Genomic DNA, 72,089 nt, shown 5'->3' with positions numbered 1-72,089 from the left:
TCTTTCACAAAACAACAAGTGCAAACTCTTCCTGCCCCATTTTCCCCAGTGAAGTAAAGATCTAACACGTGTTTTGTTTTGTTGAGATAAAGTAAGACTTAGAAGCAACAGATGGTGAGTTGCAATCTTTAACCTGGGAAGATGTATTGCTTGCTCAACCACTGCCTTGCTGTGTGACTTGAGAAGCCATCTGTGCTAGGCCTCTGCTCATTTTATTTGTCTGATAAATGAGGACAATTTTTGCCTGGTAGGTCTGTGTTTGCCAAGCAAAATCCTGATGTGTTATTCAAAGCATAGCTATCTAAGAATACAGGTGAGAACACTTATGAACACATACATAACCTTCTTTCCAAAACCTTAATGCTATTATATATCATTTTATTACTAATTTCACTCTGAAAGTTTTTTTTGAGATGGAGTTTCCACTCTTGTTGCCCAGGCTGGAGTGCAATGGCACGATCTCAGCTCACCGCAACCTCCTCCTCTTAGGTTCCAGCGATTGTCCTGCCTCAGCCTCCTGAGTAGCTGGGATTACAGGCATGCGCCATCACGCCTGGCTAATTTTGTATTTTTAGTAGAGATGGGTTTTCTCCATGTTGGTCAGGCTGGTCTCCAACTCCTGACTTCAGGTGATCTGCCTACCTCAGCCTCTCAAAGTGCTGGTTTTACAGGTGTGGGTCACTGCGCCGAGCCTCTGGAAGATTTTTCAAGTGGAATTTGTGTATACTGTATATTATGGTCATTTACACTTTTCTGTTTGTTTTTTTTTTTAGAGACAGGATTTCACTATGTTGCCCAGGCTCCTGGGCTCAAACAATCCTCCTGCCTTAGCCTCCCAAGCAATGGTGACTGCTTTTTTCTTAAGCAGCGACTTATGTAGCTCAGAAGTCAGTCTTCTGTCCAGAGAGAAAGTAGGCTATATGGGAATATACTCTTTTGCTACAATGTGTCATTATATGTAGTAACCTACTTTCAAAAACAAAGACTAAATACACATCACATTTCAAGTAAAAAGTTCATTTTGTCTCAATACTACTTACAACCTTATTAAAAAACAAAGAAAACCTACTTCAGAGTGTTTTCTCCAGCCAGAAAAGATTGGTTTTCATCTTTTCATTGTTATACACTTTAAAATTCCCTTACTGGGCCTTGGACCCTCAGGCTATACATCCAATTTAACTTCTTATCAATATCTAGCTATCCAAAGCCTATGGCTTCTCCATTACTGAGGATAAGAAAAGATCTGGCCGGGTATGGTGGCTCACATCTATAATCCACTCAGGCCTATAAGCACTTAGGGAGGCAGGCGGATCAGGAGGTCAGCAGATTGAGACCACCCTGGCTAACACGGTGAAACCCCATCTCTACAAAAAATACAATAAATTAGCTAGCCATGGTGCCACGCTCCTGTAGTCCCAGCTACTCAGGAGGCTGAGGCAGGAGAATTGCTTGAACCCAGCTGCAGAAATTACGCCACTGCACTCCAACCTGGGCGACAAAGAGAGACTCCGTCTCAATAAAAAGAAAAAGATCTAAGTTGGTAGAAACCAGTAAGAATCCCCAAAGTTGTCTAGTTCAATTTATGCTCTAATTCCCGTTATCCATTTAGCTGATAAAAATTGAGGTTCTCAGGGTATAGGAAATATTTAGCTATAGATAGAGCCAGAAGAAGATTCACAATCCCCAGGCCAAGTCTTTTCAATGCCTCACACTGGTTTTAAAAGTATAGTAAGGCCGCACTAAAGCTAGAAATGCTTCCATGCTTTGGTATACACAACCTTAGCCAGGGCTGAAAGCTGGGAAGAAGTGAGTAACATGATGTGGCAGGCATAGGGAATACAGGCTAATTTTCAGCAGACAGTAGTAATTGGAGGGTTTAGAAAAGGATGAATTAGTCAAATATTATTTAATAGTTAAAAACAAGCAAAGCTAAGACTTTGCAGGAGCTTAGTAATGAATTCTAAATAGTGTAACCAAAGGTAGGGTTATTTAGGCTTCTTAGAAATATGTTCACTATCTGAATATAAAGGAGTTTCTCATCTGGAGTTGAACTATGAGCTGTAGCTCCTTGTAGGAAGTAAATGAAATTATCAGGGGAATCTTCTTCGCCAGCAAGCAACATTACATTTCTGTCTAATGACTGTGTCTCCTGGCCATAGAGAACAAGAAAAAATGAAATGGGCACCTCACCTGGGATTTCCTGGGCCGAACAAATAAAAGATGGCTGAGCCATAAAGCTAAACTATGCACCAGCTATCTAAATTAGATACCATGGGTACCTTTGATGACAGCCCAGGGACTGGTGCCAAGGAATGCTGAATAAGAGTGGAGGGTGGGTGCGAAGGCCACAGAAATAACGCTCCCCAGTGGTCATAAAAAAGGGAGCTTCCCTTCTACTTTGGAAGAGTCATTTTAGATTCTGAAGTGACAAGTTAGAAAGTAAAATTGATGTATGAAAACAGCAGTCAAAAAGAACAAAGGCTTGAAAGGCTGACAAAGACAGTTAAATAGCCAAGGAAAGGCTTGAAGTGAGGGAGTAATTTAGCCGTGATGGACAGTTTGATGGTGAGAGAATGTGAAAGGAAAAAAAAAAAAACAACCCTATAATTTAGCAGAAAATACTAGACTGGAAATGAAGAAGTACAGTCCATAAGGGTCAAACAAACAGAATTTTTGGAGCTGTATCAATAGACAGTTTCTATGTGATGATGTGTAAAACTGGCCCTAATTCTGTTTGTAAAAAATTACAATATTTTGCCAGTGTCATCTGCTTTTGCTCAGATATTTCGATTGCTAGGGGGAAAATAGCAAAAAAAACAATCAAGTGTAAAAAGATAAACTGTTTGCATACATCTCATCACATTCATGCAATGATAGCGCTGAAGACAAACCTATCATATCTAGAAATATGACTAGGCAAAACAGAAGTAATTTTAGCTAGGATTTCATCATTACTCAAACTAAAATGTGATTGTGTAGATGCTTATAGTAATTCATCACTAAGTTTATTTACATTCTATTAAAAAAAATCGTATGACACATAACTTTCATATAATTTCGAGATTCTACAAAAATACTCCACCGTTCCATAGTATATGAACTAGGTCATCAGGCAGCTCTTTAGGTAGTAGTTCTTTTTTTAATACACTAGCAACTTAATTGCAAAGTTGTCTTTTCTTTAAGCACCCATGCAGTTATCAAATTGAATACCAAGTATCCTGTAACATGTAGCTATCTGTTGGTTACCACTATCATAGAGACCATCAAATAATATTTAATGGGACAGCTGCCCAAAAAGCGGTAACAAAAATTGTTCCTTTTTTTTGGGTAGTTGCTCCCTTTGCCATGAAACAAATTTTGGCAACTGGTTTTTCCTTCCTGCTGCACCCTTCCCAAACTGATTTAATATCTTCGCTTTTCCAAACCTTGTATGATAAGTTAACATCCTTTTATAATAAAAGGGCATAATTATGTTTACAGAATCCCTGGCATTGATCTGCAGACTATAAACTGCACTTTTATTCACCAGGAGGAGACAGCTATATTTCTTATTTGATAGATGAGAAGACCAATGCAGCTGGACATACCACATATATTCATGCCTTCACCTCTAAGATACTGAGTTGGTGCTTCACATGTAGACCAAGGTCTAAAAGGAGTTGTGCAAAGTTCTCGTTAAGAGCAGAGTCTTGGCCGGGCGCGGTGGCTCAAGCCTGTAATCCCAGCACTTTGGGAGGCCGAGACGGGCGGATCACGAGGTCAAGAGATCGAGACCATCCTGGCTAACACGGTGAAACCCCGTCTCTATTAAGAAATACAAAAAACTAGCCGGGCGAGGTGGCGGGCGCCTGTAGTCCCAGCTACTCGGGAGGCTGAGGCCGGAGAATGGCGTAAACCCGGGAGGCGGAGCTTGCAGTGAGCTGAGATCCGGCCACTGCACTCCAGCCTGGGTGACAGAGCGAGACTCCGTCTCAAAAAAAAAAAAAAAAAAAGAGCAGAGTCTTAGCAGCTGGACCACACTTTTGCCATCTATGCGCCATGTTAGATTACATTTCCTTTGCTCATCATGGCCCCCTAGACTGGATGGATGTCCAAAGCTACAGGCACTAAGTGGGGCCCTAGGTGGGGCCTAGGAAGATTCTTTAATTCAAATGAAATCTCTTAAAAATAAAGCTTTGGGGCCTGGCTCAGTGGCTCACGCCTGTAATCCCAGCACTTTGGGAGGCTGAGGCAGGCAGATCATGAGGTCAGGAGATTGAGACCATCCTGGCTAACACGGTGAAACCAGTCTCTACTAAAAAAATACAAAAAATTAGCCAGGCATGGTGACAGGCACCTGTAGTCCCAGCTACTCAGGAGGTTGAGGCAGGAGAATGGCGTGAACCCAGGAGGCGGAGCTTTCAGTGAGCTGAGATCGTGCCACTGCACCCCAGCCTGGGAGATAGAGACTCCGCCTCAAAAAATAAATAAATAAATAAATAAATAAATAAATAAATAAATAATAAAATAAAATAAAGCTTTGATTTTAAATTACATTTGACTATGCCTTTTGCTAGAGCCTTAGAAACAAATCACTGTGCCGAAGTTGCAGTGAAGTCTTTCCATGCCATTAATATCCTAATAGTTATTAGAATTAAGTATTTTACTTCCAACTTTAAATGTTTTTCTCAAGAAGAGAAATGTAATGAGTTGACAGTGGAGACTTAAATAAAGGTAAATAGGATTATTGAAAACTAAAGTGAAATTTGATATCCAGCATCTTTTTATGATTGAGAGAAAAGAGAAGTTGAAGGTCATTAATATCTGAAAGAATAAAATCAGAGTCTAAACCTACATAAGGAAATGTCTATGGAAGTTCCTGATAAAACTATTTAATGGATTTTTTGGGAGGAAAGGGAAATCATGTGTGCCTAATGTACTAACACTCAAAACTATTCATGCCCAAAAACTCAAAAGCAAACCCTTCTAATGTTTTATTTCACTTTTATAATAACCTCTGCCCCTCCAGTAATGTCATTGAGTGAACTCACTTGTCTATTCTTTCACACTTAAAACAGTCACCCTTAGCTTGATCTCAGCCATCATCAGTTTGCTAGATTTCATATCATTAGCCTGGTCACCCTGATCGCCAACCTATACTCCGAGTAATCAGTCAATCTTGAGAAAATAAATAAACAATCAGTTTGGTTTCATGAGCTCTGCTCTATCCACACAGCTCACATCCTCACTTGTTTCAGGTCTCACCTCATCAGCCAACTTTCCTGACCACCAAGTATGAAATAGCAACATCCTTTCCCCAGTCCTGTCATTTCCTATTCCCTTTGCCCTGTTTTTTAAAAAATTATTATTTTAATAAACTTTATCTCTACTTGATTTAGTAAATATTTGCCTAATTACTATGTACCTCCTTCCATGAGAAGGATTTATTATTTGCCTTCCTCAACTCAAATGTGAGCTATACGAGGGAGTTTGCTTTGTTCACTGCTGTATCCCCAGTGCTTAAAAGAGTAAGAGATGTGGCCAGGCGTGGTGGCTCACACCTGTAATCCTGCCTGGCTGACATAGTGAAATCCCGTCTCTACTAAAAATACAAAAAAGTAGCCAGGCGTGGTGGCGGGTGCCTGTAATCCCAGCTACTTGGGAGGCTGAGGCAGGAAAATGGCATGAACCTGGGAGGTGGAGGCTGCAGTGAGCGAGATTGCACCACTGCACTCCAGCCTCAGTGACAGAGTGAAACTCCATCTCCGAAAGAAAAAGAAAGAAAGAAAGAAAGAAAGAAAGAAAGAAAGAAAGAAAGAAAGAAAGAAAGAAAGAAGGAAAGAAATTAAATGGGGCTTCCACAAAAAATAAAAAGATACTGTGCAAAAAACCAAACAGTTTTTGTTTGTTTGTTTTTTACTGTCTCTTTGGGATTCTCTTAATTGTAGTTATGTATCTCAACTTTCTAAAGTTTCAAATTAATTAAAAAGGAGACTTCACAGTAAAAAAGTATTGTCATCATCTCATATTCTCATACTGTTAAATTTTCAAGTGACAATTGCTGAAACAGAGAGCTGTTTGTTGAAACATGCTTCAAATGATTCCTGAGCAGGCAATAGAGCTAAATTAAGAAAAAAGGCTCTTTACAACCCCCACTGCTAAATTTGACTGGCTTTAAAAAAAAAAAAAAAAAAGAGAGACAAGGCTTTTTAACAAAGAGCTTCCTGAATTTGTTAAATGAGATCCTAATGAGGGTTAGGATTCTTGTAGAACTGCATCAGGTATCATGGTTGTACATTCAGTTCACTGTTAGGTTGTTGCAGGTTAAGATTTAAAAAACAAAACAACAAAATAAAGAAATAACACAACTGTGTAGTTGTCCCCTAGTTCTACGATATTCTAACTCTGATTGCACCACACAATTTTATTGTAGCCAAGGATACTATTACAAAAAGAAACAGCCCGTTTAAAATCGTGTTTATTTCAAGAATGATAAATACCGGGGAAGGCTAGGGCTCTGAAGCGGAAGAGCAGCAGCTGATATTGACCCTGGTTAATATAACATCTTTACAGTCTGAGTCTATGCAGGCAGTAAAGTGATTAGAATGAAGTTCCATGGAAAAGATTCCCAGGTCATCAGATAATACCCAACCTTTACTTCCTTATTTATACCTAGATGGCCTAACTGTAGTGTATCAAACTTACTGTATGTAAACATCTATTTATAAAGAATTGCGTATTTGTGTAGGTATTTGATGTTGTGAACTGCTTATTTTGGGGCAGAGGGGAGGACAACAAAAAAACACCACCAAGTCTTTATTTCCCCAGCTCTTACCCCTCCTCATCACTCAACTTATATTAGCATACACTTAATGAGAGGAGGTGGAGATTGAGGTGTGAGGAATTCCATCTAAAGAGAAGATGGTGCATCCCATAAAAGACAATCCCAAAAAAAAAAAAAAAAAAAGACAATCCCCTCCCTAGTTCAACAGCTACTACTCAATTCTCCCCCAAAACAAACTTCTCAAGATCAATTTAGGGCTACCAGAGAGAAACCCCTAAGTCAGAAGCTGCAGGCTAAAAGCCATGTTCTTCAATTGTGATGTAACTTAATATATTTCTATCAGTCCTTGGCGTTTCCTCTGCCCCTACTCTTACTTCCACCTCCAAAGTGACTATTTTTAGTGAACAGCTTTATTTTATAATCATATAAAGACATCCTTAGGGCGCTCACAAGTGTATTGATTCAGACAGTCTATTTTTTTTCAATGACAGTTTAATAAATAACTCATGCATGTGAAGCTCTTAGTAACAGCTCAGTAAAGTTTGGTTCTTACTCTTTAAAAGACCTGTATATGTATAGAATTTGTTTTTAAATTTTTCATCTTTTCTTTAGAAAAACAGCAACTAAGAAATGATTGACAAACATACATTTTCTTTTTTAAAAAAAATTTTTATAGAGATGGGGTCTTGCTATGCTGCTCAGGCTGGTTTTAAACTCCTGGCCTCAAGCGATCCTCCCACCTCAGCCTCTCAAAGGGCTAGGATTATAGGCATGAGACATCATGCCCAGCAGATGATAAGCATACATTTTTCTTAAATTATTTTAAAAGCATAGGAAAATTGGAATGTGAAATTTATGAAATTGTATAAGCCACTGATATATTTTTTTAAAAAAGAGCTAACCACAGTTTGAAATTTGGTAAAAGAAACTGTACATACATAGTTAAAGGGTAACTTTAAGATGGAGAATGTAGGCAATTATGCTAAGAATTATAAAAATGTTAATCTCCCATGGAAGAGATGCTCTGGAGATTTTTTAAACTTGAATTATCCATATGGAATATTACATTAATAATAAACACTAGATAATTACTTTTTCTCTCCAGAGCTGAACTGGTGTGTGCGCATAAGCTCCCACACATCTCTTCAAATAACTGAGAATCCTGAAGATAAGTCAGAACAACAGGAAAGGCGGAGTGGAAGGTATTAATCACTGGTGACTGTCCTATCATTCCCTTCCCTGCGGGTATCGTATATAAAGGCTCAAACCAAGCTACACCCCTGGATGTAGAGAAAAGAAAAGAGAGAATGCACCCCGTGTTTTCCCCCCTTCTCTATGCAGGAAATGGAAACATCTAAGTAACAAAGCAACCTTCAGTCTCTGAAAGCACAGCCTTTAATCTGCCTCCTGCCGAGCATCTTTGGAACCATGTTTCCCAAGGAGAGTGAGAGCACAGCAGGTATCACAATTGCCAAGGGTGAGGAACTCGGTGGCTGGGGTGAGAACGCTCAGAAGGCATTAGAAAAATGTGGAACATGTTTAAACAGTGAAGAAAGTAGAGCAAAGCATTACCACTGCATTTTCTCAGCAGAGGACAGGTAACCAGTCTACCCTGACTTTGGGAAGTACAAAGCACCCCCACACTGGGGGAACAATAATATAGAATCAACATCGCCAGGAAGGAACGGAATGTACTGCCTCTGCTTGGTATAATTTCCAGGCAATTCGGCCTACCTAGAAGTAATTACTCTTCTCCCAAAGGTGTTTTCTGTCTAACTGGCCTATTTCATTCCTGGCGGTGGGGGGTGGGGTGGACGGGGAGGCGCGCTAGCTTAATGAAATCTCTGCATTACTAGACGCTTTAATTTCCAGCTATCCTTGCACAAACGTAAATATTAGGCTTCCTCACAGGGACACTATTCACCGAGGTCAAATGCGCCCGATTTTCGGAGGGCGAGATTCAGTATCTTCCTTGCCGTTACTAACCGGGTCGGGGAAGCAAAAGAAATTCAATCGACTTCCAAATAAAGCTACGCTTCTTTTTCCAACATTGTGTAGCTCTCCCCTTCCCACCCCTACTTTGTACCTGGAGAGAAAAAGAAGCACGCCTTTGGGGAACAAGGAGAGCGTTATCAGAAACCCCCAGCAAAGGCAGGCTGGATCACTAAAGGGGCAGGGTGGGCGCAGCGCTGCTCCGACCGCTAGGCGCGCTTCTCCGAAACAGGCTGACTTGCCCCAGACGCGTCATCAGCTCCCCGAGGGTCTCTCCTCCCTGCCCTTTCCCCTTGCGCCGCCCCGCCTCATTCTCGGGAAGTTTCAGGAACTTCCAGGGGCGTTGCAAGTGCAATTTAAGCACAATTCCCAAGGTATTCAGGTTTTCTTACCAACGCGGAGATAGTGGAATTCAGTAAGTTTAAAAGAGGAAAAAAAAGGGGGGGTGGGTGCTGATGTGAGAGGGATGGGAAATTAGATTGACAACTTTAATTAAATCAACCATTTGTTCTTCTACCATTTGGCACTCAGCCCATCTCTCCTCCTATCCCTCCCACCCCGCACCCTGGGTTCCTTTGCAGTGACGAACTCGGACCTGCGCTCGGTTTGACTTGTGAGGATTTGGGGGAAACGTCCCCAAACCGCGCTGTTTCAGGAAGCGAAGGCGCGGGAAGGAGCCCGGCAGACACTAAGATGGCAGGAGGCGCCCCGTACCCGTCCGGCCCACGGCCTCCGTAAAGCTTTCAGTTTTATTTGCTTTTCAGCATTCACTGGTGCGAATACTTCCACTGCAGGGTCACGTCAAGAATCTAAACTAATTATTTTAGTCTGTAGATTTACACAGACCAGAAAATCCTTGCCGGGCACAAAAATGCATGGTTGCATTTCTGATGAACATAATGGGTGTTACCAATAGAAGTATTTTAAAAATTGAACCCTTTTAAGCCACGCATTAGCGTTATCTTTGCCCTAGCAGCTCCAACTCCAAAGAACTGCCCCAGAGTTCTGAATTCGGTTACAGGTTCGAGCAGAGGGAAGGTGCGGGGCGGCGGGTGTTGGCGGAGGGGAGCTCCCAAAGCGCTGTTTAAGAAAGTTTTTTCCCTGCTCTTTCTAGGAGCTCCCGTTTTAGGAGACGGTTTTGGAAAAGCACGCTGGCGTACACTTTTTTAAACGTCTTATCTCTAATGCTCTGTAACTAACCACCACCTAAACTTTAGGAGATTTCATCTCCTAAACTGCCAACGTGGTCGAGTAAAAGCTGTCTCTCCTGACGGTCTCAAATCTTTCCATAGCGGTTGCTAATATAAAGTAACAATTTACTGTTGATTTTTAAAACATAACGTTAATACTCTTTAATTTTATACCTTTTTGTTTAATGGGGAAAATTCTAGGAAGGAACCACGTGGAAGTCAAGTAACCACGATGTTTTAACAAAGCACTTTGTCACAAAAGAAGTTGGCTTTGCGAAGCTATAGAACATCAATCAAGATTTCCATGTGAAAAAAGCACTTTATTCTATGAAGTGTACAATACTATAGGAAGCACGCTAAGCAAATTTACACTTTGATTTTTGTGATGTAGTCAGTCAAATCCCCCAACCCAGGCGCCTAACCGCCCCCCCAACAAATGATAGCACCTAGACTATTACTGATTACAAAAAATAATAATAAAATTATACTCTAAAATGAAAAACCAAACATCCAGTAAACTAGTCTTTTATTCTAACCGGAAAGGTTTGAACCTTTTTACCTGTTGCAGTGTTAATAGAAACTTTTTTAACAGTCAAAATATAAATTCGGTACAATAAATTTTAACTTTAAAACTATAGAAACACTTTCAAATCCATCAATCCATTTACAGTATCATAATTCCAAGCTACATTTAACACATTTTAAAACTTTAGGAAAGTTTTACTTGTAGAAAAAGAAACTAATAGGTAAAGTGTTCTCATTTTTTAAAAACTTACTCTTTTTCTTAAAAGAAGTGAAGTCACGCCAAGTGATTGAACTCCTTGGAGGATGAAGTAAAATGAAAAGCAAGTTCAGGCACTCAGACCTGTCTATTTAAAGTTTAAAACTCCGCTGCAGTTTGGTACTTTCCTCACGCCTTCCCCCTAATGAAAGAAAAGTGCTGATACCTCGTAAAAGCTTTTTTGTAACTTGGAGCACAGAGCTTTTAAAAGTTTCAAGCCACTGACTCAACTGGGAGGAGGGGCTAGAAGAAAGGGGAGGGCAAAGGGAAAGGCTGGGAGGAGGTGGAGAGGAGGCTGGTGAATGTGGAAGGGCGGGGGCAGAAGAGGCAAAGAACAGGAGCGAGATCAGGATAAAGTTGTAGTTTAAATTTGCTGATGAGGAAAAATAAAATAGCATTAGGGACATGAATGCCTCTACTTGGAGTTGCTCCTCATACATAAGAATCATTGATTATAGTGCTTTGTCACAAAAGAAGCACTTTGTCAGGGATAATGGAGGGAAAATGGGGGGAAGACCAGGGATAATGGGGGGAAAAGCGTATATTTTTATTATAACATTGTCTAAAATTTTTAAGGTAGCTTACAATAAATAAAAATGGTGGGGAAGCATATAACCAGTTCAAGCTTGTTTCACATTGACCAAGGTGTGTGAAGTTAGAGGTAGGTGTGAGTGACCTGTTTGATGATCTAATTCCCTTGCTTTAAATGTAAGTAAGGACAATTAACACAGGGAATGGTGGGGATGGAAGAGAGACATTTCAAAAATTGACATATAGGAAGAAAAGTTCATACCCAATCCACCTTTCCACCCCTTGACTGCTTTGAATTTTTACTTTCTTTCAGTTTAGCAAAAGGCTGTGTGTGTGTGTGTGTGTGTGTGTGTGTGTGTATAGTTTTTACATATATAGCATGTTTTGTTTGCCTATGAAATCTTGATATCTGACCCCTACCGTATCTCCAGAAAACTAAGAATTTATATTTCAGCCCTGTTAATGCCAAGACACTAAAACCCAAATCTGTAGTGAAGTGTCAGGATTTTAAAAATACAGACTATGGTTGCATTAAGTAGGTTCCCAAACTATTCAGCCCTCCTTAAAATCAGTTCCTCCTCTCAAGCCCACTAGAGAGTTTTCTGCCCAATGACAGTAGAGCTGAGCATATCATCTTTATGTGCTTCCCTATTCCTTCCAATGCTCTCCCTCTTCAAGGCTCTGCATTAGGGTTTATAATGGCCTGAGTCATGTGGCCTCATTCTTAGAGCAGGCAGCTCCTTTGAGGGCTTCCCAAATGCCATAGCAGAGTGTTGTGGTGGGACAATTACTCATAAACAGACTTCAGTGATGCTCCTGAGATTGGACAGGAAATCTTTTGGCTAGTATTCTCTGGAGGCAAAGCAAACTCATCTGGCCTTCCTATTCCTAACACTTCTCACTCATGCAAATACCAGAAAAAAGAAGGATGCCAAATATCCTGGTAGACACCGTTCCCTAATTAAACTTTCACTGACATGACTAATACAACATCTTTTGAAATGTTGCAGGGTTTTTGTTTGTTTTATTTAGTTTAGTTTTGTTTTGTTTTCTGAGACGGAGTTTTGCTCTTGTTGCCCAAGCTAGAGTGCAATGGCGCGATCTCTGCTCATGGCAACCTCCGCCTTCCGGCTTCAAGCGATTCTCATCATGCCTCAGCCTCCCGGGTAGCTGGGATCACAGGCCTCAGCCTCCCAAAGTGCTGGGATTATAGGCGTGAGCCACCGCACCTGGCCCAAATGTTGCAATTTTAAGGAACAATTTTGTTTTTACTTGTTGGCTATCCTATTTCCAAGAGTACATTTTTCTTTAAATTACGAAAGGGGAAAAACAATCTTCTGGAAGTAGAAATTGTAATCTGACTTTCGAGTCTTCAGGTTCAATAACCTATAAATATTGTTTTGGTCTTGTATTTATATTGTTCTTTAAATAAATCTATTGCTTTGTCTTAACTAAAAATTATTTCATTGGACTTAGAACACATTCACGAAAATGATTTATTCTTTTTATCATAAGAAAACATATTTCTTCTTTATAAAAAAGTCTATGCTTCATTTAATTTACATAACAATTTATTTTTGTAAAATTATTTATCAAGTACAATTATAAAAAAATTACCATGATGCTAATTCAGAATAAGTTGCATGAAAGAAAAGTTGTCATTGACTGTTTTATAGTAGGGTTTTTAAAGCAAAAAAAGTTGTGTTTATTTCTGTTATGTTTTGTTAGGTCTATAGATGGATATTGATGTTTAAGTATTCTTTTAAAGTATTCTTTTCTTTTTAAGCTATTACCTATGTGACCAATTGGAAATAGAACTAAAGAACTTCCTTATAACAAATTATTCATGTATATCACCTGAACCATTTTCTGAGCCAAAAGGATTACTAGTACCATGAGCCAGTAATTAATTACTTCTCTTAATACGCGAACGTACTACGTCTTTTCTTTCTAAAATCATTTTTCCATGATCATTGATACAAGATTTCAACATGATTTCATCAAAATATCATTGATAAGACATTCTGAGGAACCTTCTCTTCTTTTGGGATAATGGCACTGAAATGCAATGCTATGAGTAATCATGCGCAAGGGAAACTAGGTTTTGCAAAAGGCCCACAGTTTTCTCTCATGGACAACTAGCGGAGTCTCTAAATGACAGGTAGCAACTCATATTATAACTCATATTCTAGCAGTGTTGGTGAGTTATATTTTTATCAATAATACAGTTGTTCAAAAGTATCTCACTTATCTGACCTTAGAAGCTTGTCTCCATTGGAATGTTTTGCAAAAATTGTGGAATAGTTTTTTTTAAAATGTGTTTTTCTCGTATTCTCAGAAATGTCAATGCCATTTATCTAATATAAACACTGACGTACTAGAACAGTGTCTTCTCTGATTGCCAGACCTTGTCTATGTAGAAGAAATGGATGCAACGTGATTTGCTGGTCAGACAACACGGCTCTTTGGAGAACTAGAAACAGCTATTTACAGTTTCTGTCTTCTGCAGGGCTTCTTTAGGCCCCATCACCTGCCAGGACTTTGATTCTGTTTTATCCGTGTAGCTATATATTTTGAAAAATGAAAAATGCACATTATTGGCACAATAATGTGGTAAGGGTAAGCTATTTTTCAGAATTGTGAGAAATATTTCTTAATATGAGAACCAACTCCTTTTTTTGGATTTTTACCTTTGTTTCAAAATAGGAATTTCTGAAATTTTAAGAAATGAATGGAGTGATTTTTAAGGCCTTTAAATGCCTATCCCACACAAACTCTGATGGATTACTTTCACCTCACTGAGTAGCATAAACATTCAAAAATAATTGGTGACTCCGGATTAGACGTGTAAGAAGAGTATTGTAATGGGAGAGCAGTGAGCTATAGGAACTTAAAATGCAATACTAGCAGAAAGAAAGGAAAGGAAGGTAGAATTATCAGAACTTGATGATGGATGAATGGGAAGACAAGGGAGTGGAGGCTGTGGAAACCGATTTTTGGAGTTTTGATTGGGAAAATATTACTAACACAAAAAAAGGAGGCTGGGGGAGGGACTGACCTGCTGAAAGAGATACAAAGATTTGTTTGAAATATTTTGGTATGAATAACTGAAGTATCTAGGTAAAGACAGATGACTGACAATTTAAAACAGGAGCTGTGGAGTTCACTTTAAAATTGTTGTGGCTGGGCACAGTGGCGCATGCCTGTAATCCCAGCACTTTGGGTGGCCAAGGCGGGCAGATCACCTGAGGTCAGGCGTTCGAAACCAGCCTAGGCAACATGGTGAAATCCCATCTCTACTAAAAATACAAAAATTAGCCGGATGTGGTGGCACACACCTGTAGTCCCAGCCTCCCGGGAGGCTGAGGCACGAGCATTGCGTGAACCTGAAAGGTAGAGGTTGCAGTGAGCTGAGATCACACCAATGTACTACAACTTGGCAACAGAGTGAGACTCAGTTTCAAAAAAAAAAAAAATTGTTATAAGATTTGTGATTGGCCAGGCACAGTGGTTCAACTCTGTAATCCCAGCACTTGGGAGGCTGAGGTGGGGGGTGACAATTTGAACCCAAGATTTCAAGACCAGCCTGAGCAACATAGGGAGACCCTATATCTACAACAAATAAAAAGGTAATTTAGGCGTCGTGGCACGCCTCTGTAGTCCCAACTACTCAGAAGGCTGAGGTGGGAGGATCTGAAAAAAAAAAAGAAAAAACCAACAAGATTTGTAATTAGAAGCCACAGGTACGGATGAAATTACTAAGAGATGGGATATAGGCAGTGTACCAAAAACACAGCGCACACACAGCCTTGGTGGATTTCCTCATTTAATGCAGACAAAAAGAATGAAAAAAGAGGCAAGGTAACACCTGGGAAAGGGAAGGGTATTTAAAATAGCTACAAGTGGGCTTATTTGTGGGAAAATATTACTTGTTCTCTGGAGGAGTAGTTAACTTTGAAATTAAAAAGAGAATGAATGCAACATAAAGAAAATGTTTTCAGACAGTATGGGCTGCATGAAACTAGGGTTTGAAGGTATTTTCTCAAAGTAGGTGAAGTTATCAGCTGGCTGAGATGAAAGTGAGTGAAGAAGAACTAGAAAATTTGCAATCCCTCTGGGGCAATTCAAGGCATTTGTAGAAGAATAGAAAGACTACCCGAGACTAGGTGGGTCTAGGTTGATTTTGTAATGAAGTAAGATGGCATTATCTTACAGATCTCCTTTCCTTAGCATCAGAATAATCCTTTCTCTGCACCAAATTTCCATTTTAACTAATGTTTACCGGACAGCAAGAAAGAAGTAAAAGTTAATTTGGAGGTCGTAAATTTGCAAGTTTAGAAATGCTCTACCCAAATTGGTAAAACTAGCCAAAAAATGTGTTCTTTATGTGACTGTTGGTCAATTACATTTCTTTCAGAGCAGTGAAGATTTCTCATCATGTTATCACTTGTACTGGTATCCCTTTTTCAAAAGATACGTTTCTGGGGTCTGTCAATTCGCTTCATAAGAAGTATTCAACTTAACTGAAAACGTCTTTCCCATTTACTTAGCATTCTATCATCCTTGAAAAATGTTTAAGGATCAAAGATTGATTTGACCTGTGTAAAATTTCAACTCACTTTTGTGGCCCACGTTTACCTCCAAGCGGATCTTACTGTAAACCAAACTACACAAGAAGGTATTTGTAAAGGGAAGAATTTGTTTTGCTTTGTTTTGTTGAATGGGAAAGAAGTCCAGCCAGTGGATAAATATGTCTTTGGCTCCACCTTCTGTGCAGAGTGAAAATGAACATTGCAAGAAGAAACTGGTAAATCATTTACTATTTCATGTTTATTTGTTTAATTTTACCTTTTCAATGAAGCTTGGTTAATTTTTTATGATCACTTGTGAATTCATTCCTTCAGTAAATATTTATTATGTCTCAGGGACTATGGTAGACATTAGCATTTTTTAGTTATGCAGTTAATACAAAGCCAATATCAGAGTTTAACTTCATTCAACTTTAGCCTTTGAGTTTTCTTTAAGGGAATTTTGAAAAAGCAAGTAAACAATGATAGGCAAACAGAGAATACTAGTTCGATTCTTTAAAAAAGAAACATGCAGGCCGGGCCTGGTGGCTCACGCCTATAATTCCAGCACTTTGGAAGGCCGAGGAGGGTGCATCACACGGCCAAGAGATGGAGACTATCCTGGCCAACATGGTGAAACTGTCTCTACTAAAAATACAAAAATTAGCTGGGTGTAGTGGCGCGTGTCTGTAATCCCAGCTACTCAGGAGGCTGAGGCAGGAGAATCGCTTGAACCTGGGAGGCGGAGGTTGCAGTGAGCCAAGATTGCGCTGCTGCACTCCAACCTGGGCGACAGAGTGAGACTCCCTCTCAAAAAAAAAAAGAAAAAAATAAAAAATTCTATCGATAGTATATTCACTTTAAAAAATGATCAGAATCAGGGCTAGAGGTTTGGAATCTGCAACTCTTGATTTTGCATGTATATTAGTCTTGTTTATAGGAAGAGAAATAACAGGTCGCTTGTACTGTTTGAAAGTCTAAAAATAAATTTTGGCTCTTTATGCTAATAATTTTTTTTTTTTTTTTTTTTGAGATGGAGTTTCACTCTTGTTGTCCAGGCTGGAGTGCAATGGCATGATCTCGGGTCACTGCAAGCTCCACCTTCTGGGTTCAAGCGATTCTTCTGCCTCAGCCTCCCCAGTAGCTAGGATTACAGGCACGTCCCACCACACCTAGCTAATTTTTGTGTTTTTAGTGGAGACCGGGGTTTCACTATGTTGGCCACGGTAGTCTCCAACTTCTGACCTCATGTGATTCGCCCGCCTCAGCCTCCGAAAGTGCTGGGATTACAGGCGTGAACCACCACGCCCAGCCTTATGCTAAGAATTTTAATCTTTTGAAGATCATGTAACAAACAAGGAAGTATTTCAATATGTTTATTTTAGGGCAGATAAAATGAATATTATTTATTATCTAAAAAATCACTTAGCCAAGTACTAACCTCCTCCGGATGACCGCTTGCCATCATTTTATTTTCAGCATTATGCTACACAAAGTGGAAACTTGAAAAATAGAGAGAACATTTTGCAAGTGGAGGTGATACCTTATGTGCAAATTTTTATGCAGGCTTTATCCAGAATATGAACAAATGTGTAGTTAAAATTACAAATGCACGAACAAATTATTTACATACTTGTTGAACTGATGCCAAAGAAAAAGAAAAAAAAACTTAGCATTGCTTCAAAAGTCAGCTGAGATAAAAATTCCCAAATGAAATATTTACAATGCTTGGTTATAGCACCACTTACCGAAGTCGTTAAAATGCCTTTCTGTTGTATGTCTAAGTCTGCTTTGGTGCACAGGATGAGGTACCTATGGACAGCTTTATTTGGTACGTGTCCTTTATAGACACTAACAAATTTAATACCGGTTTCCTTTAGGATAGTGTAAACACCACCATTATCTCTAAGAAATCATGCATCCTGGCAATTATAAGTTCTATGTGTGTTAGAAATATTTCAGCCCTTATATTGCACTAAGAATGGCAACATTTAAGAACCCTATTAGATCTCTAAGAGAGCCTTTTGTTTGTTTGTTATTAATAACTGGAAATGAGTAGTACTTTAGTGTCAGATGGTTACTGATTTAAAAGCGAAGTACAAATGTAGTGGGCTTGATGTGTTTGGAAGGCTCTAGTGACTTTTCACTCTCTTAGATATTCACATGGATACTTATAACAAATTACAGCTGCCCAGTATGAAGGCAGAATGTCATAATCATGAAGTGATTTAAGGACTTCAGAAACTTTTTCAGACCAAAACCATCCTCCCTACTGGTCTGTTGTGGATGCTGGATTTTCCACTATGTATAAATTCCACCTTTGGATTGGAATCTTTAAGAAGGTCCAAAAGGAAATGCAAGTATATTTTTGGAAAGGGTAAAAACATAAAATATTAACAAAATTTATCATTGTGACTTACAAACAAAGCTTTAAAAGACTGGGGATATAAATTCTGATGAGAATACCAGAAATAAATGGAAGAGTCTATGAAATGACCTAAGTCAATTTGGTTTTCACAACTTATATGCTCTTTTTGTCATGTATTAGTGGCCACCACAAAAGACTGACTTGTATGAAGATTACTCCCTCATGGCATTAGTGTCAGCTTACAAAATAAGAAGTCTTAGACCAGGTTCTGATTTGGATTCTGTATTAGTCAAAGTACTCTAGAAAAACAGAACCAGTAGGGAGTGTTGTGTGTGTGTTTGTGTGTGTGTGTGTTTGTGTGTGTGTAAAATGAGGAATTGGTTCATGCAATTATGAAAGCTGAGAGGTCTCATGACTGCCCTCTGCAAGCTGAAGAGCCTGGAAAGCTTTGTGGTAATTCTGTCCAAAGGCCTGAGAACCAGTGAAGCTAATGGTGTAAACTCTAGCCCACGACCCGGAGAAGATGATAAGTATCCCTATCAGCAAATAGACAGGAAGGAAAAGGGAAGAATTTCTTTATCTTCTCCTTGTTGCTTTATTTAGGCCTTCCATAGATCAGATGATACTTAGTCATTTTGTGGAGTGCAGTCTACCTGAATCCACCGATTCAAATGCTAATCTCATCCAGAAACACCTTCTCAGGTACACCCAGAAATAATGTTTAATGTGGGCACCCTGTGGTCAGTCAAGTTGGCACATGAAATAAATCAACACAGTTGCCTATTTATTTATTTATTTATTTATGGAGACGGAGTCTTACTCTGTGTCCAAGCTGGAGTCCAGTGGCTCCATCTCAACTCACTGCAACCTCCATCTCCCGGGTTCAAGCGATTCTCCTGCCTCAGCCTCCCAAGTAGCTGGGACTACAAGCGCCCGCCACTACTCCCGGCTAATTTTTGTATTTTTAGTAGAGATGGAGTTTCACCATATTGGTCAGGCTGGTCTCGAACTCCTGACCTTGTGATCCGCCTGCTTCGGCCTCCCAAAGTGCTGGGATTATAGGTGTGAGCCACTGTGCCTGGCCCAGTTGCTTATTTAATAAGCAATTATTAGCAAGCAGGCACTTAACCATTTTATACAACTTATTTTGAATTCTCTATGAAATCCTGACTCTGTTCATTTTAGATGAGGAGAGGTAAGATGGTAGTCTCCATCTTACCTAAGGTACCATCTTGCCTAAAAAGTTCTTTTTTTTCCCCCAAAGAGTTATTTTTTAAAAAATTCATATATCATAGTTGTACATATTTTGGAAGTACATTTGATATTTTGTTACATGTATACAAGGTGTAATGATCAAATCAGGGTAACTGGGATATCCATCACCTCAAATATTTATCTTTTTTTCTGTGTTGGGAACATCACAATTCTTCTCACTGTTTTGAAATATACCATAATTTTTTTTTTTTTTTAAATAAACAGAGTCTCACTCTCACTCTGTTGCCCAGGCTGGAGTGCAATGGCGTGATCTCAGCTCACTGCAACCTCCGTCTCCTGGCTGCAAGCAATTCTGCCTCAGCCTCCCGAGTAGCTGGGATTACAGGCACGCACCACCACACCCAGCTAATTTTTGTATTTTTAGTAGAGACGGGGTTTCCTCATATTGGTCAGGCTGGTCTCGAATTCCTGACCTCAGGATCCACCCGCCTCGGCCTCCCAAAGTGCTGGGATTACAGGCCTGAGTCACTTCACCAGGTCAACATACCATAAATTTCTATTAACTGTGATTTCCCTACTGTACTACCAAATAACTTATTCGTTCTAACTGTATTTTTATTTATTTATTTTTCTGTGCAGAACTTCCAAGTCTAATTTAATTATTATTATTATTATTATTATTATTATTATTATTATTGAGATGGAGTCTTGCTCTGTCACCCGGGCTGGAGTGTAGTGGCACCATCCAGGCTCACTGCAAGCTCCGGCTCCCGGGTTCACGCCATTCTCCTGCCTCAGCCTCCCGAGTAGCTGGGACTACAGGCACCTGCCACCACACTTGGCTAGTTTTTTTGTATCTTTCTTTTTTCTTTTTCTTTTTTTTTTTTTGAGACAGAGTCTCGCTCTGTCACCCAGGCTGGAGTGCAGTGGCGTGATCTGGGCTCACTGCAAACTCCGCCTCCCAGGTTCACGCTATTCCCCTGCCTCAGCCTCCCGAGTAGCTGGGACTACAGGCACCCACCACCGCGCCCGGCTAATTTTTTGAAGTTTTTAGTAGAGACAGGGTTTCACCGTGTTAGCCAGGATGGTCTCGATCTCCTGACCTCGTGATCTGCCCACCTCGGCCTCCCAAAGTTCTGGGATTACAGGCGTGAGCCACCGCGCCCAGCCTAATCTAGCTATATTTTATACACGTTAACCAACTTCTCTTTATCTCCCCACCTCCCTCTTTCCCTCCCAAGCTTCTGGTAACAGTAAAGAGACAACCTGCATAAGGGGAGAATGAGATATCCTGCATTTTTATTTTTTTGACTGCAACAGGTGACTGAGAATATGTAATATTTGTCTTCCTGTGCCTGGCTTATTTCATTTAACTTAATGACCTCAAGTTCCATCCTGTTGCCACACTTAACAGGATTTCATTATTTTTTAATGGGTGAATCTATTCCATTGTGTATATATACACCACATTTTCTTTATCCATTCATCTGTTGATGAACACTTGGGTTGATTCCAATATCGTGGAAGTGCAGAGATTTCTTTAATATACTAGTTTCCTTCTTTATTTTATTTTATTTTATTTTTTTGGTAGAGATGGGGTCTCCTCATGTTGCTCAGGCTGGTCTCAAACTCCTGGCCTTAAGCAATCCTGCTGCCTCGGTGTCCCAAAGTACTGGGAATACAGGTGTGAGCCACCTTGCCTGGCCTTCCTTTCTTTTGGATATATACCCAGCAGTGAGATTGCTGGGTCATATGGTATTTTTCCTTTTAGTTTTTTGAGGAATCTCCATACTGTTTTCCCTAGTGGCTGTACTAGTCTACATTCCTACTAACAGTATATAAGCATTCACCTATCTCCACATCTTTGCCAGCATTTTCTTTCTTCTTCTTTTTTTTTTTTTTTTTTTTTGGTCTTTTTGGATAACAGTCATTCGAACTTGACTGATGTTATCTCATTGTGGTTTTGATTTACATTTCCTTGATGATTAGTGATGCTGAACATTTTTTCATATACCTGTTGGCCATTTGTATATCTTATTTTGAGAAATGTCTATTGGGGCTTTTTGTCTTTTGTTTGCTTATTTGTTTTTGTTTTTGAGACGGAGTCACTCTGTTGCTCAGGCTGATGTGCAGTGGTGTGATCTCGGCTCATTACAACCTCCGTTTCCTGGGTTCAAGTGACTCTCCTGCCTCAGCCTCCCTGGTAGCTGGGATTACAGGCATGCGCCACCACGCCGAGCAATTTTTTTTGTTTTTGTTTTTTTGTATTTTTAGTAGAGACGCGGTTTCACCATGTTGGTCAGGCTGATCTCGAACTCCTGACCTCAAATGATCTGCCCTTCTGGCCTCCCAAAGTGCTGTGATTACAGGTGTGAGTTACTGTGTCCAGACTTGGCCCATTGTTGAATTGAATTATTTGATTTGCTGAGTTGAGTTCCTTATATATTTTGGTTATGAATAGCTTGTTAGAAGGATAGTTTGCAAATATTTTCTCCCCTTATGCAGGTTGTCTCTTTACTGTATTTGTTGTTTCCTTTCCTGTGCGAAGCTTTTTTAGCTTGATGCAAACCAATTTGTCTATTTTGCATTTGTTGCCTGTGTTTTTTAGGTTTTACACATACAAAAATCTTTGCCCAGACCAATGTCCTGTACCACTCCCCAACTTTTTCTTCGCGTAGTTTCATAGTCTCAGGTTTTACTTAACTATTCAATCAGTTTTGAGTTGATTTTTGTATATGGTGAAAGAGATGTAGTTTCTATCTTCTTCATAGAGATACCTTTTTCCCAGCACCATTTATTAAGGAGTCTGTCCTTCCCTAATGTATTGTTCTTGGCAACTTTGTTGAAAATGAAATGGCTGTATGTGGATTTATTTCTGCAATCTCTATTCTGTTCCGTTGGTCTATGTGCCTGTTTTTATGCTAGAACCATAGTGTTTTTATTACTATAGCATTATAGTAAATTTGAAATCAGGTAGTGTGATGTCTCCAGCTCTGTTCTTTTTGCTCAGGATTTTCTTAGCTATTTGAGGTCTTTTGCAGCACCATAGAAATTTTAGGATTGCTTTTTCTATTTTTGTGAAGAGTGCAATGGGCTTTTTGATAGGGATTATGTTGAACTGGTAAATCACTTTGAGCAGTAGCATGAAAAATTCTTCGGAGGCATGAGTAACATTATTTCAGTAACAACACTCGTAACAGACAGCCTCAGCTACCAGATATCCTCTGAACCAATGGCTGAGTATAGGACCAGTTTAGAGTCTAAGTTGCTGGTTTCTTAAATACTGTTCATGCGAAAGTCACTATAGCCATTTTACAGATGTTGAATACCACTATTTTACCAAGGAGAGTTTTCTTTTTAAAAACTTCATTATGGTTATTAACAAAACACTGAGTTCACTGGTGAAAATCTATATTTGACATTCAGGTAATAAGATGTCTGAGGTGTTTCAGAAACACGGATACAGAAGTACTTGTAACCTTCTCTGAGGAGACCTTTCTGATAAATACTTGCTATTCACCCCTAGGCCATGAATTATTGATTAAAGTATTCAGCTACCCTACATGTAGCTTAAAGTAACCAACACACACATTTATAGTACTGTATCTTTGCAGAAGTATTTTAAAGTAAATTACAGAGATAAACACAGAGAAACTGGACACTGTTTATACAAGTGCAATTCAGTACACTAGAAAGTGGGTTATTAGCTCTTTGGTTCTTGATGATAAATGGTTAAAGTAAAAACTGTGAGCTGAAATGAGATACCAGAATTGGAAACATTGAATAACATGTAGGAATAACTTAACAATTTTACACTTGGATGACCCTCATCTCAAGAAGTTATATATGTATGCCTAAAAAATAATGACTCTTTATTGAACTGGGTGTGGTGACTCATGCCTGTAATCCCAGCATTTTGGGAGGCTGTGGTGGGAGGATCATTTGAGGCCAGGAGTTAGAGACCAGCCTGGGGCAACATAGTAAGGCCCCACTTCTACTATTAAATATTAAAAACAGACAAACAAACAAAAAGGATGTTTAAATGCTTTTAAAGTTAATATGTATTCAATCTTAATACTTCAGAAATAACTTGACTCCAACATAGTATAGTGTTCAGATTTATTCATATTCAAAATGTTTTCCTTTATGTTTCACACTTGACACCCCTCCCCTCCCCAAACCCTGCCATTTTCCTGGCCCTGAATGGTGAGATACTTGTAGGCAAGTTGTTCTCACTAAACTTTTTAATTTTTAATTTTTAATGAGACAGAGTCTCACTCTGTCACCCAAGCTGGGGTGCAGTGGTGCAACCTCAGCTCACTACAACCTCCGCCTCCCAGGTTCAAGTGATCCTCCTGCCTCAGCCTCCTGAGTAGCTGGGACTATAGGCCCATGCCATCATGCCCAGCTACTTTTTTGTATTTTTAGTAGAGACAGGGTTTCACTGTGTTAGCCAGGATGGTCTCGAACTCCTGACCTCGTGATCCACCCAGCTTGACCCCCCAAAGTGCTGGGATTACAGGAGTGGGCCACCATGCCCGGTCTGTTCTCACTAAATTTCTAACCCACTTTGCAAACAGCAGAGAAAATTGATATTCAATATTTCCCATTTTATAAAATTCCCAAAGCAGTAGGCTTGATATGTTTGGAAAGTTCAGGTGACTTTTTAATCTCTTACAGATTTGTGTGATATTGAGTGGGATTCATTCCAGTAATTGATTTCCCTGCAGTAATTTTAGTAGTTCTTCTATGTTCATTCTTGAAGTACTGGTGGATTTTATTTTATTTTATTTATTTTATTTATTTATTTTTTTGAGACAGAGTCTCGCTGTCGCCCAGGCTGGAGTGCAGTGGCCTGATCTCAGCTCACTGCAAGCTCCGCTTCCTAGGTTTACGCCATTCTCCTGCCTCAGCCTCCCGAGTAGCTGGGACTACCGGCACCCACCACCTCACCTGGCTAGTTTTTTGTATTTTTTTTAGTAGAGACGGGGTTTCACCATGTTAGCCAGGATGGTCTCGTTCTCCTGACCTCGTGATGCGCCCGTCTCGGCCTCCCAAACTGCTGGGATTACGGGCTTGAGCCACCACGCCCGGCCATTGGTGGATTTTAAATATTGAAATTTAAAATATTAAAGAAAGTGAAAGAAAGCAAGTTATGATTACCATCGATGAGAGAATATTTTAGAAATTTCTAATAGAGGTCATGAGAGCAGCTCTGAGATGTGATTCTTGGCTTTCAGTAACTTAGCCTTTGATGAACAGTTTACCCAGTGGGGAAAAGACTGTAGAGTTGTGAAGCAGAGCTTTTGATTGCACCCATCCATAGAAAGGCAGCATATTGTGTGTTTAGACTAATTCTAAAATGTAGCCAGTTTTAACAGATGTTTTAATGAATTGACCACTAAACCAGATAGGACATAAAATCGATCTTCATTTTAGACCTTAATTAGGCAATGAAAACTGCAATTTTGGATTCAGATGTAAGAAATGGTTATGGAAAGCCTATTATTTATTTCAGTATTTCTGTGATTGTGTACACAGGCAATCCTGATAAACTTGGCCACTCAGAGGTTAAGTCAGAGTCAGTTCTATTGAGCCAGGGGAGTGGGACCTGTGGGCATGAGGTATTCCAGTATACTTAAAAATGAAGATATGCCAAAACCAGATTTAAAAATTTATAGAGTATTTTAGTACTTGTATTAACTAGTAAACAATTTGAATTTTAAAAACCCACTGATATGATTAGGCTTTGTGTCCCCACCCAAATCTCATCTTGAATCGTGATCCCCATAATCCCCGTAATCCCCAGGTATCAAGGAGAGACCAGGTAGAGGTAATTGAATGATGTGGGTGGTTTCCCCCATGCTATTCTCGTAATAGTGAGTGAGTTCTCACACAATCTGATGGTTTTGTACGGGGCTTTTCCTCCTTCGCTTGGCGCTTCTCCTTCGTGCTGCCTTATGATGAAGGTGCCTTGCTTCCCCTTTGCCTTCGGCCATGATTGTAAGTTTCCTGAGGCTTCCCCAGCTGTGAATTGTTGAACTGTGAATCAGTTAAACCTGTTTCCTTTATAAATTACCCAGTCTTGGGCAGTTCATTATAGCAGTATGAAAACAGACTAATACACCCATGCAGCTATATTATTTTACTACTTATATGAAAATAGGATTTGTTTTAAAAATTACCTAATAGTTCATTGTCAGGTGCCTTATTTTAAAGTTTTTTGCTGAACATATTCTTCTTTTCAAATTGTCAGTTTACCTCTTAACTATATGTATAATTTTATTTAGAAATGATATCAAAACTGAATATTTGATACATTTCCTGAACAGGTGGCCCAGTCCAAATGGCCTTTCTGATAATGGCCTTTCCCTCCTTCCTCACTCTGTCCCCTGGTCTCTGGGAGGGAAAAAGCCAGATTCCAAGCAAAAAGCTGGAGTTCTTCGTTGGCCACTGACTTGCTACTCACTTTTGCTTTGAAAAATTCCCTCTCCCTCTTTTATTCTAATTTTCTGAAGTGTAACGTAACTACAGGAGAGGGAACATCTTCTTTTTTTTTTTTTTTGAGGCGGAGTCTCGCTCTGTAGCCCAGGCTGGAGTGCAGTGGGGCGATCTCGGCTCACTGCAAGCTCCGCCTCCCGGGTTCCCGCCATTCTCCTGCTCCCGAGTAGCTGGGACTACAGGCGCCGCCACCACGCCCGGCTAATTTTTTTGTATTTTTAGTGGAGACGGGGTTTCATTGTGTTAGCCAGGATGGTCTCGATCTCCTGACCTCGTGATCCGCCCGTCTCGGCCTCCCAAAGTGCTGGGATTACAGGCTTGAGCCACCGCGCCTGGCCGAGGGAACATCTTCTAAGCGTGAAGTCTGAAGGGATTTTGCAAATTGAATACACCTGTTTAACCAGCTCACCTATCAAGACATAGAACATGACATGAAATCCCTGTAGTCCTCTATGAGCCTTCTTCTTTCCATTACTTCCCCCACAAGGATAACTATATTACTATCTTAGTTTTCCCCCATTAATTAAATTACATCTTTAAAAAATATACTTTTTTGTGTGTGTCTGACTTCTTCTTTTTTTTTTTTTTTTTTCCTTTTTTTGTTTTCACACAAAGTCTCGCACTGTCACCTGGGCTGGAGTGCAGTGGTGCGATCTCGGCTCACTGCAACCTCTGTCTCCCAGGTTCAAGCGATTCTCCTGCCTCAGCTTCCCAAGTAGCTGGGATTACAAGCGCCCACCACCACGCCTGGCTAATTTTTTGTAGTAGAGATGGGGTTTCACATGTTGGCCAGGGTGGTCTTGAACTCCTGACCTTGTGATTTAATGGCCTTGGTCTCCCAAAGTGCTGGGATTACAGGTGTGAGCCAACTCGCCCAGCCCAACTTCTTTTATTTTAATCCGTATTGTTGCAGACAGTCCTAGATGATTTATTATGTGAATAGACTATGATTTATTTACCTTTTCTACTGATAATAGGCTTTTGGGTAATTTCTAGTTTGGGGGTATTATGATAAATAATCCTCTGAACATTCTAGAACAGGTCTTTTGAGTTGTCTGTTTTTTACAAAAATAGTAATAATTTGTAGGAGTTTTTTTTTTTGTTTTTTGTTTTTTTTTTTTTGACACGGACTCTCGTTCTGTTGCCCAGTCTGGAGTGTAATGGCGTGATCTCAGCTCACTGCAACCTCCGCCTCCCGGGTTCAAGCGATTCTCCTGCCTCAGCCTCCCGAGTAGCTGGTATTACAGGCACCTGCTATCACACCCAACCAATTTTTGTATTTTTAGTAGAGATGGGGTTTCATCATGTTAGCCAGGCTGGTCTTGAACTCCTGACCTTAGGCGATCCACCCACTTTAGCCTCCAAAAGTGCTGGGATTACAGCTGTGAGTCACCGTGCCCAGCCAAGAGTTCTTTTTAATTCTGGCTATGAGTCCTTTGTCAGTTATGTGTGTAGGAAATAACTTTTCTTCCTCTGGCTTGCTTTTCTACTCTCTTATTTCTTGTGATAAATGGAAGTATGTACATTTAATATAATCTAGATTATCAACTTTTTTTCTTTATAGTTCTTTTTTTATGATCTTTTAAATAAATCTTTGCCTAATCAAAAATGAAGAAATTTTTTCCTATGTTTTCTTCTAAAAGTTTTTGTTTTCTCTTTTAGATTTAGATCTGCAATTTTACTTATAAAATTGATTTTGTGGGGCCGGGCGCGGTGGCTCAAGCCTGTAATCCCAGCACTTTGGGAGGCCGAGACGGGCGGATCACGAGGTCAGGAGATCGAGACCAGCCTGGCTAACATGGTGAAACCCCGTCTCTACCAAAAACATACAAAAAACTAGCTGAGAGAGGTGGCGGGCGCCTGTAGTCCCAGCTGCTCGGGAGGCTGAGGCAGGAGAATGGCGTAGACCCAGGAAGCGGAGCTTGCAGTGAGCTGAGATCCGGCCACTGCACTCCAGCCTGGGCGACAGAGCAAGACTCTGTCTCAATAAATAAATAAATAAATAAATAAATAAATAAATAAATAAATAAAATTGATTTTGTGTATGGTATAAAGTAGAGGTCAAGTTACCTGCTTCTGAATATGAAAATTCAGTTCATCCAGCATAATTTATTAAAAAGACCTTTCTGTTCCCATTGTACTGCAGTGTCACCTTTGTCAAAAATTAGGTGACAGTGTATGTGGCTCTATTTCTGAACCATCTACTCTGTTCCATTGGTCAGTTCATCCACCATTGCCAGTAACGTGCTTTTCTAATTACTATACCTTCATAATAAGTATTTTTTCCCTCATATCCCTTTTGACCACATAAGAAGTCTTGAAATATGGTAGCATAAGTCTTCCAGTTTTGTTGTTGCTGTTCTTCTGGATTGTGTTACCACATATTTCATATGTTTCAAAAATCAATTTCTCAGTTTTCACTCTCTCTCTCTCTCACACACACACACACACACACACACACACGATCGTTAAATATCTGTTGGGATTTTGGTTAGGATGACATAGATTTGGGGAGAATCTACATCTTTACTGGTCTTTCAATTCATGAATATGATGTATTTGTTCATTTGTTTGGGTTTTGTTTAATATTTTGTAGTTTTCTATCTACAGATCTTTTGTTAAATCTAAATATTATTGCTTTTCTTTTGATATCTTGTAAAAAATAGTTTTTAAAGTTTTATGTTATTCATTAATAGTATTTAAATATAGAGTTGATTATTTTATCTTGGTCTTCTATGATCTCATAAAATTCATTATTAGTAACTATTATGTAGGTTCTTTAGGATTTTTCTAGATACGTGATCATGTTTTTGGTAAATAGGTTTTCAAGATTTACAAGTATTGAAAGTGAAAAATGTTAAAGAAAAAAAATAGTTTTACTTATTTTTTTTTTTTCCAATTCTATGCCTTTTATTTCTTTTACTTGCCTTGTTGTACTGATTAGAATGCCCAATACAGGGCAGGCATGATGGCTCACGCCTGTAATCCCAGCACTTTGGGAGGCCGAGGTGGGCGGATCACAAGGTCAGGAGTTCGAGACCAGTCTGGCCAATATGGTGAAACCCGTCTGTACTAAAAATACAAAAATTAGCCAGGCGTGTTGGGGGACACCTGTGGTCCCAGCTGCTCAGGAGGCTGAGGCAGGAGAATCACTTGAACCTGGGAGGCGGAGCTTGCAGTGAGTCGAGATCATACCACTGTACTCTAGCCTGGGAGACAGAGTGAGACTCCGTTTCAAAAAAAAAAAAAAAAAATGCCCAATACAATGTTTAATGTAAGTGATGAAAACAGACATTCTTCTCTTCTTCCTGATTTTAGGTAAAAGACATTCTTTCATCTTTGAGTATGATGTTAGCTATAGATCTTTTGTTGATGTTCTTTATCAGATCGAAGAAATTTTTTTTTACTTCTAATTTGCTGGCTTTTATCAGAATAGATTATGCATTTTGTAAAATGATTTCTTTTGTATCTATTATTTATTTATTTATGTATTTATTTATTTTGAAACAGAGTCTCACTCTGTCATCCAGGCTGGAGTACAGTTGCACCATCATGGCTCACTGCAGCCTTGAACTCCTAGGCTCAAGCAATCCTCCCACCTCTCAGTCTTCCAAGTAGCTGGGACGATAGGCACCCACCACCATGCCCAGCTAATTTTTGTATTTTTTGTAGAGGGTTTTGCCATGTTGCCCAGGCTAGTCTCGAACTCCTAGGCTTAAGCGATCTGCCCGCCTCGGCCTCCTGAAGTGCTGGGATTACAAGCGTGAGTTACCAGACCTGGTCTACATCTATTTAAATGACTTGTAGTTTTTTCATCAGTTTGTTGATATGCTGAAATTGAATACTTTCAATGGGTTGAATCAGCCTTGCATTTCCAGAATGAATCCTATTTAGTTGTGATGCATTAATCTTTTTCTTCTCTATAATTAAGTTTGATTTACTAAAATTTTGTTCAGAATTTTGGCAGCTATGTTCAGAAGGAATATTGGCCTATAGTTGTCTTTGCTTGTGTTATCTTTGCCTTTTATTAGTACCAGAAAATATTGTCCATATTAAATGACTTGGGAAATATTTATTCCTCTGTCTTCTGAATCAGTTTCAGTAGAATTATTGGGCTTTTTTTTTTTTTTTTTTCTTGAGACAGGGTCTCTGTTGCTGAGGCTGGAATGCAGTGTCACAATCATAGCCTACTATACCCTAAAACTCCTTGGCTCAAGTGATCCTCCCACCTCAGCCTCCAGGGTAGCTAGGACCAAAGGCAGGCAACACCATACCTGGTGAATTATTTTTCTTTTTGGTAGAGATGGGGGTCTCACTATGTTGCCCAGGCTGGTCTCAAACTCCTGACCTCAAGCTATTCCTCCACCTTGACCTCTCAAAGCCACTGTGTCCATATTGTTCCTTAAATTCTTTTTTTTTTTTTCTTTTGAGATGGAGTCTCACCCTGTCACCCAGGCTGGAGTACAGTGGTGTGATCTCGGCTCACTGCAACCTCCACCTCCTGGGTACGAGTGATTCTCCTGCCTCAGCCTCCTGAATAGCTGAGACTACAGGTGTGTGCCACCACGCCTGGCTAATTTTTGTATTTTTAGTAGAGATGGGGTTTCACCATGTTGGCCAGGCTGGTCTCGAACTCCTGACCTCATGAACCACCCATCTTGGCCTCCCAAAGTGCTAGGCTTACAGGCATGAGTCACCGTGCTTGGTCCCTTAAATTTGTAATAGAATTCACCAGTGAAGCCATTAGGGCCTGAAAATTTTTTTGTAGGAAGGATTTTAATTATGAATTCAATTTCTGTAATGGATATATGGCTATGCAAGTTTTCTTCTTTTTCTTGACCAATTATGTTAATTTGCATCTTTTAAATAATTTGTCCAACTATCTAGCTTTTTAGATTTTTGTCAAAAAATTGTTTATGATCTTTCTTTGTCATTTAATATCTGCATGATTTGTTCTGATATTTTCTCTATCATTACTGATATTAATCATGTGCATTTGCATTGTCTCTTTTTTTCCTTGATAAATCTGAGGATCATTTTCATCAATTTAATTGATCTTTTCAAAGAAACAACTTTTGGTTTCATTGATATTTTCCCACTTGTTTATTTCCTGTTTCACTTATTTCTTATCTTTATATTATTTCCATTCTTTTTTTCCTAGTGTGAGTTTATGTTTTTTGTTTTTTGTTTTTTGTTTTTTTGAGATGGAGTCTCGCTCTGTCACCCAGGCTGGAGTGCAGTGGCGCATTCTCAGCTCACTGCAACCTCTGCCTCCCGGGTTCAAGCGATTCTCCTGCCTCAGCCTCCTTAGTAGCTGGGATTACAGGCACCTGCCCCCACGCCCGGCTAATTTTTGTACATTTTAGTAGAGATGGGGGTTTCACCATATTGGCCAGGTTGGTCTTGAACTCCTGACCTTGTGATCCACCCGCCTCAGCCTCCCAAAGTGCTGGGATTACAGGTGTGAGCCACCGCTCCTGGCCTTTTTTTTTTTTTTGGAAACAGAGTCTTGCCCTGTCACCTGGGCTGGAGTACAGTGGTGTGATCTTGACTCTGCAACCTCTCCCTATTGGGTTCAAGCAATCCTCCCACCTCAGTCTCCTGAGTAGCTGAGACCAAAGGTGTGTGCCACCACACCTGGCTAATTTTTTGTATTTTTACTAGAGATGGGGTTTTGCCATGTTGCCTAGGCTGGTCTTGAATTCTTGAAGCAATCGACCTGCCTAGGCCTCCCAAAGTGTTGGGATTACAGGCATGAGCCACCATACCCAGTCTAACTCTTTTTCTAATTTCTTCAAGTAGAAACTCTGATAGTTGATTTCATTCCTTTCTTCATTTCTTTCTTTTTTTCTTTTTTAATTTAATTTAATTTAATTTTTTTTTGTAGAAATGGAGTCTGCCTTTGTTACCCAGGAATCTGGAACTCCTGGAGTTGAAACTCCTGGCCTCAAGCGATCCTCCTGCCTCAGCCTCCTGAAGTATTGGTATTATAAGCATGAGCCACCACTCCTGGCCTCTTCATTTCTAATATAAGCATTCAATGCTATATTATTTCTAGGCACTGTTTTAGTTGCATCACATAATTTTTTTTTTTTTTTTTTGAGATGGAGTCTCGCTCTGCCACTGAGGCTGGAGTGTGAAGGTGCGGTCTTGGCTCACTGCAACCTCCGCCTCCTGGGTTCAAGCAACTCTCCTCTCTCCGCCTCCCGAGTAGCTGGAATTACAGGCATGTGCCACCACACCCAGCTAATGTTTGTATTTTTAGTAGAGATGGAGTTTCACAATGTTGGCCAGGCTGGTCTTGAACTCCTGACCTCAGGCAACCTACCCGCCTCTGTCTCCCAAAGTGCTGGAATTACAGGCATGAGCCACCATGCCTGGCCCACAATTTTTATTTATTTATTTTATTTTATTTTATTTTATTTTATTTTATTTTATTTTATTTTTTGACCACCCTGTCACCCAGGCTGGAGTGTAGTAGTGCGATCTCGGCTCACTGCAAGCTCCACCTGGGTTCACGCCATTCTCTTGCCTCAGCCTCCAGAGTTGCTTGGACTACAGGTGCCCGCCACCATGCCCAGCTAATTTTTTGTGTTTTGTTTAGTAGAGATGAGGTTTCACCGTGTTAGCCAGGATGGTCTCAATCTCCTGAGCTTGTGATCCACCCCCCTCAGCCTCCCAAAGTGCCGGGATTACAGGCGTGAGCCACCGCACCCGGCCCACAATTTTTAATATGCTATATTTTTATTATAATATAGTGGAAATTTTTTAATTACCTTGTTATTTTTAAACTCACTGATTATTTAGAAGTGTAATTTTAAATATTCAAATATTTTGGGTTTCCCTAGGTATCTATTGCTATTGATTTCTAATTCAGTTCTATTTTGGTTAGGTGTAATCTGTATTATTGCAATCTTTTTAAATTTACTGAGGTTTATTTCATGGCCCAGAATATAGTTTACTTAGTAAGTGTACCATGTGAACTTAAAAAGCATGTTATACTACTCTTGGATATAGAATTCTATAAATAGTATTATCCAGGTGATTAATAGTATTTTTCAAATCACCTATGTCTTTGATGAATTTTGTGTAGTGGTTTGATGGAATCAATTGTTGAGATAAACATTAAACTCTCATGTATAATTATGGAATTGTCTATTTCTTTAATTTTTTCAATTTTTCTTCATATATTTGAGGCTCTATTATTAAAGGTAAGCACATTTTTGTTTACTAAGTATTCCTAATAAATTAACCCTTTTAATTAGCTAGAAATGAGGTCTCTCTAAGTGCCTCGGGCTGGACACAAACTCCTGGGCTCAAGTGATCCTTCTGCCTCAGCCTCCCTAGTAGTTGGGACTACAGATGTGTGCTAATGTGCCTAGCTTACATTGACATTTTGATCATTATGAAATATCCTTCTTAACATCTGTAATATTTCTTGTCTTGAGATCTATTTTATTTGATATTAATATAGCTGCTCCAATCTTCTTTTTTTTTTTTTGAGACGGAGTCTTGCTCTGCCGCCCAGGCTGGAGTGCAGTGGCCGGATCTCAGTTCACTGCAAGCTCCGCCTCCCGGGTTCACGCCATTCTCCTGCCTCAGCCTCCTGAGTGGCTGGGACTACAGACGCCCGCCACCTCGCCCGGCTAGTTTTTTGTATTTTTTAGTAGAGATGGGGTTTCACCGTGTTAGCCAGGATGGTCTCGATCTCCTGACCTCGTGATCCGCCCGTCTCGCCCTCCCAAAGTGCTGGGATTACAGGCTTGAGCCACCGCGCCCGGCCTCCAATCTTCTTATGTGTACTATTTACATGGTATGCCATTTTCCATCTATTTACTCATTCTTAGCCCATCTGTCTATACCTTTGTGTTTAAAGTATTTCTCTTATAGACAGATTACAATTAAGTTCTGCTGTATGCATTATTCTGAGAAACATTTTAATTGTCATGTTTTTTTTTTTTGAGATGGAGTTTTACTCTGTTTTCCAGGCTGGAGTGCAATGGCATGATCTCAGCTCACTGCAACCTCTGCCTCCTGGGTTCAAGAGAGTCTCCTGCCTCAGCCTCCTGAGTAGCTGAGATTACAGGCGCCCACTACCACACCTGGCTAATTTTTGTATTTTTAGTACATATGGGGTTTCACCATGTTGGCCAGACTGGTCTCAAACTCCTGACCTTGTGATCCGCCCACCTCAGCCTCCCAAAGTGCTGAGATTACTGGCATGAGCGGCTGAGCCCAGCCTTAATTGTCATCTTTAGTTCATTAGCATTTATTATAATCATTTATTTGAGTAGGTGTAGGTATACCACTTTGTTTTTTTGATTGTTACTTGTCTCTCTGTTTTCTCATACTCTGCTCTTCCTTTTCTTTTTTCTTATTTGAATATTTTTAAAAATTACATTTTAATTTTCCCATTGACATTTTAGATATACTTCCTTATTATACATTTTTAGTGATTGCTGTAGGAATTATGTCTCAAATGTTTCACGGTCCACTTACGCTTAATATTATACCACTTCATGTAGAATAAAAAATCTTTCCAAGCATATAGTTTCGTATTCCTCTCTGTCTTTTTTGCTATAAAAAAGCAAGACCCAAAATGCATTATATATGTCATAAGACAGTATCTTAATTGTGGTTTAAAACCATTATTTAAATTATAGTATAATTACAAGGGAAAAAGTGAAAGAAATCAATGAAATACTTTTCTGCATTTACACAGATATTTACTATTTTTAATGTTCCTAATTCTGAGGATCTCAGTTTTCATCTGACGACATTTTTCTTGGGCCTGAAGATCTTCCTTCAGCATTGCTTGTAGTGTAGTTTTACTGGGGATGTATATTAGGCCATTCTTGCATTGCTTTAAGGAAATACCTGTAGACTGGGCACGGTGGCTCACACCTGTAATCCCAGCACTCTGGGAGACTAAGTTGACAGGATCACTTGGGCCCAAGAGTTTGAGACCAGCCTGGGCAACATGGTGAAACCCCATCTATACAAAAAATACAAAAATTAGCTGAGTGTGCTGACGCATGCCTGTAGTCCCAGCTACTTGGGAGGTTGAGGTGGGAGGATTGCTTGAGCCTGGGAGGTTGAAGCTGCAGTAAGATGTGATCTCTGCAGTAAGCTGTAATCATGCTACTGTATACAACCCTGGGCAACAGAGCAAGACCCTGTATCAAGAAACAAAAACAAAACTTGAGACTGGGTAATGTATCAAGAAAAGACATTGTCTTGGCACATGGTTGTGCTGACTTTCAGGAAGCATAGTGCTGGCATCTGCTCAGCTTCTGGGAGGCCTCAGGGAGCTCACAATTATGGCAGAAGGTGAAGTGGGGAGTTTGCAGGTCACCTGCGGGAGCAGGAACAAGAGAGGAGGTGGTACCACATACTTTTAAACCACCAGATCTCGTGAGAGCTCACTTATCACCAAGGGATGGCTCAAGCCGTTCGTGAAGGATCCACCCCCAGGATCCAACACCTCCCGCCAGGCCCCACCTTCAACACTGGGGATTACAATTTAACAAGAGATTTGGGCGGGGACCAATAAACGAACTATATATCAGGATGCAATCTCTCGTTTTCTTTTATCTGAGAAATATCTTTATTTTGCCTTCATTCTTGAAGAATGCTTTCACTGGATATGTAATTTTGGGTTGACAGATTTTTCTTAATTTCACACATAATATTTCACTCTTTTCTGGCCTCAAAATTTCTGAGTGGTGAGCTGTTAATCAAATTATTATTACCTTCTATGTCATTTTTCTGTGTTATTTTTCTCTTGCTGCTCTCAAGACTTGCCCTTTATCTTTGGTTTGCAACAGTGTAACTATTGAGCCGTAAATTTCTATCTTTCATAAAGTTTGCGACATTTTCACCATTGTATCTTCAATTAAAAAAAATTTTGTTTTCTGCTACATTCTCTTTTTCATGTCTATCTGGAACCATTTTGTATATAGAATCACTTTGATCTAGCAGAACACTAAGGTTCTGTTTTTTTTTTTTTTCCTTTTTGTCATATTGGATATTTTATTTTAATCTATCTTCAAATTCATTTCCTTTATTCTTCTGTTATCTTCATTCTGCTATTAAATCCATCTATTGTTTTTTTCACATATTTTATTTTTCAGCTCCAGAACTTCTATTTGTTTTCTTTTTTAAGTTATTTTTATTTCTCTGCTGAGATTTCTTATTTCTCTACTTCAGTTGTGGATATATTTTGTTTTAATTTATTAAGATTAGTTAAAATAAGCACTTCAAAACCCTTGTTTTAACATTCGGCTCATCTCAACATTTCTCTTAGTTGATTTTCTTTTCTAGTGGTTGTATGCTCCATTTATCTGACTTTTCATGTCAGGCACTTTTTAATAGTGTTCTAGGTTAAGTTAAGTTGTTAAGATTGTAGGTTTTGTTATCTTTCCCTGTTATTTTATTAGCAGACAATTGTTTTATTAGAGTTTGTGTAGGACAAAATTATTTTGCAGCTGGACTGAGACAATTCAATGTTTACCTCTAAGACAGCTGAAAGTCTGGCACTATATCTCGGCGGAAAAAAGAACAGTGGACTAACTAATGATTTACAAATGTACTGTTTTTAGTTCAAAACTCCCCTGAAGGCACCTAAAACTGGTTTGTTTATGAATGAATGACACCTGACGTGACCAGTTAAACTTTCTGTCTTGGCTTTTAATTCAAGAGGGCACTAGGAAAAGCTGGCTGGAAACTTTTAGGCAGCTTTCCTGAAACCAAGATTTATTATACAGCTTCTGTAACTCAATCCTGAGATAAAGCACATATTCATTGAGAGTATGTCAGACCCAAGAAGCTGTGCCTGGAAGCCTCCCAGACTCTCAATGATTGCTGGTACTTTCTTCTGCTATACCAAATTCTTTACCTTTAATAAAACTTTTACATGAATGTGCTCTTTGGAGATTTTTAAGTTCTTTCAGTGATCTCATCAGTTGTAATCCTTGCAAAATTGAACTGTGAAATCGGGTTGTTGTGTGGCAGCTTCAGTCCCCTTTCAAATCAATTTTTTTTTTTTTTTTTTTTTAGATAAGGTCTCGCTCTGTCACCCAGGCTAAGGTGCACTGGCATGATCTCAGCTCACTGCAGCCTCAGTCTCCGGGGTTCAAGCAATCCTCCCACCTCCCAAGTGGTGGGGACCACAGGCACAAGTCATCTTGCCCAACTAATTTTTGTGCTTTTGGTAAAGATGGGGTTTCACTAAGTTTCCAGGCTTGTCTTGAACTCCTGGGCTAAGTGATCCACCCACCTTGGCCTCCCAAAGTGCTGGGATTACAGGTGTGAGCCACCATGCCCAGCCTTACTTTCAGATCTATTACTACTAACAGAGATGCTTTGTATCTGCTCCACACATGTGTGATTGAGGGGCCAGTGAAAGATACAGGCAGGCAGAATTTAGACACTCCCTTTCTGACTCTTTCCTTCCAACATTTATCTACACTCTTCATTGGTAACCATCTCCTGAACTTCAGTTTTCTGGTTCCCCAGGCCATTTTCTACCACACTTTTCTGAGCCCCGCTGCTTCTGGCATCATCTGTACTCGGTCTCAGGCTGAAAGTTTCAAAAAATGAGAACTCACTTTGTAGAACTCCCCTCTTCCAAACAAGTACGCTCCCACAGAGTCTCTTTTCTGCTTACTCTCCAGTGATTTGGCTAGCTCTTGTTTGTTTTAGGTTCAGAGTTTATGGTTATTTTCTATGGAGAATTCAGTCTGGTTTGATCTTACTTCATCACTAATGGAAGTGGACTTCTGATGAGATTTTTAAAATATTGCCCTTTTCCACGAAAGTTGTTTTAAATGGAAAAAAGCTAAATTTTAGTTTAGTTTTCAGCAGAGAAAATCTATTGCCAACCATGAGCTAACAGAGTGTCTTAGAAACACAGCATTTAAAGGAGAACGCTGTTTCATCTGAAAAATGATCATATATTTTTTTCAAGACAAGAATTGTTCAGAAAAATTATTTTTACCAAAAAAAGCATTGATCAGTTGTCTGCTCATTGTACCTAAGTGGTATAATGAAGTACTTGACACACTATGGTCCTGACATTAGATGATGACAAGCAGTTGCCAATAACAACTAGAAAGAAAGATTGCTATACATGCTATATGAATATTTAATCTTTGTTTCTTTTTCACAATGTTAATGTACTGTCTTCTTTAATTCTCATAATAATCCAATGAGATACGTATTACCTATCCATTTAGTAGATGAGCAAATAGACATTATAGGGAGGGAAACATATACTAAAAGATAACACCTGGCCTGTTTGATTCATCAGCCGGGCTCTTAATTACATGTACTACATGATTAATTACTATGAGTTAGTTGACATTTGTAAGTATATATGTGGATATGGGTCTGTGTATGTGTGTGTAAGTATGCTTTTAGGATATTTTTAGTAAGTGATACTCCCAACACAGGAAAAAAGCATTATTAAAGAAAAAGGTACTGCCTGATGTTAACTCTGTGAAAGTTCTTTGTGTACATTGGTATTAAATGTATCAATAAATGAATATGTTTTGTATGACAAATATAAACATTTATTTTATACCAAAGTTATTTAATTTTCTTTGTAATATGTAAAATAATTATGTCCTATAGTTAGTACTCTGGTAGCCCTAATAGTGTATTTCACAGTGTCATAGTTATAGTTTTAGGCCTGAAAAGCAACAGTTGGCAAAATACAATTTGCAGGCCAAATTCTGCCCGATACTTATTGCTGTAAATTCTGTTCTGTTCTATTCTATTCTATTCTATTCTATTCTATTCTATTCTATTCTATTCTATTCTATTCTATTCTATTATTGGAATGCAGTCATGGCCATTTTTTATGTATTTTCTATGGCTACTTTTGTGTGACAGCGGCAGAGTTGAGGTGTTGCAGCCAATACTGTATGGTCTCCAAGCCTACAGCATTCATTCTCTGACCCTTTCGGAGAAGGTTTGCTGACTCCTACCCTTATAGGAAACTGAAGGTTCTCTAAATTTTTTCTCTTGCCCACCTTCCATTTTCCTGTTATATTAATAGGATACTTTAGATTCAGAGAGGCTTAATCACGTAAATTAATTATATATCCAGGACTAGAACCCAGGTCTCTTATTTCTCACCTTAGTACTTTGAATTAAGTCATTGTTGTCTTTTTTTTTTTTTTTTTTCGAAGGCGCATGTTGACAGAAAGAGAGGGCCTCTTAGTGGATCTATCATTTTGAAAACCCATGCCAATAGAGAGAAAATAGTTTTTTCACTCTATGCCTGCTTTTCTCAAGTTACCTAACCTTCTATCTACTGAAATTTTCAAGTGTAATTGACCTTTTTAAAGGTGGTTGCTGACTTTACTGAGCTAATTTCCAAAGCTTTAAGATTGATAATAAACATTTCAGAAAGTTAGCAGTCATATATTTAAGAAGAAAAATATGTCCACAGTTAAGTGTGATTCTAATGTAACATGTACATAAATTTACTCTTTTTTTTTTTGAGATGAAGTCTTGCTCTGTTGCCCAGGCTGGAGTACAGTAGCACAGTCTTGGCTCACTGCAACTTCTGCCTCCTGGGTTCAAGTGATTCTTCTGCCTCACTTCTGCCTCAGCCTCCTGAGTAGCTGGGACTACAGGTGCCCACCACCACGCCTGGCTAATTTTCGTATTTTTGGTAGAGATGGGTTTCACCATATTGGCCAGGCTGATCTCGAACTCCTGACCTTGTGATCCGTCCCGCCTCAGCCTCCCGAAGTGTTGGGATTACAGGTGTGAGCCACTGTGCCCGGCCATAAATTTACTCTTTATGTTTCCAAGGTGTGAGGTCTTATTCTCAACCTTGATTTCCTCTAAAAACCAAATGGGATAAAAACTAAAGACTTCAGGCCTACAGTTTTACTTGTGTATAAATGCCAAGCCTTCCATGGGTTGGCACAGACCGTGATGATGGGACAGCAGCCCCTTGCTGCACAATGAAAAACATTGTTACCATTAAAATCTTGGTCTAAACATTTTTTTACAAAGCCTTTTACTTGCATTGGGTCATTGGAATCCCTCTCAATTTTTTTTTTTTTTTTTTTGAGACGGAGTCTTGCTCTGTGGCCCAGGCTGGAGTGCAGTGGCTGGATCTCAGCTCACTGCAAGCTCCGCCTCCTGGGTTTACGCCATTCTCCTGCCTCAGCCTCCCGAGTTGCTGGGCCTACAGGCGCCCGCCACCACGCCCGGCTAATTTTGTGTATTTTTAGTAGAGATGGGGTTTCACTGTTAGCCAGGATGGTCTGGATCTCCTGACCTCGTGATCTGCCCGCTGTGGCCTCCCAAAGTGCTAAGATTACAGGTGTGAGCCACCGCGCCCGGCCCCTCTCACTTTTTAATAGGCCATTTACTCTGGAATAGTGGTCCAAAAATTGGCAGAATATGATATTTAATTGGTGAATTTATTTTAAATGCAGATGACTGGAATCCACTAGAGATACACTGAATGTGAATTGTGGGATGGGAGCAGTCAGGGATCTGTATTTTTTAAAAGCTCTGCAGGTGATTTTGAAGCACACCAAAGTTTCTTTGGTATTGAGGAAAATTTTACTTTTATTTATTTCTTTTATTTTATTTTTTTCCAAGCCAAACCGTATCCAGCTTTATTAAAGATACTTTCCATAAGCAATCGTGGTATTTCAGGCAGGACATGGACAGACAATCGTTAACAGTATACAACAACTTTCAAATTCCCTTCTTCAATGGACTACCAAAAATCAGAAAGCCACTATAAAACCCAATGAAGTCTTCATCTGATGCTCTGAACAGGGTGAGGGTTGACATTTCACATTTAGTTCTTTAACAACTTTTCACAAGCCGACTCTGACTTTCAGGAAGTGAAATGACAATAGAATTTTTCTGAAGATCCACGACCTAGAAACAGAACCACTGTTCTTTTGACAGGTGCCATCTCAGTGGCATTACTGGAAAGTCTAGATTGCCTGACACGCTGGTAACCAATGACTAGGGGTCGGGTCCCAACGGATATCTGGGCTTAAGGGAGTTAAGTCGATGCTGAGAGATGGAAAAGGAGAAGAGGACCTAAAAATGAGTTTGTTTTGCCATATCACAAGGCTTTTGTGCCAAGATGGCCAAGTGTGTCAAAGTCAGGGAATCCCTCCTCCTGGGAGCGAAGAGGAAGTCTCTCAAAACTAGAAGGGAAAGGTGTTTTCCCCACATCAGTCCAGCTCCGGAGACATTCTATTAGTGACATAGGTCCCTTCCCCCAAAAACAACGATGAAGTGTTCTGTGTGCTAACGACATAGCTTAAAAAAAAAAAAAAAAAAAAAAAGGAAAACAAAATTCTGCATTTTTATAAAGCTTGATAAAAAATAGTATTTCAAACCGTACAGTCACCAGAAGTACACAGTTATCAAAAATGCACGCACTTCACTTGGCCTCTCCAGCACCTTCAGCTTTCTGTGCCTGGTCTGTTTTGGCATCTCCAGTTTCTGCAAGGTTATTCCCCTTCTTGCCAGAATCAGCTTTTCCCTTTTTCCCTCTCGGTACCTTCTCTCCCTTCTTTGCAGGGGCCTTTTCAAGCTTGGACTTTGGTTTTGGAGGAGCAGGTTTAGCAGACAACCTTGCGGATCTTCTCTGTGGTTCGTCCTTCACCTTGGCTTTATCTCCTTTAGCATCCCCTTCAGACTTTCTCTTCCACATGGAGGCGGCGGCGGCGGCGAGGGCGGCGGGACGTAGTAGGCGCCGGGTGCGGGATGCAGGGGCGCGCGGGCTTCGGTGGGTCAGCGGGTCGTTCTCGTCTCTTCTTCACACTGCTCGGGCTCCGGGGAGTTTATAAAGTGAAACTTTTCACATGACAATCTGTAAAACTGGGTTCTAATCCTGGCTGTCTTGTTAAATTGCAATGTGGCCTTGAACAAGTCGCTTGGATAAGCAGCCAAAAAGGAGGAAGGGGTCTCCTATGGAAGGTCCCTGGTTTTTTTGTTTGTTGTTTTTTGGTTTTTTTTTTCATAGTTGTTCAATTTCTTTAGTTTTCTCAACTGTAAAAAGGAGGACATAACATTATTTACCTTGGGTTTGCTGTAAGGAAATTGCTTGTCACATAATAACAACTCAAAAGTTAACTTGTTAGATTGTATTATTATTATTATCATTATTAATATTGATGCCACAATGATACAGAACTATAATTCAGTGTAATAGACATACTATTTTCCCCCACACAACCAAGAAACAACTGGCCTCATTCATTCATTTAGATAAGTAATTGTTGCTACCCGCTAGGGTCCAGGTACTGCACTAAACTCAGGACACAGGATTGGATACTATGGGGTCTCTGACTTTAAAAGACTGATATCCCAGCGGCTGGTGCGGTGGCTCAAGCCTGTAATCCCAGCACATTGGGAGGCTGAGGCGGGCAGATACCTGAGGTTGGGAGTTTGAGACCAGCCTGGCTAACATGGTGAAACCCAGTCTCTACCAAAAATACAAAAATTAGCTGGGCATGGTGGCGGGTGCCTGTAATTCCAGCTACTTGGGAGGCTGAGGCCAGAGCATTGCTTGAACCAGGGAGGCGGAGGTTGCAGTGAGCCGAAATCGCACTACCGCACTCCAGCCTGGGTGACAGAGTAAGACTCTGTCGCAAAAAAAAAAAAAAAAAGAAAGAAAGAAAGAAAAAAGATTATATCCTCCTTGTCAAAAGACATGTATAGCTAAATATTGAAGCTGCTACTTTTTCTAAAGAAAGCCACAAGTGTTTGCTGAAAAGCCATTTCACCCACTTCCACAAAGATGATAATAGCTTCTATTAAATAGTTCATCTCTCTTCTTGAGTAGTGTGGCATATATATATTAGACAATATTGTATTTTTGGATAACTCATTGCTGTATGAGTAGCTTAGATAAAATGAGCTAAGAGGGTTCAATTAAGTTCTCATTCCAATGGCACTCACTATCTTTGACTTTTATAAAGGTTTATAATCCTTGTTGCTGTAATTTTAAAGACTTAATAAAAATAGTGTTAATAGCCTTTTCATCATTTAAACAGTCTTCCTTTGAGAATTCCGTTATTGCTTTTGATAAATTCCTTCTAGAAAGCATATGAGGAATGGGAAATGGTTAGATTATCATGAACATGTATAATATGAATGTTTCTTTTGTTAAAAATAGCACTAAGAGGCCGGGCGCGGTGGCTCAAGCCTGTAATCCCAGCACTTTGGGAGGCCGAGACAGGCGGATCACGAGGTCAGGAGATCGAGACCATCCTGGCTAACACGGTGAAACCCCATCTCTACTAAAAAATACAAAAAACTAGCCAGGCGAGGTGGCGGGCGCCTGTAGTCCCAGCTACTCAGGAGGCTGAGCCAGGAGAATGGCGTGAACCCGGGGGTGGAGCTTGCAGTGAGCTGAGATCTGGCCACTGCACTCCAGCCTGGGCAACAGAGCGAGACTCCGTCTCAAAAAAAAAAAAAAAAAAAAAAAATAGCACTAAGAATATTCAAAGATGTCATGCTTATTGTTCTATAAACTAAAACTTAACGTTTTCTACTAAGTTGAATAAGAATATAGATTAACATACTTCCTTTTCTTATCAGCTCTCTCCTCCTCAAGTGTGAATTGAAGAAATTTCCCTAGGGGAGGAAAAAAATAGATCTTACCTACATAGAAGTCAAATAATAAGTTTAAAAAATATTTGTAAAACATATGAAAAATAAAATCTAAAAAATACCTAGTTGAAAACTAATTCAGATTTCATGAAACAACATTAATAACAATAACAGATAATGAACAAAATATATTAACAAAATCAAAATGGCTAGCACATTAAAAACATTACCACTAGTTATTTAAGAAATACAGGTTAAAGTGAAATCAATTTTTCTATAAAATTAGTATAATTTTTTTTTATAATCCATAGGTTCACAGAGGTAAGTAGAGATTTAAAAATAGCAATATGTAACATTGATAAGGGTGTGATGATACCCTTATTCAATGCAGCCGTGTTTATAAATGATAATTTTTTGAAAGTTTTAGCAATAAAGCATCAGTCTTATTTATTTATCTATCTATTTATTTATTTATGTTTTTGAGACAGGATCTTGCTGTGTTGCCCAGGCTGCTCTTGAACTCCTGGGGTCCAATGATCTTCCTGCTTCGGTCTCCCAAAGTGCTGGGATTACAGGCGTGAGCCACTGTGCCCAGCCAAGAATCAGTCTTAAACCCACATACACTCTTTATCAATCTAGTCTCTGAGGGATGCACATGATAGAAACCTCCACTCCAAACCAGCTTAGGCAAAACAGGGAATTATTTCTTGTGCATTATATCAGGGTAGATTTTGTTACTGAAATTATATTGTTAGGAATCTACCCCTTTTCTTTTCTTTTCTTTTCTTTCTTTCTTTTTTTTTTTTTTTTGAGACAGAGTCTTTCTCTGTAGCCCACACTGGAGTGCTGTGGCGCAATCTTGGCTCACCGCAAGCTCCGCGTTCTGGGTTCACGCCATTCTCCTGCCTCAGCCTCCCGAGTAGATGGGACTACAGGCACCCGCCACCGCGCCTGGCTAATTTTGTGTATTTTTAGTAGAGACGGAGTTTCACCTTGTTAGCCAGGATGGTTTTGATCTCCTGACCTCGTGATCCGCCCACCTCGGCCTCCTAAAGTGCTGGGATTACAGGCGTGAGCCAACGCGCCCCATCGAATCTGCCCCTTTTCATCTCTAGTTTCCACCTCTCCTCTGTGTTAGCTTCATACCAAGGCAAGCTCTCTCAGTGATTGCTAGAATGTTGAACTGGTGAACCCAAAATATCGGAGACAGCTCTCAACCAATGTAGAAAGTTTATTTTGCCGAGGTTAAGGAGGTCCTGAGGGTCATGTTCCCAAGGTGGTGGTGGGGGAGACTGCCAGGTCATAGGTAGATAAGAGACAAAAGATTGCATTCTTTTGAGTCTTTGATGAGCCTTTTACTGAATACACAATTTATTCTGGCTCAGTGAGTCTGTATTTTTACATAAACAATAGGGCAGAGGAGGCAATCAGATATGCATTTGTCTCAGGTGAGCAGAGGGAGGATTTTCTGTCCTGCACCTGTGAAGATATGTGGTGGGGGATGCAGGGGTTGGGATGGAGTGAAATTCAACACAACTGACTCAGGGTAAATATTTTGAGGTCATGAGAAATTTCCTTGCGGACAAATTGTGAGGGAGGTATGTAGCTCTTTTATCTTTGTAGTTATCTTATTTAGGAATTAAAATGGGAAGCAGATTTGCCTGATTGTGGTTCCCAGCTTGACTTTTCCCTTAGCTTAGTGATTTCAGGGTCCCAAGATTTATTTTCCTTTCACAGGCTGATATCAGATAGCCAACCCTAATGAAAGGGAATGGCTTTTCCACAGTAGTTCCTAGAAAAGCCCAAGAGTGAGCCTGGTTACCTGAGTTAGGTCTCATATTCAGTCCCAAATCAGTCACTGCAGCCAGGAGGGTAGAATGCCCTGACTGCCCGCGCTGGGGTCCTGCACCAGCCTTGAAGGCAGGGAGTCAGCTTTATCCAAGCTCCTTGGGATACAGTGTGATTCTCCGAAGTAAGATGTTACCACCAAAAGAAGGGGAAATGGAAGCGAGTCAGGAAAAATCAACAGATGCTCACTGCACAGTTTCATCCTTAAATAACACTCCTGTAAATCAATATTAAGAAATAATAAATGCGAAGATTAACATCCAAATGTTTAATATAGCTTTGGTTATAATACTTTAAAAAAACACACACACAGAACCCCAAAACCTTGACTAATACTGTTGTTTGACAATAGGCAAATTGTAAATTAAGAAGTACACAATGTATTAGGGAGCCATAAAATTATATTTCAAATACCCTTTAGTGCTTATGAGAAAAGTATACTTTATGATATAAAGTCATAAAGGCAGAATGTCATATATACAGTAAGAGCTCACCTATGTAAAAAAAAGTGCAGAAAACAAACCTAGGAAAATCTATTAAAATAATAATTAGTTCTAAGAACTGTTGGACTTATTCATAAAACAGGGTTTTTTTGGAGTGTTATTTGGCAAGAATTTTTATTCTGAATATTATTTCTTTATAATTTCCATATTTTTACATATGTTACAGTAAGAAACCGAGAGGTGCGCTGCATTTAAATAGAAATTCTAATAACTTCACTTAAATTATTATGATATTCCAAACATCATTTTAAGGTGCTTTCGGGTACGCTGTCTCATTTAATGTCTCCCATAGTCAGTGGTCAGTTCGATTTGCTCCATGAGGGTATTGTTCTTCTATACGAGCCATAAATAAAAGCTGTTGATTGACACAGTGATTCATTTGTTCATTCATCCAACTACCTAGGAATTGTTGGAGGGATTAAAAAATAACCCCTAAAGGAATTTGCTAAAATTAGGAAGGTAAGAAAGCTTTTAAATTATCTTGGGTCAGTGAACAGGTTTTTGCAGTGATTAGAATATGTTAATTATTCTTTGTTTTAAGTAAATGAAGAGCTAAATGAATGTCAGCAATTCTGTCAATGTCACTGTGTGTGAAGAGGTTATGCTTGTGATAGCATTCTATTGCAATCATAAAAATCATTTAGGAGTGTTTTTTCTGCAAGATTTTAGAAATGTATCCTACAATTAATTTTTAAATATGAATGTCAAATATAATACATACTAAATATATTCGGAGTTAATTAATTTTCTACACATTCACTTATGAATAATTTGTATTCCATCTGCTGGTTGAGGTGGAATTTCTGGTCAAAGGGTATTTGTGACTGCTGCTCCCTGAAACTTCAGCTTCATGAGAGGAAGTAGTGCCTCCAAGCCTCAGAGACAACTGTGGCCAACTCCCACAAAAAAAGAGGGATAGCAGAGATTTTCTGGTCAAGAGTCTATTAGGAGAGGATGTAGAATGACCCTCAAGGCAAGCTGGAGGCAGTGATCTTGGCTATATAAGGCTAACTGGATCAGTATTAGGGTGATGGTCAAGGGAGCCAACACCAACATACATAAGACATTTTCTTTCCTTTTTATTATGACCTAGAATTTTTATTATACATTTGCTGAAATTTGGCCAAACATAGTAGCTCATGCCCCTCTGTAACCCCACCACTTGGGAGGCCGAGGTGGGAGGATCACTTGAGGCCAGGAGTTCAAGACCAGCCTAGGCAAAATAGCAGGATCAAAAAACAAAAAAACAAAAATTAGCTAGACACGGTGGCACACACCTGTAATCTCAGCTACTCAGGATGCTGAGGCTGGAGGATCACTTGAGCCCAAGAATTTGAGGCTGCAGTGACTTATGATCATGCCAGTGCACTCCAACCTGGTCAATGGAGCAAGTCTCTGTCACTAAAAAGAAAAAAATAAGTAAATAAATGAAATAATTTGTATGGATTTAAATACTAATTTTTATTATTTATCAGTCCTGGGCATGTACAAAAAGAAAAACATAAGCAGAATACATAGGTTAAAATATTACTTAAAACTTTCTCACATTTGAAGTCTAATTCTTTTGAGAGACTCTGAGTTATTGATACCCCAGCTTTTCCTTATAATAATATAATCCTTTGTATAATGAAGAGTATTAGTGATGTGGTATATTTTCAGCTCAATTGTGAAATATATACATAAAAAAAGAGTATGTAACATATCAGTACAGTTGAACAAATAGTTAAATATAAACCCGTATATCAAGAGAATATTATGAGCGCCTCAGAGCCCATGATTTCCTTCCTTCCTTCCTCCTTCCTTCCTTCCTTCCTTCCTTCCTTCCTTCCTTCCTTCCTTCCTTCCTTCCTTCCTTCCCTTCTTTCCTTCTTTCCTTTCCTTCCTTCCTTCGAGATGAAGTCTCACTCTGTCACCCAGGCTGGAGTACAGTGGCACGATCTTGGCTCACTGCAACCTCTGCCTCCCAGGTTCAAGCAATTCTCCTGCCTCAGCCTCCTGAGTAGCTGGGATTACAGGCATGCACCACCATGCCTGGCTCATTTTTTAATTTTTCGTAGACACGGGATTTCACTATGTTGTCCAGGCTGGTCTCGAACTCCTGACCTCAAGTGATCCACCCGCTTTGGCCTCCCAAAGTGCTGGGACTACAGGCATGAGCCACCACTCCTGGCCCCGTAATGCCCTATCTTTTCCCTTTATAATAACTACAGTCTGTTTTTATAATTATTTCTTTGCTTTTTTTCTATAGTTTTATCAAGTATATTTGCATCTAAAAACAAAGATTTGTCTCTGTTCCCTACCTTTCCCTTTCTGTGTCACAGTGGGCTCTGAATTAGAAAAGTACCTGTGCCTCATCCCATGACAGGTAGATAATGTTGAATGCAGTCATAAAGTCAAGCCCATCCAGAGTTGGTGGGGGATTCCTACCAGGAATGACTCCTACCATCAATGACTCCTACTAGGTCATTGATGTATGTAATGGGTTCTTCCCAAACTTGAAACCAGGAGCTAGTCTATCCATTCAATCTTAATCAAGTTAGCAGTCAGAGCTATAAAGTCATGTAGGCCACCAATGTGACCTCTGATGGGGTTGTCAATAGTAACCACTGAAGACTTTTTTTTTTTTTTCCGGTACAGAGATACAGCCAGTTTTGTGCTGCAGTGGCTTAGGGTAGTTTTTGAGCAGGTCAGAGGAGAGGCAACGCTGGCTTCTTCTTTTCCCTACATAATGCAAAGCAAGAAGGTGATAGATGCTACCTGTCTCTAGGACCAGAGCTTATTGTGTCCAGATAACTTAATACTCATTATATCTGCCATTCATTGAATTCCAAATACTGTTCTTAATGATTCATGCACAATAGTTTACTTAGCACCTCACTAAACCATACAGGGTAGTTACTGTTATACAGATGAAAATATATATATTTTTTTAACAAATGAAGGAACTAATGCCTTCATAATTACTTGCCCAGGATTCCACAGCTAATAAATGTACTTGAATTTATGTTTTGAACTCCAATGTGGCTTCTACAATTCTGAAGGTACGCAGACAAGTTATACTTGGTAGTAGCAGGTTTTCATTTCTGTCTTTACAAAAAATGCGTGATTTTATACTGTACCTGAAAAAATTTCTTTAAAAGCTGACCTCATGTATTTTCTTAAAAGTTTTATTGTGTAGGCGGGGCGCAGTGGCTCACACCTGTAATTCTAGGACTTTGGGAGGCCAAGGAGGGGGGGACCGCCTGAGGGCAGGAGTTCAAGACAAGCCTGGCCAACAAAGCAAAACCCTGTTTCCACTAAAAATACAAAAATTAGCTGGGCGTGGTGGCACACATCTGTAATCCCAGCTACTCGTAAGGCTGAGGCAGGAGAATTGCTTGAACCTGGGAGGCAGAGGTTGCAGTGAGCTGAGATCGTGCCACTGTACTCCAGCCTGGGCAACAATACTGAGATTTCGTCTCAAAAAAAAAAAAAAAAAAAAAAAAAAAGTTCTATTGTGTCTCCAACAGATTTTTGTTCTTGGAAGCTGAGTAGATAGAAGATAGCCTATCGAATACAGTACTCCAATCCCCAGGCCACCCTCCACATATTTATAGTAGGGATTGGGGAATTCTGTCCTTTAAGCTGCATTTGCAATGCTTACCAATAGAGGGAGGGATCAGACCGTGGAGAAGAGCAGTAAAAACCAGGCTAAGGAACTCTTTGGTTACTTCATGATCTTTGGCAACTGGAAGTAGATTGAGCATGAACCCCGTGAACTCTTTGTTAATGAAAGCAGACATCTTCTTGTTATCTGGAAGAGAGGAGTTTGCAACCCCAGTGAGGGGAAGTGTCAGTTTGTAGGGACTTGAAGTGAAAAAACCTAACTTGCTTAGTGTTCTATAGCCAAGTTTCTCTTTTTCTGTTTTTGTTTTTTGAGACAGGGTCTCACTCTGTTGCCCAAGCTGAAATGTAGTGGCATGATGACAGCTTACTGCAGCCTCAACATCCTGGGATCAAATGATCCTCCTACCTTAGCCTCCTAAGTAGCTAGGACCACAGGCCTGTGCCACCTCACCCAGCTACTTTAAAAATGTTTCATAGACAGGGTTTCCCTATGTTGTCCATGCTGGTCTTGAACTCCTAGGCTTAAGCAATACTTCCACCTTGGCCTCCCAAAGTTGTGAGATTGTAGGTATGAACTGCAGTGCCTGGCTGAGCCAGGTTCTCAACTTCAGCACTATTGGCTTTTTAGACCAAATAATCCCTTGTTCTTAGGGGCTGTCTTGTGCATTTTAATGTGTTTAGCAACATCCCTGGCCTTTCCCAACTAAACATTAGTAGCACCCTCCTTCCTGCCCCAGCTGTGACCATCAAAAACATTTCCGGGCATTGCTAAATGTCCTCATGGGAGCAAAATTGCCACTGATTGAAAACCACTATCCTAGAGATCTGAGATCTCCTGAAGACCTAGAAGATAAGCAAAGATATTCTCTTCCTGGTGACTGGGGAATCTAGGGCTCTTATTGTTCTGGGATTCTACCATTCAAAGGTATGCATGCAATGAATGGAGTTAGGCACAGTCCATAAACGTATGAACAAAGGTCATAAAAGTATGAACAAAGGGCAACCAGTATCTTAACACCAGGCAGAGTGATAAAAGCAGCAGCAGCTTGAAACTTTACGAGTGGGGAGAGAAGAATGGAAACTGGATCAAAAGGGAGGAAGCAGAGATGATCTCTGACAAGATGGGGTGATCAGGCTCAAGAAGCAAAGCCCCCCACAAGGGAAGAACTCTTATATCTGTATGGATGGGAAGAAGCTGTGAAATTACTTTAGCCGATTCAAACACTTCTCTCTCAACTTTCATCTTCCAGTATTTGCTGTCTCACTTACTAGTTTTGTTGCTCCTTAGCCACTCATTTTAGAAACCTTGGAGTCATTTTTTTTGTAGTGACTCTCTTCAGAAAGGAAGGGATTTTTAATTTATTTTTATTTTTTATTTTTTTAAGACGGAATTTCGCTCCTGTGGCCTAAGCTCTGGAGTGCAATGGCATGATCTCAGCTCACCGCAACCTCCAGCTCTCAGGTTCAAGCGATTCTCCTGCCTCAGCCTCCCGAGTAGCTGAGATTACAGGCATGCGCCACCATGCCTGACTAATTTTTGTGTTTTTATTTATTTTTATTTTTATTTTATTTTTTTATTTTTTTTTAAGACAGAGTTTCACTCTTGTTGCCTAGGCTGGAGTGCAATGGCATGATCTGGGCTCACCGCAATCTCCGCCTCCCAGGTTCAAGCGATTCTCCTGCCTCAGCCTCCCTAGTAGCTGGGATTATAGGCATGTGCCACCATGCCTGGCCAATTTTGTATTTTTAGTAAAGACAGGGTTTCTCCATGTTGGTCAGGCTGGACTCGGACTCCCGACCTCAGGTGATCTGCCTGCCTTGGCCCCACAAAGTGCTGGGATTACAGGTGGGAGCCCCCGTGCCCGGTCATTTTTGTATTTTTAGTAGAGACTGGGTTTCACCATGTTGGCCGGGCTGGTCTCAAACTCCCAACCTCAGGTCATCCGCTCGCCTTGCCCTCCCAAAGTGCTAGGATTACAGGCATGAGCCACCACGCCCAGCCTAAAGGAAGGGATTTAAATATGAATTTTCTTGTCTAATAGGAACTTCCATGCCCATAATGGAACCTAGGTTACTTTGAGGGTTGTAAGGAACATTTTTCGTTGCATGTTCCAGCAGACTGGCAACAACTTCCTTCCTTGCAAGCATGCTAGCTACCACAACCTAAAATATGTTTAATCAAGAGAGAAGACTCAAACTAATCCTAGATAAGAGGAAAACAAACAAACAAACAAACTAATAATATACAACTTGTAAAGCACATGGATTCACAGACCCATATATTTTGTAATGCTATGCAGAGTCTCTGATACTGCCAGGAACTCTGTATTTGGTAAAGGCAATAGTCATGGGTCCAGGGTCTTAACACCAACAGGTAGGTCACTGGTTAGTGCTCCTGATAGGCTCAGATCCACCCTTTAATGCAGCTGGGACTCAGTCTAAGTTATCCATTCACATCTTCAGAGGCCGTTTGCAGAAAGGATAGTATATGGATCCATCTCACCTGTGATGGTTAATAGTGAATTTCAACTTGTTTGGATTAAAGGATGCAAAGTATTGTTCCTAGGCGTGTCTGTGAGGGTGTTTCTCTGTAGGCTGAGAAAGGCAGACCCACCTTCAATTTGGGTGGGTACAATCTAATCAGCTGCCAGCACAGCCAGAATAAAAGCAGGCAGAAGAACGTGGAAAGATTAGATTGGTTTAGTCTTCCGGCTTACATCTTTCTCCCATGTTGGATGCTTCCTACCCTCCAATATTAGACTCCAAGTTCTTCAGCTTTGGGACTTGGACTGCCTTCCTTGCTCCTTGGCTTGCAGATAGCCTATTGTGGGACCTCACCTTGTTATTGTGTGAGTCAATACTCCTTAATAAACTCCCCTTTATATATACATCTATTCTATTAGTTCCTCCCCTCTAGAGAATCCTGATACACCACCCAGTGATCAGCTCTTTTGTTAAAGTATGGCTTCTAATACTAAATCACTAAAAACCATTAGATTATCACATTCAAGGGCATCTGGCTTAAACATTGTTGCATTGTTTACTGGAGTGGGCCATAATAAGCAGGACTCAATAAATGTTAATTAACTGAGTGCATGGATAATTAAATGAGTAAATGCATGGCTAGAGCTTAGAATAGTCTAATATTAACATTTGTCCTCAAACGTGGAAACACTTCTACTTTTTCTGAGCATTTGCTCTAGAATCCAAGGACATTTTAATTAGAGGATGGCATGGTCTTCTGCTGAGATTCTTTTTATCAACTGAAGCACCCATTCTGCAAAGACTCTTGAGTGTTAGCTAGTAACAACTCAAAGTTTTCCCTCTCTCTTTACAGAGAATTTCCCTAGGTCACATAGCAGCCAGGAGCTACTTCCTCTGCCTTGAAAGCTACACTGCCTTAACCTTGGCCAATGGCTGACTGGTGTGGGAATCCAAAAGCCCTCCTCCTTGCCTCAAGGCAACTCAAATCTGTGTTGTAATTCACGTCCCAGATCTTCTCCAGTGAAACAAACTAAAGCTTCTGTTCAGCTGACACCACACTCTTTCTAAGCTTTATTTTCTCCTGCTTTATTCCTCTTCCTTCACTCCTCTTCTTCTGAAAAGACCCTCCAATGAAACATTTGAACAAGGCTGTGGATACATGAGGGAATCTTCTAAGTTGAGTGCTATGCAGGCAAGTTAAAAAAAAATGCCTTAAGCTCTCAACATCCATGAAATATCATTTTACATACATTTTAAGAACAATGTGATTGTTAAAGATAATTATTACTGAGATCTCTGTATTTTACAAAATCAACTCTATATAGGTTTTTTTTTTTTTTTTTTTTTTTTTGAGACGGAGTCTAGCTTTGTGGTCCAGGCTGGAGTGCAGTGGTTGGATCTCAGCTCACTGCAAGCTCCGCCTCCCGGGTTTACGCCATTCTCCTGCCTCAGCCTCCTGAGTAGCTGGGACTACAGGCACCCGCCACCTCGCCCGGCTAGTTTTTTGTATTTTTTAGTAGAGACGGGGTTTCACCGTGTTAGCCAGGATGGTCTCGATCTCCTGACCTCGTGATCCACCCCCGTCTCGGCCTCCCAAAGTGCTGGGATTACAGGCTTGAGCCACCGCGCCTGGCCATTCAACTCTATATAAATGTACTAAACTAACTACTGAGTACTATGCTCAGTACCTTGGTGACAGGATCATTCATACTCCAAACCTCAGCATCACACAATATACCCAGGTATAATCTTAGAGGGTACACAAATCTGCACGTGTATCCTCTAAGTCTAAAATAAAAGTTGAAAAAAATGTACTGAGTTTTCTCGCTGGGGTTAAGTGAGTTAGTAAGACAAGCTCCCTTCTTGTCTGGGCACGGTGACTCATGCTTATAATCCCAGCACTTTGGGAGGCCGAGGCGAGTAGATCATCTCAGGTCAGAAGTTCAAGACCAGCCTGGTCAACATGGTGAAACCTTATCTTTACTGAAAATACAAAAATTACCTGGGCATGGTGTCACATGCCTGTAATCCCAGCTACTAGCGAGGCTGAGGCAGGAGAATCACTTGAACCTGGAAGGCAGAGGTTGCACTGAGCCATGATCCTGCCACTGCACTCTAGGCTGGGTGACACAGTGAGACTCTGCCTCAAAAAAAAAAAAAAAAAAGAAAAAGAAAAAAGACCCCTTCTTCAAAGAGGTTAGGAAGGGATTCGGGCAAGTAAACAATGGGGCTGTGCTAGTGTGGTAACCGAGCTGTGGAGCCGGAGAGAAGCAGTTATTAATCTCATCTGCCGGAATGGGGGAAGCTTCTCAGGGATGGTAACATTTCAGATGGTTCTTAAAGGGCGACTAGAATTCCGACAGGTAGAAAACGGGGAAAGGAAAGTTTGGGGCACAGAAAGCCTTCTCATGTGGCTAAAGTAGTTGCTTCTCAGGAATAGAGGCCAGAAGCATGAGCATTTGGATAGGATTACTGTGAAGGGCCTGGGATGCCATACACAACTTTGTTTTTGTTTTGTTTTGTTTTTTTGGAGATGCGGTCTCACTCTGTTGCCCAGGCTGGAGTACAGTGGCATGATCACAGCTCATTGCAGCCTCGACCTCCCAGGCTCAAGAAATCCTCTAATCTCAGCCTCCCAAGTAGCTGGGACTACAGACATGTGCCACCAAGCCTGTCAATTTTTTTGGATTTTTATATAGAGTGAGACCTCACTATGTTGCCCAGGCTAGTCTTGAACTCCTGGGCTCAAGCGAACTCCTTCCTCAGCTTCCCAAAGTGCTAGGATTACATGTGTGAACCATCATTCCTGGCCCATACACAATTTTTTGTCTTGTAATTATAATGCCTCTCTGTCCCTCCCCCTGATTTTCACTTCCGTATAAATTGCTTTATTCATCTTTCATTCTCATAAACTAATTTCAGTTCATGTTATAAAGCATTCAGCATGATGCTGTACCCTACCATGCTGAAATGCTTTGTAATATGAACAAAATTAGACAGGGGAAAGAGGAGAAGAAACCTGCAATTTTCATCTTCATCTCCTTTCTTGGGCATTAATGGAGAGAAGAAGAAACAAAATTGGTAGAAAAACTGTAACTTCTATAAAAAGATGAAACTCAGTCCCTCAACAAAGGAGAAAATAAACTAACATACTGAGCATCTTCTACTACTACTAAATATATAACACACTTTAGAATCAATTTGTTTAATTCTCACTAATTACTCCATGGGGTGTGTAACTGTGATTATCTCAAGTATGAAGATAAGAAACCTTAAGCACAGGAATCCAGTCCATGGCCAAGGCCACACAGCTGCTGTGAGGTGGCACACTCTCTCTCTCCGGACTTTGCTCTGTGCGGCAGCTTTCTAGGAAGCACTAACTGTGCACGCCCGGGGCCAGAAACACAGCATCTAAGAATTGGGTACTGAAATCCTGGGTGTTCCTTTTGTAAATCATTGAGGAAATAAAAGAGGGAGGAAAGCAAAATAGAAAGAGGATTATTTAACCTGAGAGAGATGACTGAAAAAAAGGGAAAGAGTATTAGAGATAGGAAAGAGAGAAATGTTAAAAAGAAAAAATAAAGATATGCTTTAAAAACATTAGATTGGCCGGGCACGGTGGCTCACGCCTGTAATTCCAGCACTTTGGGAGGCCGAGGCAGGCAGATCACAAGGTCAGGAGATCGAGACCATCCTGGCTAACAAGGTGAAAGCCAGTCTCTATTTAAAAAAAAAAAAAAAAAATTAGCTAGGCGTGGTTGTGCGTGCCTGTAGTCCCAGCTACTTGGAGGCTGAGACAGTAGAATGCTGTGAACCCAGGACGCGAGGCTTGCAGTGAGCAAGATCATGCCACTGCACTCCAGCCTGGGTGACACAGCAAGACTCCATCTTAAAAAAAAAAAAAAAAAACCAAAAAACTAAAAACAAAAAAACAAAAAAAAATTAGATTGATTATAAATTATTATTTCCACTAATAAGATATATAAGATACAAGTGTTAATTTTCTCAATATCTAATGGGAAAAAAACAGGAAAACTTTGGTAGTTTTAAGTATATATATATGCATATATATATGTATACACACATTCAAGTAGACATATACACACAAATGTATATATACACACATGTGCATATATATACTATATGTCTTCTTTTTGTTATTTTCATATATAGGCATATATACCTAATATAGGGGTGTGTGTGTATATATGTATATACATACATATATATACACACAAACACACACTCAAAACTACCAAATGTTTCCCTGTTTCTTCCATTAAAAAATGTGTGTACGTGAGTATTTTCTTAAGCTGGTAAGGCAGACTTTATTCAACGAGGCCATGGTGCTAGGTATGGGCCCACTACAACTCAGTCTTGCAGTGGGAGATAGAGAATGGACTCAACTCCCAGTATATTTTGATCTTTGTTTTACTTAGGTTTAAATTATGAAGTGGAACTCAAGAAAAAGAAGACTTTGAAAGGAATGGTTATAATCTTTTGTACCAGTGTAAATGCCTTTAAATATTCACCATGTAAAATGCTTTAAAAATATTCCCAAGAAAGTATGATTCACATTTCAAGTCTATTAAAATTACTTATTTTTCTTAAATATATGGAATTATTTTGAAATGTTTTCCTCCATATGTATAATAATTATAATTTATTTCGTAAAACACAGTGTTATTTTCCCTGTGGATTAGTACTGCTAGGTTAGACTTGGCTCTAGAATGCAAAAGGAAATATTAGATTTCAGACAATCTGGGAATTTTCTGCCCATGCATGGTAGATAAACACATATTATACTATTAAGATATATTGTATTTCTTCTTTCTTCCACTTGGGAAAACAAAGCCTATAAATCCTATTTATACTGTTAGCAATGGGGTCTTTGTTTAGTGAACCTTATAGAGCATCAGGTGTTTTTTCTCCTTGGGTCCTTAAACTGAAACTTAATTGTCCCATGTCACATCTGTTCACATCAATCAAGTTACATTATTTTCTCTACAATGTGTTCTTTGAGTTAATATGATTGATGTGACTAAATGTGATGGATCAAAAAGGTCTGTTAGGCACTACAGAAAATTTCAGAATCTCAGGTCTGCAGGCCAACGAATCTCTTTCTATGCATAATTTGGTGTAGAGTTAAATTTAGAAGAGCAATACAGTTCACCGGATTAAGAATTTTTGACACTGATTCTTGACAGGCTCCTTTTTGATGATAAAGAGAAAGTATGAGTAATTTCCTAGGGCAGAGTTAAAGTTTGGGAGTCATTACCCTGCTGTAAATCAGATAAATTCAGGAAGGAATTAGAGTGGAAAGGGATTTGCCGTTGGAAGACTGGGTTTGGAATCCCAGCTCCTCATGTTCCAGTAATGGGGCCTTGCAGAAATTGCTTGAATTCTTGGAACCACAGTTTCTCATCTGTATCATCTATCACATGAAGTACTGTGAGAATACCAGGAAGGAATATAACTAAAGGAAAGTTATAAATTACAAAGTATTATGACAAGACTCCACAGTTTTCTTGAGAGCTTAGACTGAATAGGAAACAAATTAATTATTTAAAAACCCACAGAAAGAATAGTGCTTAAAATAATTAGGTCTTTGATACCCAGGAGCACCACAAATTGTGAAAGGTCAAGTGATGGGTGGAGTAGAATGCCTCCTGTTCAGCATCCTTGCACATCTCGAATAGTTACCCTTCTCTTTTAACCATCATAGATTCTAACGTCAAAAGTCTGAGTGGTCATTCTTGTTGAAAATATTCTCGGCCGGGCGCGGTGGCTCAAGCCTGTAATCCTAGCACTTTGGGAGGCCGAGACGGGCGGATCACGAGGTCAGGAGATCGAGACCATCCTGGCTAACATGGTGAAACCCCGTCTCTACTAAAAAATACAAAAAGCTAGCCGGGCAAAAATACAAAAAGCTAGCCAGGCGAGGTGGCGGGCGCCTGTAGTCCCAGCTACTTCGGAGGCTGAGGCAGGAGAATGGCGTAAACCCAGGAGGCAGTGCTTGCAGTGAGCTGAGATCTGGCCACTGCACCGCAGCCCGGGCGACAGAGCGAGACTCCGTCTCAAAAAAAAAAAAAAAAAAAAAGAAAAAAAAAAGAAAAGAAAATATTCTATTATCAGCTGATACATTCTCAACTTGTATTTTCACCAGAGTTTTACTGTAATTATAAATTTAAAAATGGGGAAGCTGTATCAGTGTTCTCAGAACTGTCCAAGTGGCATCATGGTTTGGAATTTTCTTCTTTCTACGTTCTATTCTTGCCAAAGACATCTGTTCAGAATCTACAAGTGACTGTGAGTTCCTCTTTGATTTGTTTTTATAGATGGCCTGATATAAAGTAACTTGTAAGTTTTTTTATCTGTAACTTTAAACAAACTTTAAGCTAATTGTATCATCAGACACATGGTCTTAAGCAGAATGAAGAGCTGTATCATTATATAGAAGTTGGAGTAGGAAAAGAAAGGCAGTGGCTGGAGAGTGAAGGTGCAGGAAAAAGAGCCTTTGCTGAGGGATCAAGATACTCGTATTTGGCAAAGAGGACCTGCTTTTTACTAAGGTCAACTGTAGTTGAAATCATCATTCTATTTTCAGCTTTAACCTTGGCAAAGACATTTAAGCCCTCTGTGCTTCAGTCTTCTCATGAATAAAATTGTCGCTTCTGTAGCTAAACTTCTGCATTGTGAGGTTGCCAATGGACTACAACAACTCAAATGTGCTTCTTTATGTCTCTAGGTAGTCAGAAAAAAATATATAAACCAGTTATAGCCCAAGTCAGCATGAAGCAGTAGGATCCAAACATTTAATTTTTCTCTTTAGGTAACTTCGTTTATCTTGTATTTCTCAGGTTCTTTTGGGATTCTGCTTCCCTTCCGGGTTCCTCCCCAAGTAGCATCTTCTGGAAGAATAGTGGAGTTCCTGGACCGCTAGAAGCATCTTTTGCAGTGTGCTGAAGTTATTAGTTGGGGTTATTGAGAGAATTAAGGGAAATGTGTCTCCTTGGCCCTAGCCTGGTCCTTGTGGTTGAGGGGTGCACTGGCTGGTTTATTTCATTCATGAACTGTTTCCGTTGATGGTATTTATTACTGACAATTATGGCAATGAGCTTGTGTTCTCTTTGTCCTCAGCTCACTGAGGTCTTTGTACTCTCTTTCCATTGATTTGGCTCCACCTTGTTACCCCTTAGGAGTGTCTGAACTCCTTAACTCCAATTAGAGTGTTCTGCCCTTCAAACCCCAGTTCTAAGAACTCTCATCCTAATTACAGCAGCTACTTCTGACAAGCTCTCAGGTAGAACTCAGAGTTGCTATTAAATTTACTTGACATGCTTCTCTCTCCAGTTCTGACAGGTAGTCTCTTTCCAAAGTCCCAAAGATAGAGAAGGGGCCAGATCTCCTCATTTGGAGTTTACCCAATATACCTGTGTTCTTTGGAAAGAAGACTGGAGAAGGTCTATCGGATCCATGTGTCATACTTCCCATACTTCCTTTCTCCCTTTTCTTTCTTCTCTCTACCTTCCTTCCTCTACCCCTCTCACTCAAAAGGAAGAGCTTTTATTTCCTGTACATCGTATTCTTCTTTTCTCCATAGAGCTATAAGACTTTTCTACCTCTTACAAATAGGAGTATCTTTTTGCTCTATAGGAGAAATTCTATGATCTGATCTATCATGTTGTATGGTTTGGGTTATGAAAAGTGAGTCTAATCTTTGTTAGAGCAAATATTTATTTTACTTTGATCATTTAAATTAAAATAAGGGCTAAACCATATAGTAAAATATGAGAACCTTCTCTCTTTTTTTTTTTAAAATGCCAAGATAACAATTTATTATAGAGAGAAGAAAAATTTCTCATCCGAAATATAGAAATCTGTACAACTTTGCCACAATCAATATACATGAACTGTATAAATTTATACCAGTTCATAATTTACCAAATAAAAGATGACTAACAAAGTTCATAAAAAAGATGGTGGTTTGTGGAAAAGACTTTTACCCAATTAAGTACAAGGAAAGTTACAAACCAGACCTCCACTTTCTAAAAATAAAGAGGTTTACTCAGTCTTAGAAAACTACAAGCTAGCAAATGTACAGAGAGCTGGCTGGTGCTAACACCACAGTTGAGACAGTGTCTTTTTAAGGGTCTTTTAAAAGCCTGTTGCCATGGCAGATTCTGGTCACTTGCTACTTTCAAGGACAAAAACACAATACAAGGTCTGACCATTTCCCCAGGTCATGCTTACTAGTTTGTTTTTATGTACATTTATACATATTTAAGTGCTAGGTAAAAGTCTTGTCGTAAAATTTCCGGTACTACCATGTTTAAAACGTTCAGCTTTCCTATTGAGCTGCCAAAAAGGTTAACAGTAAAAATTTAAGTGTAATAGTGCAAATTCCTCTGCGAGATTTACTGCAGAGAAAGGTTCTTTGAAATACAGATTTTCTTTAAAGGGACTGATGTAAAAAATCAGGTATGTCTGGGAGAAACTGAAACCAACCTAGGACTTCTCTCCCTAGCAAATAAAGTGATCATTTACTTGGACTCACAGGCTATTAAAATTAATCGTTGAAAGGTACTGTCCAAACTATGGCACTGTCGCTTAAAAAAATTTTTTTTTACCACTCTGTCTTGTGCCAGATCTTCATAGCTGTGACATGGTTTAAATTCCATAATCCATCCCCAAGAGGAGCCCACCCAAAGCAAAAATCAAATTTATCCATTATTGTAAGATGATCCATCCACAGACTATATCTTAACCTGATACAGTCATCATATTGTAGTTTTTGGAAGCCCTCGTTCTGCCCAAGACAAGTTCCTCCTTACAGCTGATTCGGCTGTCTACCATTTGCACGTTGGTGCTGTTTTGAGTGCTACCTCCTGCTGGTGAGGCTTCATACAGCACACAGATGGAGCCATCCTCTCCAATTCTGTAGGACACTTCGCAGGGGTCAACCCAGAGTGTGAGCTCACTTGGGAGAAGCCTGAACAGCTCCTGACTGCTCGGTCCAATCCGCTGTGCTGCCTGTCCAATCAGAGGATCCATTTTATGGTTGATGCGAATACAAGGGTAACCTGATTCCTTGTATGGCTTTTCTGGGAACCAGTGATGTTTATAATGTTCTGCCAGCAGCTCCTGCAGGCTCTGGCTGAAGGTCTGCAGCTGTCGCTCGCTCGTGAGCCCCTTGGTGCGGAGGAACTTGGAGATGAAGGACACAGCGGCGGCGATCTCGCCTATCGTGGTGGCGGCCCGGGGTAGAAGGGATGCATGGGGACGGCGTGCGGGGGCGGCCGGGGGCGGCCGGGGGCGGCCGGGGCTCGGCAGCGCGGCCCCGAAGGCGGAGCGGACACCCCGGGCTTCCTCTCCGGGCAGAAGGCTGAGAGGAAGAGAGGGCGTGAGGGGCGGACGGCTACTTTTTTTTTCTTTCTTTAGACTAAAACAGTTATTTTCAAGACAGGAGGCGGCAGGAGAGGAAGAGACGAGCCATGGCGGCCTGGTCACATCGCTTGGACCTCCCCAGCCGCCTCCGCCTCCAGCTCCCCAGCATCCGAATATCCCAGCAGTTGCATTTCCAGCTCCAAGGGGCGGCCATTTCCAGCTCCGAGGGGCGACTCTTTCTTTTCTTTTTATTTTTTTCAAGATGGAGTCTTGCTCTGTCACTCAGGCTGGAGTGCAATGGCTCGATCTCAGCTCACTGCAACCTCCACCTCCTGGGTTCAAGTGATTCTCCTGCCTCAGCCTCCCAAGTAGCTGGGATTACAGGCATGCACCACCACGCCCAATCGAGAACCTTCTCTTTCTTATTTTATTTTTATTAGAGACAGGGTTTCACCATGTTGGCCAGGCTGGTTGCGAACTCCTGACCTTGTGATCCACCCACCTCAGCCTCCCAAAGTCCTGGGATTACAGGCGTGAGCCACCGTGCCTGGCTGAGAACCTTCTCTTTCTTACACAAATTTTGTTCCTTGCTATTAATCATTTTGCTTTATTGTTTTTCTTAGATTTCTAGGTATTTCTTTGTAATTCAACCAAATATCTCACCAGGAAAAATGAAACCATTTTAAGAATTTACAACAAAGCTCTTCCTCCTCCTCTAGCTGTGTGAAGTGCTGGCTCCCCCTTCACCTTCTGCCATGATTTTAAGTACACTGAGGCCTTCCCAGAAGCCAAGCAAAAGCAGAAGCCACTACGCTTCTTGTACAGCCTGCAGACCCAACAATAAAACCCTTGCTCCAAAAAGCATCCAGAAGGAACCATCCTTCATTTTATAGTCCGGTGAGTCCTGTTTCATCCTTCTGACCTGCGAAACTGTAAGGAAGCATGTGGTGTTGTTTCAAGCCACTAACTAATGTTGGGGTAATATGTTACAGAAGCAATGGGAAAAATAGTACAGCCCTCGGAATTAGTGTGAAGTAGCATCTCCTTTACAGTTTTGATCTGCATTTGTCAAATGACTAATGATGTTGAGCATCTTCTCATGTGCTCTTCGGCCATTTGTTTTTTGTTTTTTGTGTTTTTTTTTGAGACAGAGTCTCGCTTTGTCGCCCGGGCTGGAGTGCAGTGGCCAGATCTCAGCTCACTGCAAGCTCTGCCTCCCGGGTTTACGCCATTCTCCTGCCTCAGCTTCCCGAGTAGCTGGGACTACAGGCGCCCGCCACCTCTCTTTGGCCATTTGTGTACCATCTGGGAGCAAAGTCTAGCAGGTGACAGACCATGCTATGGTGTTTGCACCTCATTCTACAGCAATGGAAGGGAAACATGGCCATTCAGACTGTGGAGGAACTGGACATAGAGGCATCTAGAAGCACTGTGTGGGGGCCTGTGGTGGGGAGAGAGAGAGGCAGGAGGTCAGGAGGGTTCAGTGACCAGAGAAAAGGGGAGGCTCCAGGAATGAACGGGTTAGGATGGAGAAAAGGGCTCCAAGGTGAGCTCTGCTTAGGAGAAGGAGGGACAAGAATTAGTGACCTATGGGATCTGGAGAAGGGAGGAGGAAGCTCACGATGGAGAACCACACCCTTGTTATGACTTTAAAGACGGGGTCACTGTGTCATCAGTGGGATGGGGATCCCAGAGAGAAAGTTATTTGGGGGTGGGTAGATGGTTGGTTCAACTTTGGCCATGTTGAGTGGAGCAATCCTAGGAGCCATCTAGGGAGAGGTGTCTAGTGGGATGTTGGAGGGTGAGACTTCCATGACACTCATCTGGAAGATGGCCTATGACAGTGTTTACAGCTTCCACACCTGCTGCTGCCCTTGCTGCATTCCTACTGCAGGACCTCATAATAAGCGAAGGGCCCACGGCCTGTCACTGTGGCCAGATCAGGGTATAGAGAGCAGCAAACTCACCTTCCTGTGCCCTGCTAAGGGGCTGGAGGGGACTGAGGTGGAGAGAGCCGGCCTAACCTCCAAAACTTCCATGATGAGAGCTGGACTCTCGCCCAGAGTTGGGGACGGACAACACCTGGCCCATGCAGAATTCTCATCACAACTCAACTGCTGGCCCCAGGCCCTCGTAACTGGTTCAGGTCCCAGCACTAGGAATCGAATTCAGCATCATGTCCCTGCCTGCCCCACACCTCCTGCTTTGGTCCTGGGGCAGCACTCACCTGAGGAAGATGAGGCAGAGACAGAGAAACAAGATCTTCACAGCTGCCTCCCTGACGGCCAAAATAAACACCTCCACCATGAGCCCTGGTTTTACTGGGAAAAATGGGACAAGGAAGATTCACCTGCTAAACCACAATTCCTTGTTTTTCCTGTTCCTGTCAGACTTGGACATTTGTTCTTCAGATCCTTCCTGAATTCCTGGATGGAAGAACGTGTCAGTCCAGGCCTCACCTCAACCCCTCCCAAGACTGACCAGCAGTAAACAGAGGGCTCTGGCCTCAGTGTCAGTCCAGGCCTCAAAGCTGACTTTGCATCTGGGCTGAGCGCACTCCTATTCCCTTGGGTGACCCCAGGGGGCCACTTGCTTAGCTACCTGGGAGCTGCAGGTTGTGAGAGGCTGCGGTCTGGCGTGCAGCCCCTTGACACTCACTCTGCAGGGAGAGCGTCAAGGAGCTCTGCTGTTCCCAGAGGGTTCTGAGCTTGGCAGGTAAATTCTCCTTCATCTCTGAGGTGCACTTGCAGCTCTAGCACTCCAGTGTTGGACTGGGAGGGGCTCAGGGTCAGGCTCTCCTAGGCCCAGCTCAGCCTGGCTGGAGGTTTGCTGTTGAAAACACAGACCAGGTGCAGACACTGTCCTTCCAGGACCTGAAGTGAAGTGATAAACCATTTTTCAGGGTTATGGATTCTGGAGAGAAAGAGACAGAGGGTCTGTGTGACAGACATTGAGAAGGAAGGAGAACTCCGAAGAAGAGCAAATAGAGGGACAGATTCAGACACACAGACACACAGACATAGACTGAGAGAAACAGAGACTATGAAATGGATCTGAAGAGAGGAGTGAGCAGCAGCCCAGAGCCTGGCTCAGGCCCCAGTTTCTCTGTGAAGGGTGATATAGTTTGGTCTCTGCACTGATGGGCCCTGTTCAGCTTGCTTGAGGCCCCAGAAAGCACAGAGGTCTCAGGCTTCACAGGACACCCAGATAAGATGTCAGATTAGACCCATATCCCACACCCTCTTCAATGCTGTTACTGACACTTTAGCATCCAGGTTGACCCTGAATGTTCTTGTTCTCTATCCATATCCTCACCTGACACTAGTTTACTGACTTATCACCATGCATCTGACAGAGACTCACTCCAGGAAATTCAGAGTCTGATGAGGAGTGGGGACTTAGGAACAGGTGTTCACAAGGCCACATGACACATGATGGAGGTGACTCAGGATGCACAAGCCCTGAGGATGGTGATGTAAATCAGTAAACGTAAATGAGGCAGTACATGTTGTGGTCCAGGAGGGCTTCCTGGAGGCACAGCTACTTCACATCTGAAGTGAGATGTGAAGGATGGTCCTGGGAGGCTAGATGACAAGGAGGGTTTTCCAGGAAGGAGTAAGGGAGAGTGCAAAGATGACCAAGGCCTGTGCACATCCAGGGAAAAGGGAGAATAGACCTGCAGGGCTGGAAGGAGAGGGGGTATTCAGCATGGAGGATAAGTCCAGAGAAGGGACCCAGAAGGAAAAGCAGGGGGATTTGTTTTAATAAACTCAGTGGGGCAAGTCAGAATCCATAAAAGAGATTGATAAATGCAACTGCAGAAATAAATACATCCCTGCACATTGTAAATCAAGGACATCTAAGAAAAAGTCACATGAAATGTTGGAAATGTGTTTGAAACTGATATCACTGATACACATTAATTTCTCAAACTGGAAAAAAAAACAAAGAATTTACAACAAAGGTACTGAATTTAAGGAACTGGAACGCAGGGAGGAGGCGAGAAGTTAAAGGGGTCAGTGAAGTAACTGAACACTTTGGTATCAGCAGAATGCTATCAGTAGCTTTTCTTCCTAGGTTTTAGAGAAAAAGGAGAAAAATGGTGTCTGAAGCCTTAGCATTGATATCCAGGGATAGATGGAATCAAAATGGTAACCTAGGCTGGGTCTGGTGGTTCATGCCTATAATCCCAGCACTCTGGATGAGAGAGGAGGATTGCTTGAGCCCAGAAGTTTGAGACTAGCCTGGGCAACATAGGGAAACCTCATTTCTACAAATAATTAAAAAGTTAGCCTGGTGTGGTGGTGCACACCTGTAGTCCCAGCTACTTGGGAGGCTGAGGTGGAAGGATTACCTGAGCCTGGGAGGTTGAAGCTGCAGTGAGCCATGATCAAGCCACTGCACTTCAGCCTGGGCAGCAGAGTGAGAGTTTGCCTCAAGAAAAACAAACAAACAGACAAACAAAACAAAAAAACAAGAAACTTATAATACTAAGGGAGTTGCCCAAGAAAGAGATGTAGAAAATGACCCCTTCCTTTCCTCTTCTCCAAACTGTTACCAATGGTCTCAATCAGAAATGCACTAATGTAGAAGCCTAAGAAAGCCAACCTGCAGGGACCATCCCTCCCTGAAACACAGAGCGGAGCAGAGGATTGGCAGGAAATGGATCTGAGAGCAAACAGGACCAGGAATTACACATCGTAAGATGTCTCTGGATTTCAGGTCCATCAGGTGCCCTACTAACTTCAACTTTTGGAAGCAATCTCTCTGAGATTTCTGACCTATTGTAATCTAGGTTGAATATCTGCTAGACTTGACTTACAGTGTTTATCTGGGGATCACCCCTCACCCGAGGATTCCCTTTGTCTTTCTCGTGGATTATATTTCCATTTCCCATATACTATATCTTTGTTTTTCTAGGTTTATTTGCTCAATTGTTAAAACATACTTTCTAGTAGTTTTCTGAGAAATTGTACAAGGAAGTATATTTTGAGGCTATTTTGCCTAAAAATATCTAATTATCTTTATTCTATCTAATGCCTAATTGTATAACTATATATGGAATTCTAGATTGTAATAATTTGTCTTTAGAATTTTAAAGTCATTATTCCATGGCCTTCTATCTTCCACTGGCCACTGAGAAGTCTAAAGTTATTCTGCTGGGCGCAGTGGCTCATGCATGTAATCCTGGCACTTTGGGAGGCCGAGGCGGGCGGATCACCTGAGGTCAGGAGTTCGAGACCAGCGTGACCAACATGGCAAAACCCTGTCTCTACTAAAAATACAAAAAGTTAGCTGGATGTGGTAGCAGGTACCTGTAATCCCAGCTACTTGGGAGGCTGAGGCAGGAGAATCACTTGAACCCGGGAGGCGGAGATTACAGTGAGCCGAGACCTTGTCATTGCACTCCAGCCTGGGCAACAAGAGCGAAATTCTGCCTCAAAAATAAATAAATAAATAATTCTTTTTTTGTGGTGGGAGGAGAATGTTTTATTAATTATATATAGGTAATATACACACAGCACAAAATTTAGAAGCAAAAAAATGGTAACTGAGAAGAGAAAAGTCAGTCTTCCTCACATTCCTTCCCCCCGGTTAGCTCGTTTCCTATTCTCAGGATTGCAAGAACTATTACCAGCTTTTTGTAATATCTAACTTTTGAAGATATTCTATGTGTATCCATACCTGTGTATCAATTATCATATCAACCTAAATCCTGTCATTTGCACAAATTGTTGTGTGTGGGGTGTGTGTGTGTGTGTGTGTATTTTATTCATTATACTCTGCAGGAATCAGAAGACTTTGGCTAAGATACTGGTTAAAAGAGAGGCACTAGGCTAGATATAACAACTCATGTCAATGATGTGTTCATTGACACATCATTCAATCTCTGCTATGCATCATCAATATTGTGGATCTCTTCAACAAAAGCAATGGTTTTATTATTTTCAAAATATCTGTGCATTGTGGAAAGAAGAGTATCTATGTCCTTCATATATATAGACACACACACATATACATATGTATATATAGACACACACATATGTATGTGTTATATGTACATATATATGTATGTGTACATACATATATGTGTGTGTATATGTATGTATATGTGTCTATATATATGAATGTGTGTGTGTGTGTATTATATATGTACGTGTGTGTGTGTGTTGTTTTTATACTTTTCTTTTTTTTTTTTTTTTGAGCCGGGGTCTCGCTCTGTCACCCAGGCTGCAGTGCAGTGGCCGGATCTCAGCTCACTGCAAGCTCCGCCTCCCGGGATCATGCCATTCTCCTGCCTCAGCCTCCCGAGTAACTGGGACTACAGGCGCCCGCCACCTCGCCCGGCTAGTTTTTTGTATTTTTTAGTAGAGATGGGGTTTCACCGGGTTCGCCAGGATGGTCTCGATTTCCTGACCTCGTGATCCGCCCGTCTCGGCCTCCCAAAGTGCTGGGATTACAGGCTTGAGCCACCGCGCCCGGCCGTTTTTATACTTTTCAATCTGCTGGGTACTCTCCTTGCCTAGTACATGTTCTCCCTTTAGCATCACCTAGATTCTTATCACCTCTCCTTTTTGTTCTGTGCCATGAATTCTCCCTCTTGGTTTAATTTCTTTCTTAGGTTGACCATTTTCTCTAGTAGCTCCCTAAAAAGATGAATGGGAGTAAAATTCTTACTTGACCAGGTGTGAAAGTCTATTTTCCTTTGTAAAAAGGTATAGAATTTGTATACAGGAAAGATTTTTCCTTCAAAATTTAAAGACATTGCTCTGGTATTGAAATGTAGAAGCCTAAACCCATTTTTACTTCTAATTCCTTGCATGTAACCAGTGTTTATTCTCCAGAAGCTGCTAGGATCGTCTTTCTCCTGTGTTGTCAAATTTCAAATGGTGTATCTTGATGTGGGTCTGTTTTCATCATTTTTTTTTGACAGTATATGAGTCATCTTAATCTAGAAACTCTTCAGTTCTGAGGACTTGGATTGAGTTATTTCATTGTTGATATCTTCCTTTCTCTTTCCTCTTCTCTTTGTCAAACTGTGTTTTCAGATATTGAGTTCTCTGGACTAGTCTTCTATTTTGTAATATATTTTTCGTCTTCTTCATCTCTTTATTTATTTGTTTTTCTATTTTCTGGAGATAGATTCAATATTATATTCCAGTTCTTCTGATCAGTATTTCATTTTTACTATTAGATTTTTAATTCCTAAGAGCTTTATCTCTTGGCTGAATATTTGTTTATAATAAAATCCAGTATTTTTGTGTGTGTCTGTGATATTATCTCTTTTCTCTCAAAGGAGATTTATGGTAGTAGCTTTGTCAAGGCAATTAAAAAGCATGGGGGCATTTTAAAAGGTGACTGAAAACTAAGCACCTGAATATGGCTTGTGGATACTATTAGTCAGTATCCAATAGGGAAGCAGAACCTCTATAAATATTAAGGGATTTGTCATAGGAATTAGCCCTAAATATTTGTGGAGGGAACTAGGGAAGGACTAGCAGATCAGATAAAATGTCACTAGCAAGTCCTCTTCAGGCACTGAAGTGGGTGGAAAAATCAGGGTCTCTAGGGAAATCTAAGAAGCCTAGCACCCCCACCACAGCGGGACTACAAACAAAAGTCAAGGAGAAGACTGTGGGAAACTGTTACCTCTGTACTAGCACTGTAGGTTTGCCACCAGGTATCTGGTGATGAGCCTGGGAATGCTGTTTGTTACTAAGGCTTATAAATGGGAAGAAGAACATGATATAGAGTTGATGATATGGAAAGATAAGCTGGAATCTGTGAGGCAACTCTGCACTTTTCCAGCATTACATTTAACTGTGGAATTCTTAAGAGAGTAATGACCATTACTTAATCTCCACTCCCAAATTTCATGTAAGTTTTTTTTTTTTTTTTCTAATGACTAGTTCTCATTCAGAACCAAAAAGAGAAAGAGAAATGTTAACTCCTAACCTACCCAAGTCAGCAGTAGAACAATATAGCATATGGACTGTGAATGTAATTGTAGGGTGATCTATTTGGGATGCTTAATTTTTCTTTTTGGACCAGTCAGGTTCTCAGAGAAGCCTCTATCTGTTTGCTGCACAGAGAGTAAAGACTTGGGGAACTGTGGTTGGCTACCAAGGAGAGAGGAAGATAGAGGGGTGGCCTCACCTGTACTTACGTATATACTTGTGTAATATCTTTGTTTTGAGTGCACTTTTCCTGCCCCAACTCTAGTTCTCAAGTCTAAAGTTCTCTGTTTATTTCTTCAAAGACTATATCCTCAGCTTTTCTTTTTTTCTCAAGATATAGCTGGGATTATCCCTATCTCTACAAGTATCTGGGATAGACAGTTTCTGAGCATTTGGGCAATTCTGTGACTTAAACCACTTTAGCTACTGGCTTCTTCCTCTGCTATTTTAACAGTAGTTTTTCTCAGTTTTGCTGAGTCAATTTTTCTTATGTATTTGATTGCTAGATTACGAAATGTTATTACTAAAATCTCTGTATCTATTCCACTTCCTTTTGTGAATTTAAAACTTCTATTGTCACTTTAGAATGGTTTAAAGAGCAAGTAACAATAGGTACCTGTGTTCAATATGCCATCTTTGGCTGGGAGTGCACAAGAACTTATTTTATCCCCTTGGAAATAAAAAAAGATTGGATTTTTAAAAAATGTTCACATAGCCCATGATGGGAACATTCAGACATAAAGTAGCTTGAGCACATATCGTGGCTTTTCTCTTATTCCTTACTCTGTTTACATATGGAATAATAAAACAGCCAGATTTCCAAATCAAGACGATGCGTGTGAGTCCACAATTTGTACAAGAATCTCATTTATTTCTTCATTCAACAGTTACATTCTGAGCATCGATAACATTTCTGGCACTGTTTTAGGTGATGGAGATCAGTAGCAAACACAAAATCCCCTGTTCTTTATATTCTAATAAAAGGACACAGACAATGAGAAAAATAAGGGGTTGGCTACAAAGAAAAATAAAGCAGGTTAAGAGGACAGAAGGATGTGGTTGTGCTATTTTATATAGAATGAATAGGGAAGGTCTCTCTGAAGGTCACTTTTAATCAGAGACTGAAGAAAGTGAGAAAAGGAAGAGGCGGGGAAAGACGTCCAGGCAGATGAATCAGGGCTATAGGGCATGAGATTAGATTAGTCCAAATAATCTCTGAGGTAAATTACATTAGTGAGGCTGTGACTGTTGGTGGATTTGATACAGTTCTTAACAGGACCATTGGCTGCCCTGTTGTCCTTTCTCTAGTCACACCAATACTGTTGGAGGAGTAAATTTGTCCATTGCGTTAGAGCTCAGGTAAAAGAATTCATTCTCCCTAGTGTCAGACAGTAGCTGAGGGAACAGCAGGAGACGAGGCAGCCTGTGTCTTCACAAGCTTTGGCACAAAGCCCAGTTTTCCATGAGGCAGCTCAACCGTATCTTTGAATTCCCATGAGGAGGGCTGTATTTTTCAATGACCTATGGACTTAGAAGGAGACACACCTAACCCAGCAATGTTGGAAATAAGCCACTGGGCTCATTTGTGTGTGGTCCCTATGGTTGGAAAATGGCTATTGTTTGCATCTGGTGTGACTAGAGAGAAAAGATGCCCTTTTCTTTTGCATCAGCAGATATGTAATACCAGAAAAGACTGGCACATTGTAAAAACGAACAAACAAATCAGTTTTTGTACTTTTTTTTTTTTTTTTTTTTGAGACAGAGTCTTGCACTGTTGCCCGGGCTGGAGAACAATGGTATGATCTCGGTTCACCACAACCTCCGCCTCCTGGGTCCAAGCGATTCTCCTGCCTCAGCCTCCCTAGCAGCTGGGATTACAGGTGCCCGCCACCATGCCTGGCTAATTTTTTGTATTTTTAGTGGAGACAGGGTTTCACTATATTGGCCAGGCTGGTCTCCAACTCCTGACCTCATGATCCGCCTGCCTCGGCCTCCCAAAGTGCCGGGATTACAGGCGTGAGCCACTGCGCCCAGCCAACTTTTGTACTTTCTGTCACTTGCTAGCTTGTCTCTGAAGGAGCCTAACAGACTGACTAAATAGCTGAGGCAGATTAGATGTAAGTCAGCAAAGGAAAAGTGCTAAAGACTTAAACAGGTTTGGTAACCAGAAAGATGAAGAACAACTAAAACCTGATGGATGTCATTGAACTAAAATTTTGGGGTGAGGCAGAATAAATATTTTTTTCTTATGAGGAATTTTCTTTGCAAATATGGATTACACCTCTAGAAAAAGATTCCCAGGATCTTCCCTCCTTTGTGTTTTCATCCTGATTTTTTGTGGTCCATGATGCCGGCTGAGGCTGTCAGTACAACAAACTTAAAGTAACAGGATGGAAGCAAATTATTCTGCCATTTTTCTAGATCTTTGAGTTGCATATCAAATCTGGGACTGATCACTCCACACTGGTTTAGCCTTCCTGCGAGGTTCACAACAATTATCCTTGCTCTGTGATCATCAATGACTTTAAATATGTCAATGCAACCATGCTTCATCATCACAGTTAGGAACCAGACAATAACTTTGGAGCCTGGCCTAATAAGACTAGCATTTGCCTCTCTTCAGCATTGTTGATGCTCTTGAGATCATCAGCCAGGACATGTATGCACACTGTTGTAGCAGTGCAGAAAGACGGCGGAAAGAGGACAGGAGGGGAGACTGCACAGAGTTATCCAGAACAAACCATTACAAAGAACCAACGAGGGCTTCCTGTGACAAACTTACAA

General features: G+C 40.5%; 1 protein-coding gene, 1 long non-coding RNA gene and 2 pseudogenes across 3 annotated transcripts in view; 1 reads left to right on the top strand and 3 right to left on the bottom strand.

The window, feature by feature from the left end:
• GJA1 (gap junction protein alpha 1) overlaps positions 1-15,522 on the bottom strand; it is an 18,530-nt gene extending 3,008 nt beyond the window's left edge. The window contains 2 exon segments of one of the 2 annotated variants that reach the window (NM_001261067.1): positions 10,722-10,868; positions 15,513-15,522. The gene's annotated coding sequence lies outside the window, so the exon portion shown is untranslated. 2 annotated transcript variants of the gene reach the window in all.
• On the top strand, positions 9,045-12,715 carry LOC144340713 (uncharacterized). The gene is made up of 2 exons (XR_013416983.1): positions 9,045-9,170; positions 9,337-12,715. It is a non-coding gene; the product is annotated as an uncharacterized LOC144340713 (long non-coding RNA).
• Positions 15,523-40,939: 25,417 nt separating the features above from the next.
• Positions 40,940-41,615, bottom strand: LOC100425320 (non-histone chromosomal protein HMG-17 pseudogene; annotated as a pseudogene).
• An 18,805-nt stretch (positions 41,616-60,420) lies between these two features.
• LOC714398 (protein BTG1 pseudogene) lies at positions 60,421-61,238 on the bottom strand (annotated as a pseudogene).
• Positions 61,239-72,089: the final 10,851 nt, after the last annotated feature.

The sequence above is a fragment of the Macaca mulatta genome, chromosome 4 (genome assembly GCF_049350105.2).
Source record: "Macaca mulatta isolate MMU2019108-1 chromosome 4, T2T-MMU8v2.0, whole genome shotgun sequence".
In the NCBI taxonomy this organism is placed as follows: domain Eukaryota; kingdom Metazoa; phylum Chordata; class Mammalia; order Primates; family Cercopithecidae; genus Macaca; species Macaca mulatta.
The sequence above is the reverse complement of the archived record's forward strand: the minus strand, read 5'-3'. Positions and strand labels throughout refer to the sequence as shown.